Source organism: Atractosteus spatula, chromosome 20 (assembly GCF_055471065.1).
Source record: "Atractosteus spatula isolate fAtrSpa1 chromosome 20, fAtrSpa1.hap1, whole genome shotgun sequence".
Taxonomy (NCBI): domain Eukaryota; kingdom Metazoa; phylum Chordata; class Actinopteri; order Semionotiformes; family Lepisosteidae; genus Atractosteus; species Atractosteus spatula.
In genome coordinates this window covers 5,168,390-5,240,478 of record NC_142725.1, presented here as the reverse complement: position 1 = coordinate 5,240,478, position 72,089 = coordinate 5,168,390, and the positions used below count along the sequence as shown (strand labels likewise).

Below are 72,089 nucleotides of genomic sequence, written 5' to 3'. Positions count from 1 at the left end.
CAGTCCACTGCCAGAATAATGAAAGTTTCACTTCTCTGTTTCATTAAATTGAGATTTTAATTAAAGGAAAAAGGCTGTGATGTATTTATCGGTTTTCAGATGAGAGGCCCTCTGTCAGAAGGTATCACTAAGGAAACAGTGCTTAAATTAGGAACAACAGGCGGGGGGGGGGTTCTTTGCCCATTGTCATAAGAAGTGGTCCTGTTTATAAATAGATGTGTTCTCCTTCTTAAAATATTTGTGAGGATGTCATACCTCTTTTAACAAAACAGTGGGAGTCAATATGATCAAGAATGAGCCACCCCCATGCTGGCAGTCTGTTCGAGTCCTCTGTTTAGGCGAGGGAAAGTAATAGAGGTCTGTCTCCACCCTTGTCCTATGGTCTAACTACTTCAATCAAGCTTACCCAGGATTTGTTCATATTTAGGTTGTTTTTATAATCAACAGCTTTATTTCACAAATGTGTTATGTATAATAATCGGGTTTTCCCAAATTCCATGACTGTGAACTCCTATGCTACAAAATATGAGCCACAAACCATCCTGTTCCCCTCCTGAGTGCAAATACTGGCATTTTAAATGACCTGCATTTCCTTAAACCTTTCCAATTTCCTATGACTTGAAATCTAAGAATAGGCTTCCTGCTAGCTTTTGAAAAAGCAATAATATTAAAAAAAACCACACAGAGTGCTCACCACTTCGAATTCCATTCTGCAGGCCTACCAACATTTTGAAAAAGAGATCCCGAAAAAAAAATACTATTTATTTATCATATCATAGAAATTATTACCTAAACCTTTTTCTAATACATGCATGTACAAGCTGAAAACCCTTATTTTGCTTATGGCCTTTCTTATATTCTGAAATACAATTCTGCAAACACTGAAGTAATAATAATAAAAAAACATTATTTTATATAGCACCTTTAAAGGTGGCTTCTCAAAGTGCTTTATAGAATGACAAACAACAATAAATAAAAAGAATACACAAGATAAAACACAATTACAATATACAGAGGAGACAGTGGATGGTGGTACTAAGAAAAGCAGAGGGGTGACGAATGGAACCAGTTAAGTAAAGGCTCTTCTAAAGAAGGTTTTGAGTCTGGATTTGAAGGAGTTTGGAGAAGGTGCAGTACTGAAATACACTGAAGTACTGGAACTTCATAAATGTGAATGCTAACTTTAAGAAATAAAATGTGAATTTCTCATCTGGAATACTCATTTGACATTGATATGAATAACACAGTTCACAATGAGAGTATTGAGTCTTTTACTGAACTGTTTTAATTATGTTTTAAGTAATGTTACTGTTTTCTTGCTCCTTGTGAGCAAGTTGGGCCTTTGCACTTTTAAGTATGACTCTATGTTTCAGAATGAAAAATGCTACAGTGTGATTGCTTTGGTTACATTTTACTGTACTGTATATCAACAGAGAGGACAACACATGCTTTAACAAACAGAACAGGAACGACATATGAACTACAAACGCCGTCCTATCAGTGCTGTCTTTTTCGTTTTGTGAGGAAAAAAACATTAATTTCAATACATACCAGGTAATCAGCCAACAGCATTTCAGTTACTTCCGTTTCAGGTTTCAGAGGTTGCAGCAGTAGGCTCATAGCTGCCGTATATTTCAAATTTGCGATGGGAGAATCTGCATTGACAGATGTCTGGTATTTAAATACCAATCAGTTTCTACAGTTCTGCTTCAGCATTGTAACGTGTAATATCTTACAGCTTGTAAAACGTGAAAGAATAAAAACGTGTGCATAGCGGGGATCTAGTCTTCCTCCGTGTTGTACTACAAGGTAACTGACATCCCCTTATTTGGCACTAGTGTAATGACATTGTGACTTCTTTATGTCTGAAATTAACCTGGTGGAGTGAGCAGAGAGCCACAGTTTTAATACAGAGCCTTTACAATTGGAATGTGCTGAACTACCAAACGAGAAGCCGCTTCAAGAGGCCAATTCTTCTGCCGGATTCCAGCTGTAACGCCTATAGTGACACCTAGCTGTTAGTCCCAGAACTGCAGATTCTGAGCGCAGGTACAGTAAGTACACAGTAGCTAGCCTCACGGGTTGCCTGTATTTGTTTCCCAAATGTCAAAATTGCAATGAAGTTTAAAACTCTATTTTTGTGCACATGACGAGGGTTTAAAAATACTGTGAGCCAGAGTAGTTTGATAACTAATAACACAAAAAAATCGGTAATGATGAAACAAGTTTGGTTGTATTAAGTTGAAGTCTTGACTGAACTCCTGATTGTTTCTTCTTTATTTGCAATGGGAACAAACACTGACAGGAGATTCTGATGTCTCCAGTGCTGTCTCTGGACTTTCCTCACCTCTTGTACAGGAGGTGCTGACAAACAGGATTTTAGCATCAAACATCTGTTTTTGCTGCCTGAAACAAAAACAATATGCACCTCTAAAATTATATTATAAAATAATCATGTTAAAAAAGAAAAGTGCAGAAGGTGTAGCTAAGTTTTCTCCTGATGACAAAAACAGTAATAGTAGTTATCATTTGAAGGAGATGAGTCACCTGACAACAAACACCAAACACCTGAAACCCCAAATATACAGAATGTTTAGAGAAGAAAATGATTGCATTGGTAAAGTATGTCAGCACAACATCTTAAGAAGAATCTTAAGAAGAACAAGGAAGGTTGACATCACCAATTAGCAAAAAAGATATAGAGAGTGATTACCAAAGCAATTCCCTTCCGAGCTGTCATCTCTGTCGGTAGCACCGACAGGCCTCTAAACACCAAAACCACTTAACAGCTCACAATAGGCATCTTAAGGTCAACTTTCCTTCTGTTCAGGTGAGGTCTGGCATTGTAGGTAGAGATGAGTAAACATTGAAGAAGTCACCTCCAGTGATTGCTGAAGTAAACAATCCCATAAAAGCCATCTATTTTTTATTGCAAGATAAAATAAAATTATGCAGTGTTAAAACAAATGCTGGTAAACCAGATTTCCAACTGATTACAGTTTAGCTGTACTTTTTTTTGTCTGAATTTATTCTCCTGACCGCAAAAAAAACATATATCTCAGGGGTCCATTTGAGGACTGATTGGAATAGATAGTGTTTGCTGAAATACTGACATAAGCACCAAAATCGGTTTCAGATGTACTTTTCTGTTTAAAAGTGTCAGTGTTCTGTCACGTTATTTGGCTTAGTAGAAGAGTGGTGAGCAAAGATATCAGGACAAAGTTTAATAAAGAAATACTAAACCCTGTGACTGTTTAACTAATCCAAATTGTTTTTAAAAAATTGGGGGCTCACTACACCATCTGCCAATTATTTTTAATGCCCATTTTCTCAAAATCTAGTATACATTTCCCAGTCCATTGTGACACATTTGTCCCAGTTCTTAATTGTGGTAATATCACATCATCATTAGGATGGTTCTGCTCTGAGCCAAATAATAACACAGATGAGTAAAGTTACACTGATAATGAGGTGCACGAGATGTAAAAATAAAGACTCTTGATGACCCATGAATGGAAAAAGTGATACATCTGTGTTTTTTCATGGGGAAATTCTAAAAAGTAGGTTATTTTCCCACAGTCTATCAACAAAGAAAGTCTGGGCCCTAACTAAGGCTGTGAACTTTGTGAACCGACTAATAGATACTTTTTTAAGAGATGTTTAGGATATGACAATATTGTGAAAATAGTGTGGTCACTAATTCCATACTGCTTTATAAGTGTGGAGAAGTTCTACGATTCTGACAGTCTGTGTGCATATATCATATACAATGCATACAGTAGCTGTACCACTATATACTGTACAGTATTAATTTAAGCACATGAAGCAGAAGCTGTCAGGGAATGGCTGTGTAAAATCTTTCTTCTTTCTTGCTCCTCAAATATTTATTCTTCTCATGTCCAGGTACAGAACTGATCAGTCTGGACCTGAGAATGCATCTCACAAACAGGTAAAGAAAATGTTCTGTCGTTTGAAAACACCTTTTAGAAGTGTGCAAGCCAAATCTTGCAGAAAACAGACTCACTTTGATCATGTCACTAGCTGACTGTGACTGAAATTCCACAAGCAGTGGCACACAACTGACAGAGTGGCTGACCAATGAGATGACGCAGGATTAGTAAACCAGCGCTCTCTGATTCCCAGACATGTGCAGTCTTACAGTGATGTCATAGAGACAACACTGTGATCACCACTCCTCTAATCAGCTCTGGTTCTGCTGACAGGTACTATGAAGCTAATGGCAAATGGTTGGGACATTTGTGTCCCTCTCTCCTGAGCAATGCAGAAGTCATTGTTGGAAAGTCATTTGGGCTGCACAGTTATGCAGTGGATAGTATTGCTTCTTCACAGCATTGGGGCCCTGGGTTCAATCCTGGACCCGAGGTACTATCTGCATGAGGTTTTTATGTTCTCCCTGTGTTTGTGTGGGTTTCCTCTGGGTGCTCCGGTTTCCTCCCACAGTCCAAAGACATACTGGTAGTTTAATTGGCTTCTCGGAAAATTGCCCCTCATCTGAGTGTGTCTGTGTCCTGTGATGGACTGATGTCCGATCTACACTGTAACCCACCTGTGCCCCTTGTTTGCTTCCCCGCGACCCTGTATTGGATGAAGTGGTTAGAGAATGGATGGATGTTTTTCACTTTACGTTAGTGTAACATCAGTATCATGTCCCAATTTTCAGTAAGGTTACCAGTTATTGTCCAGTACAGGTCTTGGCCAATTAAACTGCTGATGGAGTCTTTACTGGATCTCATTAAGCCACAGACCAACTGGTGCTGAGGACATTTTTGCCTCCATGAAGTTTTCTTTTACATCAGAAAGTAACAACTATCTGGAATAATATTTTACCTGTTCAACACACAACATGTTGAGGTCATTTTACAGAGTCTCACACTCTTTAGTGTTGTCGCACTCTTACTGAGCCCATAGAGAGCACGACTAAGACTGGACTCTATTTGAAATCCAGAGTAAAGATGAATTGTTTAAAATGCACAATTGGCAAAATATTAATATTAATGGACACATTTGAATGCACACATTAAAGATTTAAGAAACTGGACCCGACTTCTTTTTAAGAAATGTCTGGATACAATTCTTGGATCAAGTATAGTAGCTAAAAACAACCAGGGGAGCTAAAAAAGCTGAATGCTTTGTCCTCTTGATTATTACTTTTCCTGTGCTTTTCCTCATCTGTGTTTATTGTGTTTGTCCCTGTTTGGCTGTGAAAGATGCTAGTTAGTAGTTTAGAAGAATAATGGGATGCAGTTCAAAAACAGAATGTCACATCTGCAATATTTTACAATACAAGAAGTGTTTGATTTCAGTCCCTGCTTTGAGATTTCAACGTCACTGTAAATGTATGGGAACGAGTGATAAGCCCTGATGAATATAATTGGTGAAAACATGTGGCAACACGTTTGAATACTTTATCCACCTTTGACGGCTTTAAACTGGGTGGGTATATAAAATAAAAAATATGTGGTAATTCTGATGTTAAAACCTCGTAACCTTGAAACCAAGTGAACTCCCTACACAAGGGGGCAATCAGTTTTCTGTAGAAGTGTCTCTAGAAACACTGCCAATACCTTGCTTCAGCTGTTATTGAGCTCTTCGGGCCTAGTGCAGTTGTCAAGGTTTATCTTATGAAACACAGTTACACCCACAAGGAATATTAGCATGATAAAATATGCAAAACATAAACCCATTTAACCATAAAAAATTCAGAATTTTAGTTCAGGTTGTTTACACGGCTACTCTGTTTTAATTCTGGCCATTTGTTTTCATTGTTTGGCCCTTGTGCTGCTCAGACAGTTTGCGTTTGCTTTATTGTAATTTTATTAATTAATTTATTTGACATTATTGCTTCTGCATGCTTGCTCCTTGCACTTACACTAAATCTGAATTTTTCAATATCCTCAGTCGTCCTAGATAAGGGTGTCTCTTAAATAAATAATAGTCATACTAATAGCAGCTCTCTAGTTAAATTTATAACAACAATACTAAAGCTTACCATTATATTAAATAGACTTCCTGAATATGCCATAAGAAATACTGACTCGGACTTACAGGTGCTTGTTTGAAGTATCATGCTGTATTTTTTTTTTTGCACTGTCCTACACCATTATTTTCTGCCCACTGTAAAGCAATCCATCCATTTTCTAACTGCTCTGTCCCGTTCAGGGTCACAAGGTACCCCAGATCCTAAATCAGCAAGCAGCAGGGACAAACTGGGAAACACCCAGGGTGCCAGCCTATCGCAGGACACACTCAGACACACACACTCACACCAGGACCAATTTTTCCCAGAAGCCAATTAACCTACCAGTATGTCTTTGGGGTGAGATGATGGTTAAGTGGTTGACATTGCTGCCTCATGGAGCTGGGGACCTGGGCTCAATACCCTGGCTGCTATATGTGGAGTAGCAAATGTACTGGTAGGTCAATTAGCTTCTGGGAAAATTGGCCACAGTGTGAGTGTGCATGTGTATTTGTTTGTTTCTGCCCTGCAGGACTGGCATCCTGTCCCAGGTGTACCCTTCCTTGACTCATTGCTTGGTTTCGACTCCCCTGCAACCCTGAATTGGAAGAACAGGTTAGGAAATGGATGGAGGGATTATACGTATTTGGACTGTAAGAAGTATACTTCTGCAAACATACTGTAGGGAGAACATACAAACTCAACACCTACAGCACTGCAGGAACTGAACCCAGGGGCCCAGCACTGTGAAGCACCAATACTAACCACTGTGCCACTGTGTTGCTCATGGTAAGACCAATCCGAGATCTGAGAAAAATGTGGATCTCAGAGTATGGTCATTTTTGGAGCAATTGAGTGGGCATTCATTAACAGAAGCCATGATTCCACAGCCCACCCAGAGAAGAGCTGTACAGGTTCTGTGCCACAGTGTATTTAGTGGTGCCAACAACTCGAACTTACTCCTATTCTTGAACTCATGTCATCATTAACTCGTGTTAATCATTAAACAACCTTTTCACGAAAACATAACTTTATATGAAATATTCTATAGTCTAATTATGTTGCTTCAATTTGAGTGGAATTTTAAAACATCACTTTTGTTTTAACTTTGTGCCCGTGTCATGTAGAACAGTGCACATTGCTGGCCAAACAAGTACTATTGATCGGATTGATTCTTGTACTGATTGATTGTGAGGAAGAATTTTAGCATTTACCTTTTTTAAATTGTATAAGATAGTGACTAGTTGGCTTTGAAAAATGCTTTTTACCTAGCAACAGTATGAAAGAACAATTGTAAGCATATTATTTGACTTTTTGATATTAATGGTACAACTGTCTAGCTCATTTCACACCTTTTATTTATATAGTTCCTTTTGTCTATCTGCAAGGTAGAACTGCAAAGAAGAATGTGGTCAATTACAAAGAAATGTTTGTAGAGAGAAAAACAACTCCTAATATGGAAACTTAGAATGAGCTTTCCTGTGTGAATTTGCTGTATACTGTAAAACTCATTGCATTTATCATCTCGGTGGAGAGGTTACTCACAGATCTGTATGAGAGGCTGCTCTCAGGTCTGCATGATTATATCCTCCCCATGCGCATGTATAAAGGGACTCTGCTTGACCACACCTAACCTGAGTGAAGACTTTTCTTCGACAATTGGTTGATTTCACTGGCTGGTTTGGGAGGAGGGGGCTTGGTGTTTGTTACTGAAGCTTTAAGATGTTCATGACTTGGAGATTAGAAAACATTTTGGAATCTACGACCACTTTGAAAAAAACAAATTTGTAGTATATTTGTAAGACACTCTATCTAGATATTTCTTTTTTTTCATTTTTTTACAATTTTATTTATCTGCAAATGTTCTTTAGTCTTGAGCTTTATCCCCAACAAAATAAGATTTGTTTTTAATTGCAGACCAGATGGGGAAAATAAAATTCTATGCATATACAGAATATATATATATCTATGCATAAACATGCTAAATAATATTTACACAAACACTGCACATATCAGAGAATAAAAAAATGTGAATTCCAGAAATGTTTTAGTGTTTGTATAACCTGCTCAAGAGCTGTATAGCACTGCTGGCCAGATTGAGAGAACAGCCATTAGAACAGGAAAGCTTTTTCTTGAATTTACGATGCTTATTTTACAGGATTCTGAAGGGAGAGGGAATTTAAAGGAACATGTATCAGGCTGAATTACGACTGCAGTTTATCCATTTCAGTTAACGAGGTTCTTGTAATGAGTGGCAGAGCCAGTGATGGTATCAATGTATCACGTTTCCTCAGACTGTCACTCCTCTCCTAAATATTATCTTTAATAAAAATCCAAAGCATGTTTACACAGGCCTGTGCTGTGAGCTGGGTGGCAGAGTGATATGCACACTAACTCACCTCCTAGCCTCTGCAGTTGTGGCTCTTTGTATGAGTCAAAATTGTGGCGAAGGAGGATGTTACTCACAAGTGGACATTTCATTGTGTATATTGAAATCAAACAGCTTACTGAGTCTGATGTATTTAGTGCTGATTGTACAGGAGCCTATTTTTTAAAAACAAAAAAATATTCTGAGTAGCCAGATTTTCCTAGGATTTGGAAATCAGAAGTCCTTTTATACATATTTATGTATATATTTTTTCTATTTGTTGGGAGCTGATATATGGAGATGAATAAAAATATCAGTGTTCTAGAATGGTGATTTGTACTTTTTCCCCTTCTGCTAATAATTTTTCCTTCATGCCTTCTGGATAATTTCAGTTCGGCTGCAAAGCGTCTGAGCTTTTTTTCGTTCGCTGCCTAACGGCTCTTTGAAAGTTTCAAGCGTTCTTCTGGGCTACAATTCTGAGAATCGAAGTGAATCAACACAGGCTAAAAATACGAGTCCATCACAACCCGCAGCATGGGAAGCCCTTCGCTCCTGAAACGAGCTGAAGTGGCTTCCCCTCATCGACAGTCGGGTACTCTTTGGCTTAATCCACGACGAGCCACAGCCTCTTTTCCTCGGGACCAGCAAAGCTGTGTAAACACTGCAAAAATGAAGAGTTGCAGGACGCCCATTTGGAACTTATTAGCTGCACTCTGTACCCTGTGTTTAAATTATTACAGCCAAACCCAGCAGTTTGGCTCTTGTGAGCTACCGTAACCGAGGCCAGTTGACCCCAGGAGTCGGAGATTCTTGTAGGCCAAGGATTGTTTTACCATGTAAAACGTTCAGAGGAGCTTAAAGTTCTGTCTGAGGCTTTCAGCATTACGGGGCACTTTAATATGCTATTATAATTATTATTATTGTCTTTAAGTGAAAGACCTTGGAGTGGAAAGCTCATGTTTTACCAGTCCATGTTTTTTTTCCTCACCTTTGCTGTCAAAATTCATCCTCCTCTTTTAAAGTGCAACCAGTCTGCTCAATGACTGGCAAGACAACCTTCTTTGTAATGTGGAGCTGGAAACCACAGTGAAAGCTGTTTACAGGATTTGCCGCGTGACCCAGATGAGCGCAGTTATTCCAGGAAAAGCACACAACAAGGTCTGGTGGGCTCAAACACCACGTGCCCACCCTCAGATGGCAAAGCCTAGCCTTGAACTCTAAATGCCGGCCAGTGAAGAGCAACAATAACCAGCAGCAGCAGCTGATTCATGGCACGACTGCATGCTGGGCAGCCGTGCCACACTTACACACAAGAGGTTAACAAGAAGAAATCTGTGTGGCAGCACCTCCAGCGCCTCCCCTTCCCATATTCTTGCCAGCAAAGACAGACTGCTTAATTGACATTATCCATAGTCCACATAGCTCTTCTGCATCATATCCCAGCATTAAGTTTCAGTATCATTATGTGGTTACTGCTGCCTGTAGCAGCACAAGAAATACTTCTATATATCCCATAGGACCACTTTCAGAATTCACAGACTTGGATGAAAATGCTTTAGTTGCTTCGGTGTGCTATGTGGACAAGAGATATGTCTGTGCCCCTGTCCCTTGTGCCTGCCCACTCCTGGTCAGGGCCTGCCTCACTCTTCAGTCCCCTGAGCCTCTGGACCCCCTGCCTCCCTCAGGGGGTCCTGCTGCTCGTGCAAATCAGCCATGTCTCTCTCTCTCTCTCACCTCCTTCAGAATATACCTGTTGACTACCAATCCCCAGATCAAAGCTGCTACAGGCTACTACTGTACAGCGGTTCTGATTTATAATGAGGTTATTGTACTTTTTCTAGCTCCTTCTAGCTCACAATTAAGTCCATAAACTTTCTAATTCACAGTTAATGAACAGCTTTGAGCTTCATTGGTACAGCTAAAGTATCTCCCTACAGTACCCACTTCTGCACTCACTGCTGTATTCAGTTTGTGTTCTCTGTTGTCTGCTATCTTGCACTTTATTACTGCGCCTTACCCATTTTGTGTTTTGCACTGTGACATCTACTGCTCTTCTTCCTGTCCAATATAAACTACTACATTTCTTTAATTACCATGCTATCTATTAACTCTTGTTTTTGGCTACATATAAGTAGATGTAAGTGTCCTTTGTTTAATTTCAATACTTAAAACTGTTCCATGCGTTGGGAGCTGTCACTGTGCATTGGTTGCAAAAGAACAAGAAATGTTTCATTCAACTCTGTGTTCTCTTATCACAGTTGCACCATTTAGCTTGTACAGAGCTTTGCTTATAGTAAACAGTATATCAGTGTACAGGGTCTCATATTAATGACTTATTCCAACCCTGTAATGAAACTTAATGTTTTAGAACAAAAGCTTAATAAAAAAGTGTTTCTTTTACTTTGTGAGTGTATGGACTAATCACAGTTACTGCAGGAGGGCCTCTAATGAGATTTGCTTTGCTATATTTTACGCAGAAGAACCTGACATGTCCCAGATTTTAAAACAAATGAGGACATGTGAGTGTTTTATATGAAATGTACTGTAAAGCAGGAAAGGTTATGAAATACATGATTAGGTGCTGGCTGAATGATAAAAAAACACTGGGGTGTTAGGGATCCCTTAGGACAGGAGTTGGATAAGAATAAACTAAATGAAATACTGCACAGCATAAGTGCTTTCTGTGCTGTGTTAACAGTTTAATGATGATCGCATTTATAACAAAGATCCAGTTTATAGCAGACATCTGAAAGTATATTAAAATTGGATTGAATACATAGTGAAAAATTCATCCATCCATTTCTAACTACTTTATCCAATACAGTCACAGGGGAACTTAAGCCCAACATATTGAAATATGTTTAAGATAAAAACATATTTACTTACTGTTGAGAATGCATCGACTTAAACATATGTAAATAATCCAAGTAAGTATAAGATGAAAAGGAAGTTTCCAGATCAGAGTCACAACAGGTCACTGGGCCAGAGCTCATAGAGGATTCTGGAGCATTAAACAGACTGCAGAGCACATGTCTCCCCCACTGAATGGAATGCTTGTCCCCACTTATACAGCTGGGTGGACAGGAGCAACTGGGGTAAACTACCTCACTGAAGATACAACAGCATCTGCAGCAGGGACTTGAACCCACAACCCAACAGTTATGAGGTCAACAGCACATCCACTATACTGCACATCAGTGGCAAATAATTTATTTTATAAATGTATTTCATTATATTTTCCAATGTAGGATATGCTCCATTATATTACTCCTTCCTGTGGGATAAACAAAATCCATGCTGTAGTTCCATTCTCAGGGTGAATTGGGCCTGCATACGCAGCTCTCAGCTTGTTACTATATGAGAATAACAGATCAGCTTATTGAACTGACAATTATTCCTGGGAATTGGTTTGTGTTTTCACTTGGGGGTCAAAAGAAATGAAGGAAACCTCAAACAGATCTCTCATCTATTTTAATGAATTAAAATTCACCTCACCCTTTTTTTGCTTCATGTTTGGCCTTGGGGTCAAAGTAGTGGAGCAGTGGTTAGCACTGCTGCCTCATATTTCTGGGGACTTGGGTTCAATTCCTGGTGTATTATCAGCATGGAGTTTGTATACTCTCCTAATATCCAAAGACATGCTGATAGGCTAATTGGATTCTGGGAAAATTGGATCTTGTGTGAGTGTGTGTCCTGCAATGGACTGGCATCCTGTCCACATGTACCCTACCTTGCGCCTGTTGTTTTCTGGAACAGGCTTTGCTCACCATGATCCTGATCCTGTTGAATAAAATGTGTTGGATGGATGAGTGGTTGTTTGACATACTGCAACTAATCTGCCTTGCAGTAAATCCAGAGGTGGTCACAGGAATTATAAAAATAAACAGAAGACTAAAATCTAGAGAAAAGCAAGTATGGTTTACCAAGAGCTCTAATGCAAGAGAAATATTTACCAAAGAAGAAGACAAAACCAATGACAGAAACGTATTTAAATGGTAGCTTTAAAAGGAATTCACCACAAATGATTTTGAAAAGTACAGGCAATGCAGCACATGGACCTATACTTACTATACCTTAACAAAGCCTAACACAAGACTGACAGCTACACCACTGGTGTCAGGTTAAAGACCCTGAGTTCCACCTCCTGCTCCTCCTGACGGGCAGAAATGGTCTGATAGACTGGAGACAATGAAAACATTGTGCATCCGTCACAACTGGCAATATACAAATAACAAATACACAAGACGATATCCATTTGGAAGTAACAGAACTAGCAATAGTCACAACATAGAAAATGAATGCATTTGCTAAAATGTTGTTTGCTACCTGTTTGCCTGACATACAGTATGTTCCAGGACGCTGGATGATGACGATCCCAGACGTCGATAATACTAGACAGGTGAGTGAACAATGAATGGATATAAAAGACCACACGAGCAGCCATGTGACGGAGACATGAACCAGTGGCTTCTCTGTTTCTCTCGAGAAAGCCAATTCCCACCACCCTTACAAACTAGCAGGATTAAACAGGAGGAAGCCGGCACCCCAATCGGCCATGTGCTCTTTATTTCTACATCGCTGGAGAGAAACTGTCACTCTCAGATGGCAAACCTGGAAGCTGAGCCTTCACCATAGTCCATAATTATGCCTTCTCACTTATCAGTTAAGTTGTGGTTTGGGTTTCTATTTTCTTTTGGTTTTTCAGTCAAGGGTGCCAACCTTCTGTCCTGCGTGGTTTTCTGGCTTTTGTACCAGTGTAAGGGCTCAGTTAGCTTAACGGATGACATCGTTGGCACACTGAGCATACTTTCCTGAGTTGTTTTTTTTTCCAAGGTCATCTTAGTGAAGAGTTTGAGAGATTACTTTACACTTTAAAAATACCTTAAAATAGACTTGAAGTGTAAGAAAACTTGTGCACAGAACCTCGTGATTGCTTGTGCTACCGATGCATTGCATACTCTGGGTGAGGAGGGTCATATGCACTTTGACCTCCCCTGCCCCAGATGTAAAAATTCGAAGGGCATTCAGGGAAAAGGCCGTGGAACGTGCTTGAATCAAGGTGCATTTAGCCACATCCAGTATTTTATGAAAAGCTAGTAGGCATGCTTCAGTGCAGACCAATGATCCATCTGAACAAACATTCACCCATTTTAGACCACAAGTCTAAACATCATGAACACTCTTACGATTTTGGACATGAAATTGTCAAGATGGGAGTGGCATGGTGGTGCAGAGATTAGCATTGCTGCCTCACAATACTGTCCCTGGGTTCAATTCTAGACCTGGGATAGAGTTTGTATGTGTTCCCTGTGTTTGCATGGGTGTCTTCTGGGAACTCAGGTTTCTTCCCACAGTCCAAAGACATACTGGTAAGTTTATGTCTTCTGGGAAAATTGTCATCCTCTGTGTGTCTGTGTGTGCCCAGCAATGGACTGGCGTCCTGTCCAAGGTGTATCCTGCCTTACGCCCATTGCTTTCTAGGACAGGCTCAGGCTCCCACACAACCCTGAATTGGATGAAACGGTAAGTAAATCAATAGATAAATGGGATTCACATGATTCACAGATTTTGCATAACAATGTTGCATACTCAAACTTTCAATAACACATTTCCTCAGAAATTAGAAGACTTTGCGTGAAAATATAGTACAGTGCAATTTTAGATCTGGTAGATGAGACTACTAGTTTACACAAAAGAAGTACATTAATAATAATAATAATAATTGCTTACACTTATATAGCGCTTTTCTGGACACTCCACTCAAAGCGCTTTACAGGTAATGGGGACTCCCCTCCACCACCACCAATGTGCAGCATCCACCTGGATGATGCAACGGCAGCCATAGTGCGCCAGAACCTTGATGGTGTAACACATGTTCTTGTAGTTTTTTAAGCTAAAATTGTGTTTAAGATCATAGTATTATGACAACAATGTAGATGAAAAGAACTTTGTCCTTAAAATAAAATGATATACTTCTTTTGATATGATAGCTCTGCTCTATCCCTCCTGGAATGCTATCACGGTCAGTGGTAGGTAAGAAACGAACACACCACCAAACATTGACAGTGCATAACTCTGCTAACTCAGACAACTTGGTCTTCTGCAAGGTCTAGGTTTCAAGGGGGGGATGGCACTTCTGTAAAATGTTCACTGGACTAAGAGTTGTTACATATACTGTATGTATAAGGTAGTGGGAGATCATACAGTCAGATTCTGAAATCCTATGGAACTGACAAAATGCCCATCAGAGTGGAAATGTTTCAAAGCTAGAGTAGCCCTAATAATACAGTAAAGGAACAAGTAATAGGTTTATTCCATGCTGAAAAAAAGAAGAAAGAGAACACAACGTTTCGGCCGTGGAGCCTTCTTCAGGTGTGAGAGAGACAGAGCAGTAGTTTCAGAAACAGGAAGGAGACTCGGAGACCGCTTCAGAGAACACGTCAGGGCTGTGAAGATTAAAGATCTCTCCAAGCCCATTGTTTCTCATTTCACCTCTGACGGCCACGACCACTCTAATCTCTCCGTCCGTGTTCTCAAAGACGGTTTTCCGAACTCATACATCAGAAGGACCACCGAAACTAAAATTATTCTGCAGCTAGGATCACACATTCTCCCTTCCCTTAACGACAGACTACTGTTCTTTTAAATTTTCTCCATTCATTGGAAGTTTCATTTCACACCTCTCTGCACCCATTCTGACTTCACACCTCTTGATTGGCCTCTCTTTCTGTCCCCTGCTCCCGCCTCTCACTCCTCCTCCCTCCCAACCTTTGTTCTCCCGCTACTTTACCTTTGCCTACTGCCCTGTCTCTCTCACACCTGAAGAAGGCTCCACGGCCGAAACGTTGTGTTCTCTTTCTTCTTTTTTTCAGCATGGAATAAACCTATTACTTGTTCCTTTGCAGCCTACGCATGCTGACGCAGCTACCCACCTGAACTAATAATACAGTATATGTTTATGCTATTTACATTTACTAACTAAAATGTTAAATTTAATTTTTTAAGTAAGTTATCCATAGTAGTGGCTTGAAAATGCATTAAAAGTGCGTTCATTATATTCATGTTATGAACATGCCATGGTTCAGGGCTGTGGTACCTCCTTTGCCCCTCATACACGAACAGTATATCTGCTTTCTCTGTTCAGATTAAGCTTCAGCACCTTATGATTTACAAATTAAGGCACTCCCTAAAGGTGATTAACAGGGTCAACCTATCTCTATTTACACTCAGTAATGGAATAAGGACACTGGGTTACATTTAGAAATAGAAAATGTTTCTTTACTCAAAGGGATATGAGCATCTGGAACAGGCTTCCTAAGAAGAGGGTTAAGGCCCTAAATGAAAGATGAAATTTTAGATTCACTCAAGTACAGGACCGCTTGCCTGAATGGCCTCCTCTTGTTGATTCCAGCTTTCTGATGTTCAGTCAAAGTCAAACAGAAAAATTCAGCGGACGGCGAGGACTGCGCTATTGACGCTGCCTATTGACAGACTGGTTATAAGCCAATGACATGATCAATAACGCAATGCTGATCATTATAATTTGTTTCAGTTAGAGCTGGGAAGTAACAAGCAGAAGAGAGTTCCAGGCTGCAAAATAAAAGAGCAACATACAGAAAACACACACATGGTTTCAGCTATAGTATGGTGTCTCCACCAGGTGTGTAAGGAAGCGAGGCACAGGGCAGGAACAAGAGGGAGAGAGGCAGGGCAGGGAATGAGACAGACTTCCAAAATGAAGCCTTGAGAATGCAACCTTTTTTCTTTAACAGGGGATATCCTTCACACATCATTGACAGAACTCTCACCCGAGCCAGAAATAGCCTCCGCAATATCAACCCCAGGAGAAATAGCCACACCCAGAACTGCATTCCACTTGTCCTCCCCTTCTGTCCTAACACTCTGTCTATTCCCAGGGTTGTCAAACAGTATTGCTCTATTTTACAGATGGACACTTCACTGGAACCTTTTTTTTCAGACCCACTGATCATGACACACCACCAGCCCACTAATCCACACAGCCTTCTTGTACATAGTTCCTTTAGCTGTTCACGGCAGCCAGCCACACCCCACAGGAGCCACACTGTAGTCTTACCTGTGCATAAATGTACAGAAGTCAACTGCATAGTCCGCCCGGCCATTTCAGGATCACCCTCATGCTTGTCCAGCAAACTCTTTCATTCCTTTTCCTACAGAGAACAGCCTCTCATTTATATTTCAGCAAACAAGCGAGATCAGTGAGGATCAAAGACTTCTCTAGGCCAGTAGCCCAGCATTTCAACTCTCTCAATCCTCTGGCAAAGGGAAAGCCCTGTTCTTATTCAACGTACAATTAAATTAACTTAAAAAAAGGTACAAACAAAAAGCAAAGCTAGTTAATATAAATCAAAAACCAAAAATCCAGGTGGCCATTTCACTAAGATTTAAAAGAGACTAGATCATTCTTAGTGTCATAGACGGTGATACTAAGGAAAGGTGGGTCTCTGGACAGAGTGAATAGAGGTACGCAGACAATCAAAATTAGAATACAGGAGAAGAAGCTAATCACATGAGAGGGATCTTCCTTTTGTACAGAGTGAATTTAGGAAATCTGAGCACAGAAGAATCCAAATTTAAGCTTTTGGTAAGGGACTGTTTATTGTTTTGGAAAAATAGATTTCCCATTTTGTGGTTACCACCAGACTAGAGATATCTTACTCCTTTTCAGTGATGCATTATTTGGAATGAGGAAAAATATTTTCATTTGTTTAGAATCCATTTAGGGAGTACTTCACATCCCCAACATTTCCATTAGTGTTTTTTTTATGCCACCAATGTATAATGGTCTCAACTAATACATTTCTGAGAGATCCCCTCCTTTGACTTAAAGGTGATTAAGTTTTATGTGGAAAAATTAAGCTCAAGTGCTTTGTGTGAATCTTTCAAACAATAATAAACATACTGGAGTCTGGCATTACACTTACGCCATGAGTAATCAGTAGGGGAATGTTAGTAGGGTGCTTACACAAACATTATGTCAAGAACAGGTTGGAAGGGTTATGTGCTGTGCGTAGCGTGTACACTTATAGAATTAGCTAAGATATCATTGCACCTTTGAATATAAACCCAGTCTTGGGAGAATAATCATGAAGAAATTCTAGACTAGCATGAGAAATGAAAGCTAGTGCACTGTTTCAACAAACTTATTCTAGCTTGTTATCTATTTTGTTTTAATGGCTCAGATTACCATTTCTTTGGATGATCGTGAAGATTTCTAAATTGGATATGAAGTGGTGCAGTTTATCCTATAAGGATACCTTACTCTTAGATCTTTGGGCTTCACTAGGATGTACAGTACAGTAGCCTGTAATGTTGACAGGAGACATGGTTAGAATAGCTGCCTTGGGTCCAGCACCTGGGGTGCCATCTGTGTGGAGTTTGTATGGTCTCCTTGTCTTTGTGAGGGTTTCCTCCAGGTGCTCCAGTTTTATCCTACAGTCTACAGATATACTGGTGGGTTAAGTGGGTTCTTGGAAAATTGGCACTGGTGTGTGCGTATGTGTCTGTCCTGTGACCTGTGTCCTGATCCCTGTGATGGACTGGTGGCCTGTCCAGGATGTATCCTGCCTTGCTCCTGCTGCTTGCTGTGATAGACTCTGGCTCCCCTGTGACCTGTTTTAGATAAAGCAGTTAGAAAATTAATCTATGGATTTCATGTTCACAGCTGTACACCAGACAATTATTTACACCTTCCATGTTTCAATTTTACCAGTCACTGTTTGGTGTTAAAATATTAGAATCATGTAGGAGATAGCCCATTTCATTAAGGGTTGACTGGTACAGAGGATTTCTCTGTCAGTGAAAACTTAAGAAAGAACAGCTGTCCCTAGACACTTCAGCAATTGTTCAATAGTTTCATTCAGTCATGAATACATCATCTGAAACTGGGACTTCTGGAAAACTTCTGTGGAGTGAAGAAATACACATCATCCTTTTCCATATCAGATGCTTTTGTTGTAAGCTGTGCGCAGCCAAAACGTGTTCTTTAAAAACCCTGCTTAGTGTAATGGCTCCAGAAGGTCTCTTATGGCTTGAGCATATGTGAAATGATTTCTTTTGTTTAACTTTAAAGTGAAATACCCTTTTTTAGGCATGGAAGATGTTAAAATTATTTTACTAAGATAGGGATTTCTACTTTTCTTACTAGACCAAACGTTAGAGTAAGACATTTTAATGGAAGCCTATAGAAAAACTCCTATTCATTAACACTAAGGACCAGTTCAGTAGTTTTATTAGAACCTAATGAATGTGATTGAAAGACAAAATGTGTAGGAGATATGTGCTGATTGATGCTATAAAGGATTGTGACCTTTAAGAACCAGGAATGGAAATTAAGAGAAAGAAACTGCTGTCTCCTTCTGCAATGGGCACAATAATTTAAACTATAAATTTGCAGCAGAAATATTCCAAAGTCAACTGAAAAACAAACAAACATTCGCATATAAAACTGTTAAATTGATAAATTATTATACCATAAAAACTGCAGCCTACATTAATTTCTTGATGAAGATAACTAACATGATTAATTGGAACAATTGTATAATTACTGTATTTATAGATACAGTATATTTCTTTCTCATCAGACATGTATAATATATTTCTGATTTGTTTAATGGCTTCATATTGTGTTAAAAGTACTTTGCATTGTGTGATGTATTTTACCCACCTGCAAAGCATATTTCCCATCTGGAGTAAGTAAGTAAATAAAGCAAGTAAGAAGGCACACTACAAGACTACAAAATAAGCTTCCTAACCTTAAAATGTGAGATTTGTTTTTTCTTTTACAAAGAAATTTCTTTTTTTTTCCACAGAAATGGATGCATGCTGCCCTGGACCTGACAGGTTCTACTTAATTACAACATTGGATCCCTCTGCCAAAATCACTTGGCAACAAACTCAAGGATTCATAAATTGTCTGCAGTTTAGGCAGGAAAACATAACTTCCTGATTTATGCTGTAGTTAAAAAAAAAACCTCTGGGGCCAGAGCGTTTCGCAGATTCATCTACATTGATGTAGGCCTCCTGGAACAGGGCTGTCTGGCAGGGAATAAATCACCTCCCAGAAAAGTCATGTTGACAGAGAACCAATCAGATCTCCCCTTCTGCTGCCCATCACTCTGATTGGTGTTTATTTGTTTTTGACAAAGTCGTTACAAAGCCTCCCTTTGGCACTCATCCCATGGTACTGCCAACATAATCCTCAAGCCTGAGGCCTGCGTGACATCTAGAAAGCTCTTTGATGGGATGTATGGGAGTAATTAGTCTCTTCCACAGTGCAATCTTGGTGCTTCATTCTGTATGGGGAAATGAGTAGAATCAACTCAGTTACAAATTACCACCACATCAAACTTTCACTATTAAGAAATATTGAGCTTATTTTTCAAATTGGATTTCCCTTTTTCTAAAAAAAAGTTGCTTTGATTGAAGATGAGGCTTAATATTCCAAAAAATGTAGAGAGAGGTTTTTTTTTCCCTAGATTTGTAGACCACTTATACGGTACCTCATGTGGTGGAAAAGAACGTTAGCTTCAGATGTGACAGGTCAAGCCTATGTTGATCTGTTGTCACACGGACATGAATGGTGGACTTTGTGAGGTGTTGACCCATGACAGCCTGTCATTTATAGACTACATGCTGATCTTTTCAGATCACAGAAGCTAGGAAAGGTTGGGTCTGGTCAGCCTTGGGGCGATGCTGTAAGAGTTTTAGGCTAGTAGGTAGTGTATATTTCCTCTGGACCACAACTTCAAACCCAGCGTTCAAGGATGATAATGTGGATTTCTGTTAGAGGAGGTCCTTGTCCTTGACTACTTCTGACTACAGCCAAAAGAGCTAGGTGGGTCTAATGGCCTCTTCTCATTTGTAATCTTTCTTATGCTCTTCCTTGGTCATTAAAGATCCCATGGCAGTTTTCCAAAGTACCAGGTCAATTCTATTCTGGACTTGAACAACCCGGCCCACATAAATTTCGCCTTTAATTAACACGTTAGTTCTCACTTCTCCACATGGTCTGCAGTAGTAGGGCTGCCAGCAAAAAACTTTTATCTGCACTTCAGTGGCAGATAAAGCAGACCCTCAGCTAATTACATGCAGTCTCTTGGGGACTCCAGGGCACAGCCAGCACAACAGTCACTGAGTGAGTTCTGGCTTAACTAGGGCTCTTTCTGTCCTCCAAACAGACAACTCACAAGGCCCCATTTTAATGCAGGGTTTTGGACAATAGATAGAGGAGGAGATGCCACTGTTGTCAGCACCTTTATTATTTGTTCCAGAGATCCCCTTCTTGTCTTCCATCTCCTTTTTAACTTTTTAATAGACCTGGATCTAATTCATGCTTTGGCTTTTACAGATCTTTAATTTTTGCTTCAAAAATGTTCCATTCTCACTTTTGGTCTTTATAGCCCTGGAAAAATACTCATGCTGGTTTTTGTGAACACTGGCAGAAATTCTCTGTCTGCCCTGTGTTTTCTATCATTCCTTGAATGTGTTGAGCTCAACGGGTCTAACCAGTTTTTGTCAAAGATGTCGGACGGGCATGCAGTGGAATGACTAGGAGAGCAATAGAGACCCTATGCGTAGCGGTAAAAGGGGCAACCCAGAGGTTAGCCCAGGCTCAGGGGGTCAGATGATGTCGATATAGAAACCTATGCCCTCGGGCTACGGACATGGGGAAACCTGGTGCTAGGTGGGTCTCTTGACTTTCCTACCCTTAATGCTGAGCCAGGAGCAGAGCAGACTCAGGAAGTAAACAGGCTACACAACAAGACACACCCTCTAGGTGTACAGGGCATGACATTTTCCTAGTGTTGTGTGGAGCACTAAAATCACTTTGTTCTATGTTCTATGAAAACACATTTTTATGATCAATGATTTGAAGGTTTTTGTGCCCACTTCCTGATGTCCTACCCTCTTAAAATGATTCCATCAGGCAGTTTTCTTCCTCCATCTCTTTGGATGTCTGTGAATTGCTATTAAAGGTCTGCCTATCTTATCACACAGTGACTCAAGAACTTGGGGTGGGGCTCAGCAAGTGAAGCCTCAAAACCTTGCGGGTTTAGTTTCCTAGCTAAACCAGATGAATTCAAATATAAAGGACTGGTGATTGACAAATACACAACCTCATGAATGACTACAAAAAGCAAAATGCTGCACAGGTGAATGAATGGTGCTGGACATGGACTACAGCATGACACTGTTAGCAGCATGTTGACACCGAGACTGTTACAATGTCTTGGTTCTTGTATGATAAGGCTTTATTTTTTCCTGAACTCCATCTTGTGTTTCTTTTAGCTGTATTTGCATTTCGTTGAGTTAACTGGTAAAATGAACACCCTGGATAAAGACTTTAGAGCAAGGGCTGAATGAATCCTTGGTGGAGCAGAAATCAAGTTGGCTCTCTCTTTCTCAAGAGACCCAGACCACAACCTCTCCCAACAGGATCTTGGGGCTGCCAGGATGAAATGGGATGAAATACACGTTCCAGATCATAAACAAAATAACCACCAAAGCAAACCAAGGGTGCTATTTGCTTTAGAGACTCAAAGTGTTGGATGTAATAGTAATGAATAAAAACAAAGCTTCACATACAAACCTCCATTTTGCATGGAGAGAGAGAATCTTTCCATGATCTTTCCAGAGAGAAATTTTTAATGTTTTAAAGTAATGCAGGATCAAAGAAATCTCCAATTTAAAACTGTCCGAACAGTGACTAGATTCCTAAGATGGGGAATAATTAGGAATGAGGTCATCATGCTGTTTTAAACCTATTTAAACCTAAAGATTTAAGCGTATTCCAACATTTTGAAAACTGCAAAATACTGAGAACATGAGATTAGAATATTAACTATAATAATCAAGATATACAGTAAATATTTAACTTTATATGGTATAAAATACCCTGTAGTATTACTCTGAAATGGAGTATGATATGTTCATTGTACTGTCTATAAAACCAGTTCACTCAGGACTCATCATCTCACTCTGTAAAAGCTATAAGACCTGCCATTAAGACAGGCAGTTACACCTCAGAAATCTACAGGTATTTTTTTTAAGAAAGATATATTAAGGGGTTATAAAGACCTGCATACTCATTTCATATTATACAGTATATTCCACAGCCTTACATGTAATCATATCGTTTTCACAGAAGCAACAAAGGTTAGCTTTTCAGGACAAGCTTCACATTTCAGGACACATGACGTACAGTATTGTGTTTTCACTAGAATTTCGCGAAACCTCTTCAAATTTTGTGAAAATTCCTTCCACATCCTCAGAAACCTTGGACTGGGCTTTCTTCGGTACCTGCCCAATAATATTTCATCGCTGGCGCTCATTGTGCGACCATGGTCCCCTGGAGTCGGACTCCTTCCGAGAGGAAACTCCATTTTGACAGCCTCATTCATAAATTCCGACCATGTGGGAAATATGTTTTCCTGATCTATGCCCAGCTCCCTAATAAAGAAATAATTTACAGCCTGTGCTGTAGTGTTTACAGGGGAACACTTCAATCTGTTGCTCTTTATTTTACAGAGAGTAAGGCCGAAGACCTAAAACACTGCACCAGAGAGCTAAACATTGCTGATAGTTCCCATGATTTCATCACCTGGCTTTATCTTTTAGTCTTGCTGTTCTGAGTCTGAAGTGAGGCAGCTGGTTTTCTGAGGTCCACAATTAAAGTTCCACAAGATATGTTCCCTAGATGGCATGCTTCTTAATTCTGTGCCTGAAGTTCTCCTTCATAAACCAGGTGCTCTGCAAATCACTGAGGCACCCACTATCCCAGGAAAGATGCTCATTCCAGTCCACTCAGTTCCTGAATCAGAGGCTGTTGGACAATAAATAATAGTAATCAGAGTTGTGTTCTTCAGTAAAGCCTGATATAATCAGCTTTGACAGAGAAGAAATCTCTTTGCTACAGTATGTTGTCTTAGGTGAGAATTAATCTAAGGACATTATTAGTTGAAAGTTTTAATTTCAGACTAGTCTAATTTTAGTGATATTCTTCAAAGAATATCAAACACTTTTATTATTTCCTTTCTGAGTCCCTATGAGCACCTACACAGCTAAGGCAAAGACTAGCAATCACATTTGTTTAATGGAACTCCTACAGCCTGCCAGTATAATGTGCGCTGTAACTCCATGAGGAAAAATGTGTTTCATTTCTTTGACTGTCTCTTTACCCCGAAAATATGTTTAAGCTAACAGCAAAGTGATCAGATGTGATAAGATCAACAGACAATGTTTTGTACTGTATAACTCAAAGCACTGGAATACGATAATATCAAGAACATGGCCAGTGCTGTAATCTTGGCCTTCAAACATGCTGGACAAAATCCAGAGATTCCGGTAAACTCAAATAAAAAATCAGACTAAATTTTGTTATGACTCTTCATCATTTATATAAATGTTTACTGCTTTAACAAGAGTTATCCCCTATGATAATTAATCTTGTTTAATGTATTATAGTATTTCTGTTTTTGCTGTGATTTTAACATAGTGCTTCTATAGTTACCCACATTGTTAACATACCTTTGCAGATCTAATTTTACTGAAGCATATCAATAAAATATTATTGGCCTTTGACGCTGTGAGCTATGAGCCAACTTGAGAATATCTATCCAATGCTGCTGTACTGGGTGTCCATGGGTTCTGGACAGGCAGGTTGCATGGTAGCTTGTATATCAACTTAACGGTGAAGAAGTGTGTTACAGAGACACAGGAGTGGCCTGCTGGACACAGGCTGACAAGAGGCATTAGCACATAGAGGAGTGAGGTATTGCTTGGCAAGGTAGCAGCATATCCTCTTACCACAGATGAGAGAGAAGCAGAGGTGAGGCTTCACAGAATAAATCAGAACGTAACATGCCGTGTCATTAGTGCCGATGGACGGGCAGCCCAAGAGAGAGATCTGAAGATCCCGAGAACAAGACATGCCTTGAGAGAAAAGAGTACAAGTTAATGATTTTTGAGTGCAGTTTCTCTCCACTCAAGACAAAGAGAAATTAATACATGATCTTGTATACATCAGGTTAGACTACTGCAATGCCCTATTATCAGGGAGCACCCATCAGTCTTTCAACACCTTACAGCCAATTCAGAATGCAGCAGCTAGAATTGTTACTAGGAAAAGAAAGTATGACCATTTAACACCAATACTGAGCTCTCTTCATTGGCTTTCTGTCAGGTACAAGGTGGACTTCAAAATCCTTCTACTTACTTACAAGGCTCTCAGAAGTCAGGCACCAGTTTATCTAATGGAACTTATTAATGTATACAATCCAAGTCACCCACTTAGATCACAGAATGCAGGTCTTTCTCATTATCCATGGATGAATAAAAAAACAGTTGGCGGTAAATCCTTTAGTTACAGGGCCCCTAGTTTATGGACCAGTCTCCCACCCCATGTTTGGGATGCCATAGCCTGCTGCAACCGTGGCTGCTGGTGCTGCTGTAGATGCCATTGTGTGTCTTTGTGTTGGCCCACCAGGTAGATACATCTATTCTGACCAAACTATCCTATTCTCCTCCCCACATTGGATGCTGCATCACTGCCATGGATCCAAGAGGGACATTGTGTATATAGCTATTGTTTAGGAGGATTTTGTTGGTTTACAGAGATCTGAATGGAGTACTGACATACAGAAGACATGATGAATGGATTAATACCTCTATTCATTTTTTCCTTTTTTTTAATTGTATAATGTTAGCATGCCCAAAGGGGTTGGGCAGCCAGTTTACCTTGGACCCCTAGAGGTTTTTTTTTCTCCTTACTAAGGAGTTTTTGGTTCATCTCCTCTGTCGTCTTCTCGTCTTTTCTGTTCTGTATTCACAACATGTATGGTCACTTGCTTTGTTAAGCACCTTGGGGCAACCTTCTTGTGAAAGGCGCTATATAAAAATAAATTGAATTGAATTGAATTAATGTGTGTTCATTATGGAGTGAGTTTAAATGATAACTCCTGTGCCTACTGAGAGCACTAATGTCCATTGTGAGAAAGAGGGTTAAATAGTGGGCAACCCTGAGCAGGTAGTATACTTGGTGCCAAGACGTATAGTAGTGAGAGAAGATGTGGAGAGTCCCTTCAATCTCCCTTGAAGGCAACCAGCAAGAGGTGCAATCCCAGTGGAATCCAAGAGGCATAAAGATGGAATAGGCATGGTAGCTATCCAGTGGCAGCCCAATAAAGTCATGGCACATCTAGTGTGAGTCACATGTAGTCAGGTTGCAATAGCCTGACGGTTAATATTCTTCCAATACCTAGATCCCTTTCATCTATAGCTTCTGCTTGCACCTAATCACACATGCACTATGCATCATTTATATTCCTTCTTCCACTTTGGATCACCTTGCATTAATAAACATTAAATTGCATTTTGTTTGTAATTCTTCCTATTATTACTTTGCTTGCTATAACCTAAATATTTTATGAGGTTTCTTGTTAACAGAACCTAGACTATCTATAACATAACCTGATCTATATTGTTCATATAGATCAGGAAGATATATTTGTGTAGAAAAATTAAATCTTACAATGGTATATCATCATCTTTGCTACATCTGCTTTATGACCTCATTATACAGTAAGCTGCTTGTGCCCTTGTCTGCATTCAGGGATCTGTAGCATATACCCATTGTTTGAATTTATATTTTCCACTAGAAACCACAATCTAAAATCAAAACCTAATACTGCAATAAAATAGATATTTTAATCTAAAGCAACTCACTTTATCTCACAACTCACATCATCAAGTACCACTGCAGAGTCACAAATAATAGGGCTACAATTTTACATCCAAAGAAACATGGATATTCAGAAACTTGCTCAGGGTGAATCAGAGAAAAAGACAAAACTGTGAGCCTGTTTGAAACCTTCACATTACTTCAGACACTGAACCAATCAGCTTCTTAAATGCTTCAATATCGGAATTAAAGATGAAGCTCATGATGTATATAACCTGAAACAGAGGATAATGAAAAATTTCAAGCACTGAACTGATATTATGAATATGAATTCTTAATCTTAATTATTAATGTTAGTTTAGCCTAAAGGGAACAGAGTACAGATCACTGTGCAGAAGATCACCGCTTTAGCTCTTTGGACTTCAATTCAAGTGTAAAATTGTAGTAGTATCACAACTCGAATACTAGAAGCAAATAAATAGGTTTACAAAATACCTTTATAGCGAGACATACAATAGTGTACTTGATTTGGGGGTTTCTAGGTTTCTGTGCTGGAGAGAGGAGTCTCTTCATAGTTTGTCATGACCTAAGCCGGGTTCCACGTTTAACATGCAGATTGATCGGGGTGTTTCCGACTGGCCGAGGCATAGAGCAACCATGGAAATATACAAAATCCATTGGAACCCGAAACAACTAGGTTCATTTTTCTCTTTGTTGGTATCTGCAGCACAGCTCACGTCACCACCAGGAAAACCACAGCAAGCCTCTGGCTTGATTTCAGCACAGCTCAACATCTGTGTAAATAGGAGGCTAAGCGTGAACATGAATGCTGTCTTCGTGCCCATATACTGCAGCGCGCACTGTACAATCAAAAGATTCTTTCTCTGAACTTGAAACTCTCCTTCAGTACTACTTGGGCCAGACAGGGCCGAGCCCAGGGGATCAACTTTTACCTTTGACCTTCAAGGTGAGGGGGCTGCGACACAGCTACCTCTTGTTTAAGGGAGGTGTACCAGCGGCTGCATCATTGTTTTTCTGGTCTAGATCGTCAAAGAACAGCGAAGCCTGAAAAGGAGCTCATTCCTCGCTAAAGACATGGAAGAGAAAGTCAAAATCAATAGGTTCTTTAATTATTTCTTGGGAATCAATTTTCTTTCTTTGTCCTACAAAGCCTGGACGTCAGTTGTCAACGTATCATTCCTGCTTTTAAATTTTCAGCTCTTGTGATATTTTCTATTTGCATTCAGATATGTCCTTTGGGTCCATACATTACAGTTTGGATCTACAGCTTCAGAAGGCTGATTACAGCACTTTTTGTTAGTGTTTATTATTTTATTATTTTTAGCTCTGATAATAGCTAACTGACAAAAGTTGAGGCATGAATAAGGAGCAAGGTGTAACAGAAGACTGACTCTGCTGAATGCACCTGGACTGAAAGGAGCTTCAAGAGCATCATGCACTACTGCATCCTGTAATAAGAGGCTTAGAACTTCGTACTCCAGTCACAAACTTCCTTATGTACAGTACATGATTTCTCATCAGCTTTTAAAAGGCTTTCAGAAGTAATAACAGCATGTTATGTGTTTTACTGGCATGATATAAAAATCCTACAGCACCATGATGTTATCTCACATGGAAATAATATGAAACTAAAACACACTATGACATTTCTTATATCTTTCATTAAAATCCCAGAATGACACTCTGTGTGCAGAGTACTGCAGACCCTTTTTTCCCATATCATTGTTTGGACTGCAAAGGTTACAGCTCCCTAAGGAGAAATCGTTTTTTTTAAAGTATCCCTAATGTAGCTCCTCCACTGAAAGAAGAGTGGCAGCACCCCTGCTTATAGTCAAGATCGTTGTTAGAACTCTTTTGTGAGAATCAAATCTAAGCTTCGGCCTAATGCTTTGATTATGATATTCAATGTCCATCACATTAAAATTGAATTTGAAAAATCAAGACTTGTTCAAATGGAATGTGATACTTCCATGCCTTCAACAAAACCACCCAACAACCATAATGTACCTATACATATACTGTATATAATACTAACAAACATTTTTGAAAAAAGAACAGCAAGGTAGTTTCTGAAAGTTTTTATTGATCAGTATGTGTTACAGTGGTGTGGTGGTTGTCGTTTTTGTCTCATGTTGTTGGGGCCCTGGGTTCAATTCCTGGGGTGCTATTGGCGTGAACTGGTCTCCCCATGGTTATGTGGTTTTCTTCTGGGTGATTCAGTTTCTTCCAACAGTCCAAAGAATTACTGTAAGGTTAACTGGCTTCTGGGAAAACTAACCCTGGTGTGAGTGTGTGTCTGTGTCTGTTAGTACTCTGCAATGGACTATCTTGCTTGCTTGCTGGGATATGCTCTGGCTCCTGCAGGACCCTATATTGGATGGAGGAAGTGATTTTATAGAACTGCTTGAAACCAGATGAACAGAGTCTTGCCTTGACTTGGTACCCAATTGAGCTTCAAGCAGGCGTCCATCCACATACTAACAAAGGCTGTACAAAGTGTTAACAGAAGCTCATCCAAACTGCAGCATGCCACGTGTCATCTGAGAAGATCACTGGTCTTGCTTCAAATACACACATTCAAGCTCTGAAAAGTTATCGGATATTAGAATTGACATGTAAATCTTTTAACTGGGTTTCATCACAGCCAACTCTGCCAGCACTGCTGTTATTCTTGTAACAGGGAGATCAAGTCAGCTCAGTTCTCTCACCAAAACAATGTAGCTCATCAGAGGCACAGTGAGAGGACTGCCTGATTTTTAAGACGAGAGACATCTGGATTTCGAGCATCCTGAAAAGTGCCCTTTTTGCCAACACAAAGCTATGCGTGTCCTGCTAATTATGGGCCTTTGCCTGCTGTAGAAACCTTGTAATCACCTGACAGCCATCTTCTAAAAACCCCTGGCCTCAATACGTTATTCCATAAACAACGTGTCAAGAGGCATTTGGTGTACTCCCATTAACAGATAATACAGTTGAGTTAGCTCTCAACAGGCTGCCAGCAGTCTCTGCTGTATTTCACTGGTTATTTGCACTTGGTGCAGCCTGTCATGTGGAGCTTAATTTAATATTCTAACAGTGGAATAATAAACATCTTGACCTCTTCCCTCTTGTGGGAACGGTATTACGCTAAGGAATTTCTAATTAGGATGAACTTTTAAACAAAATATATCTATACACTGAAGATTTGAGAAAGAGTGTCTTTAAAAGATGAATTGCTACTAGCTCATGCTCAATGGGTTTCACAAAATACTGCCGCAGGATTTAAAAACAGCTTTTGACTGCCACTTTTAATTTAATTACCATGTCTTCAAATCTCTAAGCATTTTTGGAATGATAATTGACTAAACAAGGGTAGATGAAAGGGTCCTTAGTAGTTGAGAATCTTTTCATTAACTTAAATTTTAATTGATACCTTTCTAGATTAGATTTTTTAAAAGATTTAGTTCTTGTTTTTTGTGCAGTTATAATAAATGTTGATTGAAAAGAGGGGCAACCATGTAGCTCAAAATGTACAGGCACCAACATGGTATATTTAGTCCATGGTAGCTGGTTGTATTTTATGATGATTATTTTCTGAATAAATTACTTGTTAATTGTTACTTGTTTTAATGGTTTAATAAAATACCTTACAATTGTGCATTTTTTTAGTCTTTTTAACTTGCCACACACCATAAATAAACCATTTTACTTTCACTTCCCAAAGCTGTCTGCCTTGTCTTCATTTGTCTTAAAAACCCTTTTATTTTCTAGTTTACTATTTAGATTTACTGTATTTTCCTCCGGAAAGCGGTATCCTTCTTTTAATATTCTTCTCACAAAAGCACACGATGTACAGGAATTGCAATTATAATATTACAAGAATCACCATTTCAGTATCTCAGTCCAACCCTGATTATGGCTTCCACATGACACTGATTATAGGGAGAGTGTACTGTATTTACAGTATAGTTTATTCAGCATAACTTGCCTGACTGAGGTAATACAACCTGATCAGTAGGACCCCCTGTCAGGGGGCGTTGCAGGGAATGAGCCAGAAAGCTGCTGCAAGGGTTGTGGCTGTCATGGACGTCCAAAGGGACTAACCGTGGAGAGCAGGAGAGTGGAAAAAGACCCATATGCGTAGCGGCGGAATGGGAAAAAGGCCCGGGCTCGTTAGTGCAAAGAGTTCAGGACTGCCATATAGAAACCTATGCCCTGAGGTAGCGGACGTGGGGTGACCTGGTGCTAGGCGGGTCTCAGGACATCCGAACGTCAATGCTGAGCAAGGGCAAAGTGCAAGACCCGGAAATATATAGCCCAAGGGAAAGAGAGGGACCGGAAGGACAGCAGGCAGGAAACTAGGGACAGGACAGAGAAGGAGCGCCCTCTGGCTGCAGAGGGCGTGACAGTGGCTGACAGGACCCCAAAGGAGCCTGCAGAAACCCTACACACAGATGTAGAGTCCTTAATTACAGAGTATTTTGAGTTAATCAGGTTGGTTCAGATACACACAAAACAGGCTCTCTGATGTTCGATGGCAGTGATTGGAATGCCAGAATGGGCTTGCGAAGATGCTCAGAAAGAACAGGAAAGTGTAACCCAAAAGGTATCAGTGCTGAGGTAGGCGTTGGTTAGCCTGACATAGCCAAAGGCTGATGCTTGCCAGCGAATGGATGGAATGACTGAGTGGGAAAAGAGGAAAGGAAAAGATTCATAAGACCAGAGAAATGGGTAGAAAACATCCATTTGCTTCATCTAAATGAATAAGGTTGGACCCCAAGCAGAATCCCCACCATTAAGGCTAAAGCGATGGTCTCTGAGATGGGTACACTGCAGAAGGCCTGTACCAGCGCTGCTGTGGGCAGAACTTGGGGGGATTCAGGGGTTGCTGCAGTGTTGTGGGTCTCCTGTCGCCAGGATGAAGAGGAGGTGTACCTGTTGCAGCTGTAGGCTGGGACACAACAAGGAGCCACTGAATGAAAAGCCAAAACCCAGCACTGAGACAGGAGGGTTAGGGCAAGGGCAGATGCCTATTAATTAAACACAATTTTATTTTTAGCAACAAGAATGATGCTATTATTATTAGATGCTGTTAGGATTCACATTGTATGATGATGACATAGCGGAGCTATAAGTGTTAATTGTATCCTGCATTTGCCGACACAATGGCTTCTGCAAGATGGGAAATTTTAACTAACAAGGATGGTTTCCTGATACGTTACCCAGGGGTACAGTGAAATTCCCACGCTCCCTCTAGACTAAGCTACTCTAAGCAAATTTATATCTCTTTTAAATATTTTGCTTTGCTTCATTTCTCATGTACCAGTCACCTGTCATGGGGATTTGCAGTGTTTAAATCTTGTTTCACTGACTATGATATTTCCTAAAATAACGAAGAATAGATTTTCTTTTAAAGAAAAAGGCAGAGGATTATGTTTTTAGCTCTTTTCTTGCCATTAATCTTCTGATTTTGCATGTGCTAGACTCTCCAACATTAGATTCAGGTCACAAAACAAATTACCTTTTCATCTCAAGAGAGAAGTGGGAATTCTGCATCCCAAATTGTGTGCTTGGCTACATAAAATCACACCCATTAACAACTCTAAACTGTGGTTTGAAACCCCCACTGAGCTATTGCTGCATATATTAAGCTTTAAATGAGCACCATTAAACAACTGCATACTGTATTGTTCAGTCAGCTTAATCCTCTCAACACTGGATTTTTACTGTTTTTTTTTAATGATAATGACAGCTTCTGGCAGAACATCAGTATTCTCCTTATTGTTACTTGAGGATATTTCTTGAGACAGTTTTGTAGATACTGGATACAGGCCACTGTGTAAGCAAACGCTGTAATTTAAGCCAGCCTATTTACCGCATTGTGAGTGCTGGAGCTACTGTTTTAATCTGGATTTGCCAGGTATTTGTCTATTTTGTACCCTCTCCATTCAGAATCTGCACCTGTTAACCCATTCAGCTCACTACTATAACTTGCACATCAGCACAAGGAAAGAATACAGCACAGAAAGAAAGGGCTACTGTGCTTGTAGTATCATCTAACCACTTACCACATTAATTCAACCTACCGAAGGAGGGACATGGCTCTCACTGACAATACTGCATGTCCCAGCTGTTACTGTTCCAGACTGAGATGAAACAGACCCAGTCCTGGCAATATTCAAACAATTCCACAGCACCACTCTGAGAATCCCAGCCACAATCAACTAATCACATAGCCCACACTCACACTGGATTGTATTATACTGTATTGGCAATGTCTGTATCAGGCCTCAATGTGCAGGCTGCACAAGGGCCTTTACTGATGAAGCTACAAGGGTATAACTGCCAGCAGCTAATCTCCCTGCAACTCACAACTGCCGCCCACTGAAGCTCAGCCTGGCCAGTACCTGGATGGGAGACCTTCTGGGAAAGCTAAGGTTGCAGTTGGAAGAGGTGTAACTGGGGCCAGTAGGGGGCACTCACCCTCTGGTCTGTGTGTGTCCTAGTGCCCTATTCTGGTGATGGGGACACTATACCTTCCTGACTCTCTGCGGTCATTGAAAATCCCAGGACATTTCTCAAAAAGAGGGTGTTACCCCAGTGTCCTGGCCAAATTTCCCATTGGCATTTATCAGTCATGGCCTCCTAATAATCCCCATCTATGAACTGGCTTCATCACTCTATTCTCCTCCCCACTGAGAGCTGGTGTGTGGGGAGCGTTCTGGTGCACTATGGCTGCCATCACATCATCCTGGTGGTGGTGGAGGGGATCCTCCATTACCTGTAAAGCACTTTGAGTGGAGTGTCCAGAAAAGCGCTGTATAAGTGTAAGGAATTATTACTATTAATTAATTAATTATGGGAACCAATAGAACTACCCTTCTCAAGTATACTTTTGTTTTTGCATACTAAGCTCTCCTTCTTTAGCTATCTGTGGGAATTGGTGGGATGTTGACCAGAGATTATTTCTCGGATGGTATGCATGTATTGTACCTTGAGGTTCAATTAAAAAAAAAACTGTCTGTTCTCTGCAGCACTTAGCAGGAGGAGACAGATGAAAACCTGCAAGAACATAAATTTGACCTCAATTCTTGTATTTTATTCTGAAACAAGTGGGAATGCTGTGCATAATGTAATGCCATATTAAGAATGTTTGGGTTTGAAGTATCTCCCATAGGGCCTGTAGGAGGGGGAAGGCAATGATTTATTAAATCATTTCTGAGCAACGGTGAATATAGGACAAAGTATAATAAACAGAACCGGGCATGCTAAACATTTAATAATTTACACATGTAACCTTTGTCAGCGAGACATGGTTTATAAATTCTGCAACCAGGCTGCCATATATTACTAATTTGAGAAGACATGTTTTACAGGGTGCTTTAGGAAGATTAATTGAAATGAGGTTAATAAAATGCCTTTGTGCTTGGCTCCAATCCTCCACAGAGAAGATGGGAAAAGGAGAGGACCAGAGTATACAGAAGGAGTAGGTGAAAGGAGGTGGAAAACAATATATACATACATATCTATACAACTTTAAAAACAACAGCCCTCTTTTATGGTTGTTCCTAGTTTTTTGGGGTTGTGAGATCCCTTTTCAAAATGTCACCTTGCATATAGTTGCTCTTGCACTGTATGGAGTTGAACGTACTGTATAATTAATAATGGTCTCTTTGTGTTGACAGTGGTGCAGTGGTTAGCTTCATGGCCTAGCAATGTTGAGACCCTGGGTTCAATTCCTTTTAGCTGTGTGGCGTTTGTTCCATTTTTGTGTGGGTTTCTTCCAAGTGAGTGTGCCAGTTTCCTCCCACAGCCCAAAGACATACTGGTAGGTAAATTGACTTTCGGAAAATGGACCCTGGTTATTAAATATGTGAATGTCTATGTCTGTGAGTATTTTCCCTGCAATAGACTGGAGTCCCATCCAGGCTCTGTCCTGCCTTGTGTCCAATGCTTCCTGGGAAAGGCTCCAGGACACCACGACTCTGTACTGGTTAAAGAAATTAGAAAAGGGATGGATCTCCATTTCATGGTACACAATGTTCTATGACAGGCTTTGATACTTGTTAGAAATAATTGAAACAGCCAGGGAATGACAGATGTCTGTGGCCAGGTTAGAGATGTAATATAAACATTCTATATTTATAAATGAAGATTATACTGTAACTGGAAGATGATTAGATCCTCATCTTGCCAAATTCTGCTCTCCTGTGTAAATATACAGTACATCTCTCCTCCTTTCCCTTTGCAGATTTCTCTCACACTCCTCTGTAAAATATTGGAAGTTATTAGCAGCTACATTCTTTAATATTTTATGACTTCTCCTCAGTAGCTACATACTGTGGTCATTTGTATCTTACTGCTCTTGAAGAAGCATTCACTTGCATTGGGTAGTTTTTCTTCTTCAAACTTGCATATTGTCAGTAGTATCAACTTTGTGAACCTTACATACAGTATAGCTCTGGATGAAATATGAAGTTGGGCTGAAATCTGTCAACAGGAGTAGTCTTCACTAGCTAAAACATTCATTTCTATGTTCTTTTCATGAAAAATGTCCTTCCCATGAGACACGACATTCATTATTTAAAACTCTTAAATGGTATCAAAGCCTAAACTTATACCGCCTTGAGGTAATGTGACACTTTCTGATTGGCAGCCTGATAACCAATGACATTGTAGCATGACAATATAATACTATAATGTGCACTGTACATTGTTTCAGTTCATATCTATTATGCATCACAGATGCTATACTGACAAGTATTTTACAAGCATGCATTTGTTACAGTACTATAAATAATCTTATGCTGAAGATAGGTTTTCTTATTCTGGATCTCTAACTAAACTTTTTAAAGTCACAAATGTGATGTTTTTAAAAGCAAGTGACAAAAATTTAAAAAGAAATCACGGAGAACAAGATGGAGAAGGAAATTGACCAAAACATGTCTGGCGCAGTGATTAAAAATGCTCTGTCAATTCCCACATTAATTGGTTCAAAGGGGGTTTGTAACAATTACAGAACAGGAATATTTTGGCCGCAATAACCCTAAATCATCTGTTATTTAAACACCAATATATCTGCTTGTCCAAAAAGCTTCAAGACTCCTGGGTTATCACTATAAATTTAAATGTGTCAAGGACTCGGCTTGAAAAAACGCACTGCAGATTTTTCTGCTTTCGAGCAGTTGGGAAGCGCACGTAGCCCTGGGAAGAGAGAGAAAGAGGAGTCATCACGCTCTGCTCTGGCGGATGTTACCTGCCATGAATCATCCCATTAATGGGAGTCCTTCCAGTTTCCAGCAATGACAATCTGCAGGCACTAGGAGAGAAACTGCACAGTGTTGGCAATGAAAAAGTAATCCTCCATCAGTCAGCTTTCATTAAATCAAGGCTGGCCACTCTGTATCCGAACTGAGGTGCTGCTCTCACAGGCTAGCATTCAGGCCTGCAGGCACAAGATGCCCCCTCTCCTGGCTTTCCTGGATAGGCTTAACAACAAGAGCCTTTTCAGAAATACTCTAATTTATTCCTAACAAGTGGTAATAATTAAAACATCTAAACACGGAAAGTTTCAAGAATACACCTGTACCTCTTTTTATGAATGTTCTTTTTCAATTTGACACCGTGAAGCATGTGAATTAATGCCCACATTTTGAAAGGAAAGCCAATTCGAAACGACAAAGAAGCGATACAACGAAAAATGTTCGAAACCTCCACCAAATGTAGAGAGTGAAAAGGAAAGCGCTTTAGACTCATTTCATATTGAGTGTTCACTTTACATTCCACTAACTAGTCTGGGTGAGAGCCAGGACAGAGCGTGTAGAGTGGCAGGAGAGACACGCGTGATAGAGTTCACCTCGCCTTGCTTTGTGTGTTTTTCGCTATCATGAGCACTCTTATTTTTTGTGTAAGAAATGTTGTGGTTTATACAGTACTTTATCACACACCCTGAGGGTGTTAAGAACATTAAAATTGTGTGTGTGATTACACAACAAGCAAATGAAGTGGTTACTGTACAGTACTATACTTCGGTATGATTAAGGATGTCTAATTAGATGAGCAGTGTTTTTTAAAACTAAAACTCAAACCACAATATGAATTCTAGCTATTGTTATTTCATTTTTTATTTTTTGGTGAAAAAAGTAAAAGCAACATTTCCAGGGGCCCGAACGGATCAAAATTTTTACCATAAGAATTAATAGAAATATGTTTTTCCTTTTCCCAATTTTTGCTATATGAAAGGGTTTCTGGGAACAAATTACATTTTTAAAAAGAGGTACATGTGTATTTGCTTACTTCACATCTCTTCAAGATCCACCAGAAATCACCTTTTGAATTCTCATATTCACTACCTGTAATCAATCTACTGTACATGTTACAGTGGGTGTCATGGAGTATGGCTGATAACAGCATGGGGTATGTACAGACACTGATCATTGTGATAACCATTCAGTTCAATACAGGTCAGCGTTAGTCAGGCTTGCATACAGGAGGTGAGGGTTGGTGGTACTTGCAGGACACTTGCTCCCTGTGCTCACCAGGATGTCTCCTTTGGTTATGAGACCACTTAATGATTTCACTTATCCAACCTTTGAGTGGAGGGTGCAAATAAGAGGAAGGCCTATATGAGGATAAAAGGCTTCAGAAACGGGCAGTCCAGGAAATCCTTGTAGAAGATTCTGCCTTCTATCTTCCTCACTCTCTATTTAACCCAGACAAAAAAAGACGCAGCACTGTGATTCTATACAGGCCACACTTCCAGTGCTGTGGGACTTTGTCTTTGAAGTCCAGAAACTTGCAAGGTATTACCGCAAGAGACTAAAGTAAATTTAAAACCTGTTTTTATTCTTGTCTATTTTGAGACATTATTGGATATGAAGAGAGAGTGGTTGCCTCTAGCAATGAACAGGCGTCCCACCCAGAGTGTACCCTGCCTTACACCCATTGCTTGCTGGGATAGGCTCCGCCTACCACCGACCCCCCCACCACCCTGAATTTGAAGAAGCAGTTCGAAAATGGATAGATGATTCTCTTCAGCTTAACATCACTTTAGAGAGCAGTCTCATCCTGAGTGTCACCCTTTATTGAATAAGACTGGCTGTACAGTACCTTTCTGCTACTGAACTTGTATCTCATTATGATGGTGATTGGATCTTCCTGTCAGCTGGCTGTGTCTGTTTTGTAAAGAGATGGGTCAAGTATGTTTTGTCTGTCTCCTAATTAACCAAATGTTCGTCTTTTAAGTTGTAACTTGCTATTTTGCTCTGAAACAACACTGTAACTAGGGACGTAAAATCCATGAGATCACATTCTGCAATGTATGACTATAAAGGCCAAAATTTGTATTCTTTATCATTTTACTTGTTAGGCAAACTAATGTCAGGAGTGACTTTCTCACCTAAATGTTTCTTTAATTACTTACTATCTCTTGGGTCCAGAGCCTCTTGGATCCTTGACTCAATCCAGACTGATAGTAGGAAGCACGTCTACGAAGAGTACTGCACCTTAGCTGTCCATAAGTAAAATACATAGTCTCTGGGATTCTGGGATTGCCTGTGGGACTGAAGGCCAATTGGCTTCCTCTTTGTGAGCCATATGTTCTTCAGATGCTCCTGTATACAAGCCAACACCCAATCCTCAATATTGATGATACTTCATTTTACTACATACATTTTACAAAGAATTTAATAATTTATTCCAAACCTGAATGCTTAAACTGAAAACTTCTAAGGGTAAGTTACGGTCATCAAGCACCAAAAAGAAAAAAAAATGAAATATGTTGATTGCATAAGTATTCAGACCCCTGAACTCAATATTTAATGGAAGCACCTTTGGCAGTAATTACAGCTGCAATATTTGGGGGAAAGTGTCTACCAGCTTTGCTTATCGGCTTGGAGCAATTTATGCCCATTCTTTCTTACTGGCAGTTTTTCTCAGCTCTCTCAATTGCTCTAAGATTTCAGTTTCTGTCCATAGATTCTCATTAGGATTATACAGTAGGTAGACTTCGACTGGGACATTCAAGGACATACAATTTTCTTCTTAAGCTACTCCGGTGTAGGTTCTGGCCTTGTGTTTGAATCATTGAATCATTGTCCTGCTGAACAGTGAATTTTCATCCTAGTGTTAGTTCTGAAGCAGGTTTTCTTCTAAGGTTTGTCTTAGATGGGATATGTTCCCATCAGTCTTGACAAGCTTCCCAGTCCCTGATGATGGGAAGCAGAACTGTAACATAATGCTAAGAACACTCTGCTTGACAGTGGGGCTGGTGTGATTGAGCGATGCACTATGTGGGGTTTGCATCAAATGTAATGTTTTGCATTTAGACCGAAATGTTCTAATTTTGTCTTGTCTAACAAAAAAACCATTTGCCATATTGCAGTATCACTCGAATGCTTTCTTGCAAGCTCCATGCAGTGTTTGAGGTAGGTATTACTAGATTCCTCCATGACCAGCTGTTAAGCTTGAAGGGAAAACCTGATCTAGGCTGTGTCTGGGTGCACTCTTCTTAATGATCGACTTCACTATGCTTTACTTTTTTTTTAAATTTCAAAACACAGTCACAGCTCTGGAAGGAAAAGAAAAGAGTAGCAGTTATTGATCTTGATTTCTATTTTCCCCAGAGTATTTGTAGACTCCAGTTTGCAGGCATAAAAAGTTTCCATGGGCAGGCTGAAATTGGATGTTTTAAGTCTGAAAGGGAGTTATCTAAGAATTTCATTGTAAAGCTGTCACAAGTTCCATCATTTTAACAGTTGTTTCTTTCCCAATTGACCAGGTGTGAGCCTGGTAAGTACCTGGATGGGAGAACTCCTGGGAAAAACTAAGGTTGCTGCTGGAAGAAGTGTTAGTGGGGTCAGCAGGGGGTGCTCATGCCCCAGTATAGTGACAGGGACACTATACTGTAAACAGGCGCCGTCCTTCGGATGAGACATAAAACCAAGGTCGAGACTCTCTATGGTCATTAAAAATCCCTGGGCATTTCTCGAGAACAGTAGGGGTGTAACCCCAGTGTCCTGGCCAAATTTCCCATTGGCCCTTACCAATCATTGCCTCCTAATAATCCCCATTTATGAATTGGCTTCATTACTCTGCTCTCCTCCCCACTAATAGCTGGTGTATGCTGAGTGTTCTGGAGCACTATGGCTGCCGTCACATCATCCAGGTGGGGCTGCACATTGGTGGTGGTGGAGGAGAGTCCCCATTACCTGTTAAGCGCTTGTGTCCAGAAAAGCGCTATATACTGTAAGTGTAAGCAATTATTAATTATTATTATTATTATTATTAATTGTTATCCAACAAACAAAAAAGGAGAGGAACCTCTTTCTTCATCATCTTCATCATCACCATCACTACTGCTGCTGCAATGACACACTTCTTTTACAACACTGTTGAAATGCAATGCATTAAACTAAAACAGGAAATCATCCAACAGTGAATAGAAGAATTAAACTTCATGCCTGGCTAATTTATTCCTACACACATCCATGAAACTATATCTAAGGGAAAGGCAGAACTCACAAAAATGCAAAGAAATTAAAGAATACATCAATCTAAACAAACATGAGAAGACAGACTCATATACTGTATATGGATGAGAGAAAGGAGCAACTACCTGTTTTATGAAATACAGGATATAGTGAAATAAAAATGTCAAGAGATACTATAATGTTGGTTTTCTTACTCATCCACGTGCTTATTGTTAGTGACATATGGTTTTCTGCTTTTCTGAAATGACACATTTGAAATTTCAAAAGTTAAAGCCGTGAATCTATCAAGCAATGATATACAGAGAAAAATAATTTCTTTTCTTGTTATTTTTCACTGCTGAATTTTAGCTGCAGTTGATAAAATTAAACTTAGACTGGACCTTTCAAAGAGACTATAAAAGTGATCCCTATACTCTGTAACACAGAAAGAATTATGTACATATGATATAATTAATGATTCCACCAAAAATATTTTTTAGAACAAGTGTGTCACGATCATTATCCCTCCAACCCTTTCGTATTTTAGTTGTTTATGTGCACCTGCCCCCTGTTTTGTCTCTCATTCTTTAAGCTCCTGCCATTCCTGGCTCCTGGCATTGGAAGACGGATGCCCGGAGGCCCGCCTAGCATCAAGTCACCCTACGTCCGCAGCTTGAGGGCATAGGCTTCCGATCAGCATCCTGACCAGCTGAGTCCGGGGCTCGGAGTGCCTGGCCACGTCACTGTTTTTAACCTCCTTCCGGATCTAGCTCCAGATTTTAACCCTGTCTCGTCTTGGATGGATCACCCGGTTTTCGGACTCTGGACTGCGCCCCAGATTCCCCTTTTGGACTGTCCAGACTTGTTTGCCTTCGCCACAGCCCCCAAGCACCAGCTTTAATTCAATTCAATTCAATTAATTTTTATATAGCGCCTTTCACAACAAGGTTGCCCCAAGGCAGATCACCGTCGTCACACCCCCCCTGTCTGTCAACCTCTCCTGATCCTCTATGTCTCTTCCCTGTTGTCCTTCTCCACTTACTTCCAGATTATACCGTCTGCACAGGGTCCTAAACCACAGTACGCACCACATGGGAGTCAGGACTGGCTCCTGTTACAAAGTGCTTATTTGTATTTATCCAAACCTAAAAAAGTACACAGTTAAGAAATCCATATAGTGAATTATAGGATTCTTCCACTATTTCAATTCAATTCAATTTATTTTTATATAGCGTCTTTCACAACAAGGTTGCCCCAAGGTGCTTAACAAAGCAAGTGACCATTCATGTTGTGAATACAGAACAGAAAAGACCAGAAGACAACGGAGGAGAGGAACCAAAAACTCCTTAGTAAGGAGAAAAAAAAACTCTAGGGGTTCATGATCAACTGGCTGCCCAACCCCTTTGGGCATGCTAACATTATACAATTTTTAAAAAAGGAATAAATGAATAAAGGTATTAATCCATTTGTAACAGTAACAGTAAATTAGTATTAGAAACAATTCTAGCTGCTGCATTCTGAATTCGCTGTAAGGTGTTGAAAGAGATGGGTGCTCCCTGACAGTAGGGCATTGCAGTAGTCTAACCTGCTGTACTGTATACAAGAGCATGTATTAATTTTTCTTTGTCTTTCTAAGGAGAAAAACTACCTTAGTTTCACAATATTTCTTAACTGTAGGAGCATGTTTTCGATACTGTTTTAGCATGAGAGTTAAACAAGAGCCTTGTGTCTAATATGATGCCTAAGTTATGTGCTGAGTTAATTTTTTGAATCCTCTTAGTTAAGTACTGAAGTTATAGTAGTCCTATCAGTATTGTTGCCTCCAGACAACAGAACCTCAGTTTTATCAGAGTTGAATAACAAAAAGTTTTCGGACATCCAAGTCTTTACTTCATTAATGCAATTAACTAAAGTGATAACAGACGAGTTGCCCTTAGGTATAAATGAAATGTATATTTGAGTGTCAACAGCATATGAATGAAAGTTAATATTATGTTTTCGTATTATACTACCTAGTGGCACCATGTAGAGAGAGAACAATATTGGTCCCAGCACTGATCCCTGTGGTACCCCAAACTGAACTGGTGACATTGACGAAGCAGTACAATTATTAGATATTTGAACATAATGAAAACGATTAGTAAAATATGAAGTAAACCACTTAAGGACAGTTCCACATAAGCCAACCTCAAAAAGAGTGGTCAACTATGTCAAAGGAAGCACTAAGATCTAGGAGCACAAGCACTGTTGCATTCCCTGTGTCAGTTGCTGCCAGAATATAATTTACAACTCTTGTTAGTGCAGTTTCAGTGCTGTGGCCTAGGCGGAAACCAGACTGGAATTTCTCAAGTATATTATTTGAGTCCAGATAAGACTGAAGTTGGGTCGCAACTATTCTCTCATGAATTTAAGATAGAAATGGGATGTTTGAGACAGGCCTGTAGTTGTTAAGAACTTGTGGATCTAAATTTGGCTTCTTAAGGAGCGGTCTAACAACTGCTACCTTAAATTGATCAGGTATAATGCCTGATGCAAGGGACGTGTTCATCATACTAATTATAGGTCTTCCCTGTACTTCAAGGGAATCTTAGCCGAGAAGGGATGGGATCTAGTGGACACATGGTTGACTTTGTCTTAATAATTAATTTCTTGAGTTCTTGTTCATTAACTAATTGAAAAACACTAAAGAGGTGCGCATATTGTTTCTGTACCAGACTTCTTTGCGGCTTATTTGTGTTTGAAGTCTGATGGTGTTAATTTTATCATTAAATAAGTTCATGAAATCGGCACTACTAAAGTAAAGTTAGATGGTGCTATAGAATCGGTCTTATTTGTAAGATTGGCTATTGTCTTAAATAGGTAGCGAGGGTTATTTTTATTGCTTTCTATAAGTTCAGAGTAGTAAATAGAACAAGCTCTGTATAGGGCTTTCTTATATTGTTGCAGGCTATCAGTCCATGCCAACTGGAATACTTTAATATTCTTTAGTACTCCAGTTTGCGGCACTCCTGTTTAAGGGATTGTGTGTGATCATTATACCATGGAGAGTGTCTAGTGGTTTTGACTACCTTAGTCTTTAAAGGGGCAATTTCATCAAGGGCCTTTCTGACCACTGTATTATAGTTGATTATAGTATGTGTGATTTCGTCAACATTATTACTGGAGATGAAGTTAGCATTGCTCATCGTGTTCATGAAATTGAATGAAGTACCCCCATTGATGTGTCCTGTTGTAATAGTCTTCTCCTTGGCAGCTATCACAGGCAGTAGAATCTCAAAAGTAATTAAAGATTGGTCAGAAAAAGAGTTATTGGCAGGATGGACTAGTACATGAAGAATATCAGCTCTATGAGTGATGATTAAGTCTAGCATATGATTGTATACGTGTGTTGGTCCAGTTATATGCTGACTACAACCTACAGAGTCAAGCAGAGACAAGAAATGTTTACTGAAGTTGTCTTATTGTATGTCCATATGTATGTTAAAGTTGCCTAATATTACAAAATTGTCTAAAATAATTAACAGAATGAGAGAGCAGTTCACTAGATTTGGCAAGAAACAATGCATATGGTCCTGGGGGTCTGTACACTAAAAGAATGTATGTAGATGAAGTAACCACTATTAAAGTGGTTACTTAAGCCCAGCCTAAAATATTACCTTTCTAAAGTTTTGTCCTCTTACATATGAATAATCTCTGACTTCTGTGATATTTCTCTGACAATTCAGCAATGATTTAGTTAAGGAAAAGATTCCATCTGCTTTCTTTTTCTCTACATTGAAATTGTATCAGAGTTCAGCCAAACCACAGCTCTCAAACTGGGATTTTCTTTTAATTAGAATATTTCTGGATTCATTGTTGTAAACAAGAACTTTAACTTACGTGACACTACCAACATTTTATTGATTCATTTTTTTTAACAAAATATTTTTTTGGAACTTTTAGACCCACTAACAACTTAAGAGCCTTTATTTTTTAATCATACTGTCCAAGTACAGACCTCCACCAGATGCCTTTGAAAAAACAGAGGAGGAAATCAAATATAGCTCATAAATCAGCAATATAAATTCAGTCCACCCTTAGACGTATAATTTCACCGAGTCGTGCCATTAATCAGAACAGCAAACCAACAAACAGCAGGATTCCAGCAAAGACCTTAAATCTGTCGGATTCAATGTAACGCTTCAGAGATAACAAATACAGCATGTATTTTTTTGTGGCTTTAAACCAGGTGTCAATCTAAGGGATTCAGTTTAGGAATGAAACTAAAGACTCAAATTAAACACTGTGGAAAACATGGAAAATCCACTCTGTTGGGGTGCAGATACAGTAGGACTGATAAATAATAAATATTGTTTACCTTGTATGCTTGTTTTTCATCTATCTGTGTGAAAAAGAGGTGGATTGTGGCAGTTTGGTTTTATGTGGCTCTTATGTTTATTTTTTGTTTGTGTTGCTCTATTTTTATTTATTCCCAGACAAACCAGGCAGCCTATGTTTCTCCTTACAAATATTTATTTATTTTACCCATTGTTACCTACTTTTACTGCATTGGCCATCGCATCAGTGGGGCAGATCTTCTGCTCGGTTGAGCTATGTTGTTGGGGAGGAGAGATTGTCGTGTGAAAACTGTCTTCTCTTTCTGCTGCTGCTGATGTCACTGTTTTCATGTTCTCTACCACAACAGTAAAAGAAAGTTGTTTTTCCCTATGAATAGCAGATATGGTAGCAGATTAAATAAAACATGAAACCAGTTTGGTTTACAATAAAAAGGTCTTGTGTCTTAAGTCATACCTTTCTGCAGGATTTGCTCCAAGTAACTATGCTATCATAACTGCTGGCTAGACACTCCAGCACTCATTGCCTCCGTTATGATAGCATTGACCAGAGTAAAAAGCGCTCTACTGAAAGATGTTATACTATACATTATTGAATGAAATCAGGAGCACATTCAAAATATTGCAACTGGATTTGGCATAGCCTTTTTCTGGGAATACTGCCCTACGTTTCTGTTCTGCAGACTAATGTGAAAGGGAAAACTACAAGATATTAAAAACAGATTAAACCATATGAGAGCTCAATTAGATTTTCAGATATGACTAATGTAGCTATCAACTTACTGGATAACCTCATGGACAGGGCTAATAGTGCTTTCTGTGTGTCAAGAAATTGGAAGTGCTAGCCTAGCATTTGAGAGCTTAAATAAAAAATTGACCTACTTTATTAAACATTTAAGGAGCAGGCATTTTTGACGTAGAAACAGTGACAAGACATCATTTCAGATTTCTCTGTACCATATAACACATTCTTATTAAAACAGTGCCACTTGGACAGTGAACAAGACAGGGTCGACAATAAAGGTCACTGTGGTTCTGCTTGGAGCACATAAGCAGTGCAGTACATAGAGTACATCAGCTCATAATGCAAAAGATCCCAGATCTCTCAAAGTGCACTGACAGCCCAAACCTAGATGCAACCCATTTCAGTTATCAACACCACAAACTGTCTTCATTCTCTAGCAGTTTTGGTGATGCATGATAGAAAGCATACTGTACCATTTTTCACTCAAAGCCTGAAACAGTCACGGACCACAGGTTCCAGTCTATGAGCTGGAAAATACCAGATACAGTATATCTGAAAATGGCCTTTTAGTAATTTTCCATTTTGGCATATAGTTCTTTTTCTGAAATGTACAGTATTTACTGATTTCAGCAAGTTGGATACTTCTCAAGAGTTACAGAAAATCTACTTAACTTGGGAGCTAAACTAGAGAAATTAATAACTGTTCATGCTCAGAACCAAACTGCTGTCTTTGACAGCCCTCGATAAACATTACTAATCTGCATGTAATTTTACTGACTATATCTCTTCCAGAAAAAGACTGCAATACTTTTCTACTGTTTAACTGATTCTGACAAAAAATAGGTCAGAGAAAGAGAAGGTCAGTGAAATTAAATTGATTTTTTTTAGTTGTGTGAAAATTACACTTGAAGCAGTGTGTTCAAATTTAATTCTAATGAAACTTCCAGGAGTGGCAGGGTGGTGCAGGGGTCAGAATTGCTACCTTTTAGCGCTGGGGCCCTGGGTTCAATTCTGTACCTGGGGTGCTGTCTGTGTGGAGTTTGTATGTGCTCTCCGGGTTTGTGCAGGTTTCTCCCAGGTGCTTCTGTTTCCACCCACAGTCCAAAAACATACTGGTAGGTTAATTGGCTTCTGAAAAAACTGGTCCTGGTGTGACTGTCTGTGTGTCCTGTGATGGGCTGGTGTCCTGGGTGTATCCCACCTTGCACCCATTCCCTGCTGGGATATACTCCGGCTCCCCCATGACCCTGAATCGGGTGAAATGGTTAGAAAATGTATGGATGAAATGTATGAAAGTCAGACTATGAAAAAGACCACAAGAAACATCCAGTCTTTCTGCAGCTGTCTTCATACCTGGGACAAAGCAGTGTTATTAAATCTGCTGGAAGAACTGAGGACACCGCACCAGGTTTTCATGTCTCGTTAGTGTGCTGTTTCTCTCAGTCTCCTGGATGAATGGACATGTGGGTGGATAAATACAAACATATGAACTATAGGTGGGAATATTCATGAGCTCTCTGTCCAATCACAACAGAAGGAAGTGTCTGGAAAGAACTGTCTCCAGTCTTCCATAGACTTCTGATCAGAAAAAGGTGCAATTAATGTTCATTCCCAAACTCCATTGCATTTTTTCTGCTTTTAACTTCTAACCTAACTTTGAAAGGTCTTTGTTCTAATAGTCAGTTTTCCTCCTTTTCGATCCTAATTTTGCATTAATCCAGGAGGACTAAATAATTCATAATGTCATCTCAAGTCTGAGCTAGGACTGAATTGATGGTCCGTTTCCACTATTCAAATCAGCAAAGTCTCAGGGAAACAAGAAGATGCAGTTTGTCATGGGTTTGTAGTTCATGCTGATCTTGTTACACCTGGGCTGACGGCAGTTTACGTTGAGCATTCACGGTCGTCCAGGAGCTCTCGGGAGGCGGTTGGGTCTCTTTTTGGTTCCCCTACCAATCAGGCACCCAATCATCAATTTATCCATTTTCACAAACTCCCTGTATAAACCCAAATCACCACTAAGTAAGCTCTCCCTCACAGAGCTTTCAGCAGCAGTCCTCAGCACTGGACGTCCTAGCACACCCTTCCAGGATCGCAGACTCCAGAACCTGTCTCAACCTGTTTGCTCAGTGTCGTCCGCATCAGCATGCTGTGACTTCTACGGCTCCGCCTGTCTGCACAACAGTCACCTGCATCCTCACCGTGCCCTCAGATGTCTCCAAAAAGCTCCTATCCCTCCCACCTTCAGGCTCCCTCAGAGTAAACTCTCGAGTCTTGGATTTGAACCTGAACACCCCTGCCGCTGCCTCCTGTGAACATCTGCAATGTAACAGATCACTGACCTAACCTAGTAGAGCTCTCCTAAGAAGGAGTCTAGGAGTCTTTTTTATAGACTTTAATGGATACTAAATCAGATTTACAGATGGTGCAACTGGACTAATCCAGTCAAAAGGAGCTTGAAGTCCCTGCCTCCAGGAAACATGTTCCACTCAGTGCAAGGACACAATGTGACAATACAGCACCGTGATAGATGCTTGGGTTACTTTCAGTTTTATGAAGTTAATCAGAAATTTTCCAATGAGATCACAACCCAATCCATGCATTCAATCGAGGCCATATGGGATTAGCCAGAAAGACAGAAAAATAACAGGCATCCCACAGGCGTAAACTTGTAGAATTTCCAGTCATACACTGGAAACATGAGCAAACGTAGAGAAGCAAATGTTCCCACAGAAAAGCCAAGGATGGAAACACTAAATATTAAACTTCAGCATGACAAATACTGTATATATTGTTACATTTCTGTTCATATTGTTGGTTTCCATTGTGTTTAATAAAAAACAAAACTGTATTACAAGAGTTACAAGTTAAACCCTTAAAGCTTAAATTTAATTGAAATAACCAAGAGTTCTGCACAGCATTTTAGATCCATGGGCTTCTAACATATTCAGGAATGAATAACAAAGAATGAGGTTGAGCTGAGTATTGAGTATAATAAGAGGCAGAGGTCTCATGAAATGTCAACACAGAGCATGCCAGCTTCTAAGTGCTGTGTTTCTTGGTCTTTGAACGTGGCGTCTGCCGTGAATCCTTTGAGAAGGGCTCAGAACTCTCCTACCCACGACAGACCTGCTAACGGGTGTGGAATTGTTACGTGAGTATGTGACCCTTGACTGACCAAGTATTAGGTACCAATTGGGTTGCTTGTATTTTACAAAGATAATTGCTGCAGTGTTGGTTAGACAAAGAGCACTGTGTACTCCCCATTTAAAATAAGAATCATATTAAAAAAGAATCCTACCATTGCACCATAAACTTAGCGCATTTTCCATCGTATAAAATGTTTGTGGCTTGGCAGAATGCAAGGAGACGGCGGCGATTTCAGCAGTTTGCTTTACAACAGAACCACACACCCAGATTCTTTTATGCCTTTAAAATGAGGGCTTTCAGCCATCCCAAGTCAGTGCATCATTCCCTACGTGTCTCCTGCAAAGAAAACAAAAGCCTGTAAAAATAAGAATGAAAGGCTTCAAGCCCATTCTCTGGACATTGTCTCAGAATTTAGATGCATACAATGTACAGAATGTGGCAATGTGCTTTCTTGTTTCAGAGGGTTAGTGAATAAATAGTGCAGAACTATAGCTGTGTTAAACCAGCTCTATAGTATGTCACCTCAACAGTGGGCTCTGTTGTGCAATATTGCCCTGCCTCTGCTTGGTGAAGCCCACTCTTTCAAACACCCTAAAAAGAGGCCAGCACAATGGGTTCTATACTATCATACAGTACAATGGGCATCAAGTATTTTTAAGTAAAAGAAGGCAAAATATTGATTTCAAAACTTTTACCTATATTTTTACTTTGGCATGTTTTACCCACCCAATTTGGAGTCGCCAGTCCAATCGTCTTACAGGCTACATCTCTTGAGCCTCCATGAGAGCACACTCAGTGTGGAGTTAGAGGAGAGACAGCCCTGCAAGAGAAGCTCTCACTGATATTACTGCAATAATAATAAGTCCAACCTGCAGTGCTCTGGTACAGCTCCAGGCCCACTAGTGCATGGTAAGACCATGACTCCCTGACCAACAGGAATCTTGGTCACTCTGGTCACTGCGAGATAACAGCACAGCTCTGGATCACACCTATGATGTCCAGATCTTAGCGCTCAACCTCTGCTCCAGCAAAATCCTTTATTGAACCAGGGTTATATTTAATCTCAAAAGGTAGTGTCATTAATATGTACTATCAATAGTCTAACAATAAATAGTCATTAAGTAACCAAACATAAAGTAAACTTTAAATTTTCAAATGAAAGCAGGATATGTGTGAACATTTTTGCCTGGTTTGAGAGACCCCAAATTGCAGTAGTCTCAGACTGACTGCTTTGGTTTTCAGCCAGTTTGGTTTTTTAGCATCCCAAAGCTTCCACTGAAAACACCAGTGAAGGAGTCAAACTACAATGGCACGTGATGAGACAGTAGCTCTGCACTGCAGGCAATTTCCATAGCTATCAGGTCAGAGAGGTGCAACTGAAATGGACAGGTCCAATTGTGCCTTTGTACTGTATAAAGGTTCACATTCAAAATATTTAGATCTATTATCTGTTGTATCACTTAAACTATGAGAAAAGTTTACCTTTCAGAATGTTGACTGAAGACTTCATATAAATCTTTGCTATAATTAATTTAAGAGTTTTTGGTGTTTTAAACTTGAACTTAAAAAATAAAGCCAATATAAGATAAGGTTCTTCTATTTGGATCTTTTATTTTATATAGAATAAGAGATTTTTATTCTTGCTTTATTTCATTGTGGAGCAGAAAATCTTTCAAAGTCTGTCCAGCTCTCCCTGTGAACAACTGCATGAAAAGTGCATGTGTAATTCTTTTTCTATGGAGTAGGATGTTTACCCACAGGGTGAATGAAACCTTTTACGTTAGTATGACGGAAAATGCTTTAAGATATGTGCCAAATTCTTGTGTAGCAACAGCTCACTGATGACAGATACATTGTCTTTCCCTCCATTTCTGTTACACACAGGAAGAAAAGGTTTATCCTGGAGGGACAGGCAGTTTTGCTCAGCAAGGCCAGTTGCTCTGCTCCAGTTTCCCAGACTTTGAGATCAACAATGTCTGTCATTTGGCTTCACCCTCAAACCAGCACTGGGAAAAGGGACATGTTTGCCAAGCAAGCGATCACCACAGTTACTTTAAAAATGACAACACTGAATCCTTATTTTGCTCATTTTTGTAAAACTGTCAGCATGCCTTGTGGCTAATTTAACTCTAAAGTACAAGTGGGTGCCAATGAACTCTGGTTTGTAATTTTGGAAAAATTCAACTAAAAAAAATACTGCTCTTTTTTTAATTACATACAGCGTTCTTATCTTGTTCTGGGATGTGATTCCTGGATGGCAGCCTTCAGCCACAAATACCTACTGCACATGATTTCATAGGACAGGCCAAAGAAGGCTGTGGCTGTGAACAACATGCACATTTCTCAAATCAGCCTGCCAGGATATCTGTGGATGTCCTGACTTCAAGTGATAATCTCAGCTTTTCACAGGGCTCATTCACCTCAATGTCCAGTCTTGGCTCTTATTCACCTATAGACTTGCTGAATAATCATAATCTATTTAACTGGGAGTTTTTGCCATTGATTGCTGCGAATGTAACAGTTAATAAAAAGCTTTTCAATTATAATTGTCTTATTTAATAACCTAGATATTACTTGTAGCAGTTTTGTGTGGCTTTTCTACAGCAGGAGTCTGACTGCCATAAACTCTGTGAGCAGCCATTGTTTTCTTTGGGCCACAGGAATCAGTCAGGGATACACTGGATTCAGCACTTTGCCTTCTCTCTTTTTATGAATTTAGGAGATGTACTGATATATTTCAACACCTTGACTGAACAGCAAATTGTTTTGTTTAAACTTTGCAGTTGTCTCAAGCATACAATTTTTTTCAGTCATTTTGTACTGCGTTCTTAAAGCTTTGGTATTTATTTATTTGATTTCTGCTAAATAGTTTGAACACTGTACTGACTATGTGGAAAAGTAACATGCTGTACGTGAAGGTCTGAATTTGTCACGATTGTAGTCCCTCCCCATTAAGGGCGCTCCGGCTCTTTCACTTTTGAGTTGATTTTGTGCACCTGCTCCTTGTTCCAGCCTCCTGTTCAACCCACCTTAAAAGCCAGACGCTCACTCTGTTCCGGGCTCTGCATTGGTTCCTGTACCAGGTGAGTCTGGGACCTGGAGCGCCTGGTCCCGTCAAGTTTTTAGTTCCTGTTCCTGTTCCTGTGCCGGTTTTGACCCGGTTCCCGTTTTTAATTCCCTTTGTCTTAGTCTTAAATGGACCACCCAGCTTTGGACTTTTGACTTGTCTCGGATTCCCCATTGGACTCGGTTTTGGACAGTTTGCCTCGGCCACACCTCCCCCGAACACCAGCGCACCATGGACATGCCCCCTGTTTTCATTCCTGACATCTGCATGCTTTTTTCCCCATGTTTTCCTCACTCTACCCCGGATTGTGTCGTATGCATAGGGTCCTGAAACAATGCTTCATTACAGAATTGTCACAATCAAACAATTAATCCAGCATTTTATTTATGTCTGACCCCACACAACCCAGTCATAACTTGTTTGTTCCCCTACCATCTGGCAGAAGGTTCCGGACTCTCCAGTAACAGACAACTAGACTCCAAAATAGCTTCTTCCCCAGAGCCGTCAAGCTGGTGACTCCCCCACTCCCTCCCATCATACTATGATCTCTCCTAACTTCTTCCTGTACCCACAATGACTGTACTCCAACACCACTACATACATGACAACTGAATGTAAGCCAAAATTGTACTTAAAACTGTACTAGTTGTACTATTTACTAATCACTGTATTATTTTTGCACTGTTCCCCGAATTACTTTTGCACTGTTTTTGTCCTGTTCTTTTCTCTGTTTGCGTATTTGCACAGTTTTGATTACACTGTTATGTTATTGTGTTACTGTCTATTGTCTTGTCTTCTGTTCTATTTATATACTGCATCTGAGTGACTAATGAGAAACACTTTTCACTATACTATGCACCCGTGTTAGTATAATAACAAATAAAGTTGAATTGAATTGGATGACTTTCTACCAGCTTTGCATATTTGGACGTTGTCATTTTTACTTCTTCTTTGCAAAAGTAGTTCAAACTACTTCAGGTTGGATGAAAATAGTTTGTGAACAGCAATTTTCAACTCCTGCCACAGATTCTTAAGGTTAAAGTTTGGCCTTTGACTGGGCCACTCCAGAACATTGATATTTTGAACACTCCAGTATAGTTTTGGCTGTATGTTTTGGGTCATTGTCCTACTGCAAGATGAATCTTCTCCCAAGTCCCATGTCGCTTGCAGACTGCAGCAGGTTTTCCTCCAGGATTTCTCTGTAATTTACTGTATCCATTTTCTTTTTATCTTCACAAGTCGTCAGGGCTCTGATGCAGCAAAGCTTCCCATAGCATGATACAGCCACCACCATTCTTTACAGTAGGGATGTCAGTTCTCAGGACGTTCACTGTTACGCTTGCGCCAAACATAACGCTTACCACTGAGGCCAAAAAGGTCTATTTTGATCTCATCAGACCATGTAATCGTCTTCAACTTGGTCTCAGAGGCTCCCACATGCCTCCTGACAAAGTATAGTTGAGATTTGATTTGAGGTTTTGGCACTCTCCCATGAAGCCCAGATTTGCGAAGCACCCAGGCAATTGTCATGCACGGTTTCTCCCACCTCAGCCATGGAAGACTGTGGCCTCCCTGACTAGTGCTTGTGCTCTTCTCACCTGGATACTCAGTTTTTGAGGTCCCCTGTTCGTCACAGTTTCAGAGGTGTGCCATTATTTTCTACATTTCTATATAATGGACTGTACTGTGCTTTGGGGGATCTGTAATGCCTTGAAAATTATCTTATACCCTTCCCCTGATTTGTGCTTTTCAATAACCCCAGATTTACTTTGAAAGTTTGTCTTCATGATGTAGTTTTTGATGTGGTTTTAGTTGGGAGTTGTACTAATCGATTGCGGGAGATAGGTACACTTATCCCGAACTAGTGTGAAACACCTGATTGCACACAGGTGGATCACTCAGCAAATGATGTGACATCTACAGTAAATACATTTGGTTGCAACAGAGCCTGTTTAGGTGTGTCATTGTAAAACGGGATGAACACGTATGCAATCACTTCCAGTATTTTCTGTTTTATTATTTATAATTAATTTAGGAAGATCAATTTAACTTTATAAAGTGTTTTGTGTTGATCAATGGCAAAAAAGCCTAAATGAATTCATTGTGATTCTATAATGTAAAACAGTAAAATGTGAAAAAGAATGATAAGGTAGTTTCTGAAAGTTATTGAGCAAGTAATTTTACAGGCCGGCACTATGGTTCAGTGGTTATCATTGTTGCCTTGCTGGGTTGGGGCCCTGGGTTCAATTCTGGACCTTGGGTTCTATTTGTGTGAGTTTATGCTCTCCCTGTGTTCATGTGGGTTTTTTCTCAGTGATTCGGTTTCCTCCCACCACCCATAAACTGCCTAGCAGTGGGTTGACTGGCTTCTGGGAAGACTGGCCCTGGCGGGAGTGTGCTTGTGTCTGTGAGCTCCCGGAATCGTTAGAAAATAGATGGAAGTATAGTAGCCTGCATGTTTAAAAGCTTCAAAGGATATATTGAATACATTCTCTTATTATTAATAATGAATTGTTGGTTCAAACAGTAAAGAAGTTTATTGAGAGGGCAAACTGGTATCCCATTTTCCATGTATAAGTGTACCAAGTCTGGAGGAGAAAAGTGGAGTCTGGGATTCCAGAAGAAGGGGTGTGTGACGGGCTCAGGCTGACTGATAGCGAGAGCTTCAGCCGTTCGCTTTGTGCACTACAGGCACTGTGGATGTTACCATGATGCAAATGGCACGCTTCGGAACATAGTAGGGAAAAGTCGTAAATTTGGAATCCATCTTCATCACAAGTCACAATCCATACATCCATGATTTGAAAGTATTTCTATTAGGTCACATAAACCCAGCTCCTAGTATATATATAGTATGTCCTGGCAGCATAGAGCACAAGGCAGGAGCAAACACTGGATTAGATGCCAGCCCGTCACAAGGCACACACACAAGATCAATTCTGAGGAACCAATTAGCCTAGCTTTGCAGAAGGTGTAAGGAATCTGGTCCACCAGGATTAAGACATGGATGCAGACATGTGCAAAAATACAGAAGACACCACAGTCCAGAATCAGGCTCAGGGGAACAAGAGCTGTATGGCAGGAACACTCCAGATTGCCCTTAACCACATCATTCTTAATGTTATTTCCTATTTTTTCTCCCCAGCTCACAATGGGTAAGACAGCACTGGGACACACTTCACCATTATTGCAACAGTGCCAGAACATCACATTTGCTTTTTGCATGTAAGTGGTCTGTCCTTTCTTCAGTGATGCCCCAGCTCTGGTTCAGCTGGCCCACTCCTGTCCTTTGCAGTACACCCCTAACCCACCAAGCCTAACAATCTACCCAGCAGCCTGTGCAGGAGCTTGGTACAGATGTCAGCTGTATTTGCTTAAGTAATCATCTCTCCCTGAGCCTCACAGGTCTATAAGACAGGTCAATCCAAACCTGTGCACCCTCCGCACAGTACAGCTCTCATCATATTTTCTCCTCTCGTGGAGGAGTCTAAACACAAACGGATGTCCTTTTCCTCCCAGCTGCCTCTCAATGAGCCCAGAGGAGTGACCAATCACACATGGAGCCTGTGACACCAGGCCCTTTCATTCATTGGAATGTCTCCACCAATTACTCATCCAGAGCAGCTGTGTGCAAGAGGGAGGGTTTTGAAATGAGCAACCAGCCATCCTGACAATGTGACACAGTGCCACACCAACTGAGACTAAGAACTTAGCACTATTAAAGACAGAGAATGGATGTGATTATCATAAAATCTTATAGAGGCAAAATCCCACTAATACAAAAGCCTGAAAATACAATAATAAAATAATCATAAACAGACTGTATGAGAAAGAATTCAGCTTTGAAGTGTAAAATGTAATGGCCGTTTTTATCTATGGTAAGTCTCAGAAATTAAAATGATCTAAAATCCCAGTTCATGAGCCTGGTTTGGGGAAAAAAATCAAATATGGTTCAATTTTAATTTAAAATAATTAATGTCAAATCATAATTATACTACATGTACTCATGAAACCATGAGAATGTTATGAGGCAATAATTTAAAATAATTTGTCAGAGAGAAACTATACACAGAGGATTTCTGGAGTTCAAATAATTGGCTTCTACAATGTTGCTGGAAGTAACACTAAGATTATAACAATGGCCCAAAATGAACCGCCACACTAATAAAAAATAATTAAACCTTAAACACTTACCTTCTGGAAAACAGGCACAGGACATATTATGAAAGTTTAGCATAATTTCTGAGAAAGTCTCTGAATGCAGGAAGCAAGACCTGAACTGAAATAGCTTATCTTGAAAAGAAATGTAAGAACAACAGCTTGTGTACTTTATTTCTTAAACTACTTAAGAGGATTATGTTAAGTTTAATGACAAAGTGAACCCTCATGTCAGTAGGCTTAATGAAACAGCAAAATAAAAGAAGACTGAATCGTTGTCATTATACTGTACCTTTTGTTTCACTGTGTCTTTGGAGTCACGGAGCTTTTGTCTTTAAAGAACTGTATTCTAACATAGGCAAAGTAAGACACTTTTCTAAAAGACTGCAAGTAATCACATTTTTAAGCACTGGTTCCAGTTGCACTTTAAAATCCATTTGTTGGATACCATCCACCTCCCTATCCAAAATGTAAATTAAAAAAAATCAGTCAGTAGAACTGATCTGGGGGAGAGTATCTTATTAAGGCAAAGAATGCAATAATACTCTGCTTAAATCCTCTTGCTGTTCTAGATCGCTTATCTGCCCACCCAGTTGTTGAACAAAATGAGAAAGGGCTGTGGCACTCCTGCCAGCACTGTGAGAACAAGATACTCCAGCCAGTGCAGCCTGACAGTTCATTTCTCTTACCTACAACAAGATGGAGTCCGATTTCTGCATTCTGGATGCATTATTGTCAGATGTTTGCGGTGTCTTTGTCAGGCTTTATTTCATTACAAAAATGCTGACAATGATGTTTCTCATTGACCGTTTTCCTCACACATCTAACATAACATAACATCATAACAGCCCTATACAATTTCTTGCATTAAGAATTCATCTTTTCGCATACCCCAGCTTGCTCTGCATGAAACACATAGACACACAGACAGGGAGAGAAGCCTGGGGTCAGAGCACAGGGTCAGCTATTGTACTGCACCCCTGGAGCAGTTGGGGTTAAGGGCCTTCCTCAGGGGCCCAACAGCTGCGGGATTTGAACTAACAACCTTCCAGCCACGGGCCCAGATCCTTAGCCACAGAGCCACCACTCTGCCCCCTGCAGCAGAGGACTGAACAGCCACCCTCACAATGCAGTGTTAGATTAAGCATGTTCGGGACAGCCTGTCTGAAGGGATTTCTCTTTTTGTTATCTGTTTTCCACTTCTGTCCATTCTATACTCTGAGATTCCTGCTATGGACATTTTTCCTTGTTTTTTGCCATAGTTGGTGATTTTTAAGCACTACGCATTTTTAAGCACCATGCCTATTGCAAGAAAACTGGCTCCTGATGACACATTCTAACTGGATTTTATGCTACAAAAGCCTCCAGTCAGTGGGGACTCATGCATTCACAATACAGAGATTGCTGGTTCAAACTAGGCTGTGTCATCAAATATTTTGAGTCAGGCATTTCCATAGAACAGGACATTTCTCGCAAAGAGCAACCAACTTTGCATAACATAGTACTGCCTGGAAAATGATCACGAACCAATATTTTTTACACTACATCACACATGATGGTGGGAATATGTTAGGTTTCTTGTTTTCTTCTGTGCTGGTAGTTTGCAACAAAGAGCCAGATAAAACAACATTTAGAAATTCTAACTTGGTCATACCAAATATCCTGTATGATCACCTGGAGTACTACTGAGAATTTCCTTGTGGAAATAATGTCCACTACCTCTCCTGAAGACAATTTTGACATCCAGCTCCCATGTGAAGACACCCCTATTCTTTTACCACCCTCTTGGAAGTCTGTAAAAGTATATCCAGAAAAACAAACACTTAACACTTCTATTTACAGATCACTAATTATTTTTTCTATATAATGACCCAATTGTGTTTTTAGGTCTCAGTTCACAGTGATGACTACAAGACTGCAGTCACCTGGGAAGTCACTGTTTCACTGGCAGGTAATCCTGTCAGCTTAACCCAGCCCTACAGGCAGCACCACTGAGCCAATTGTGTGTTGCTATATGGGGAGTATATAACAGTGACTCAAACCATAGAGCTCAACCTGTGCTCAGAGCCTTTACATGGTGAACAACCTCCTACAGCTTTTAAAAAGATTACTGAATATGAAGTTGGTTTTCAACCAAATTAGCAACTGAACAACGAAATATTAATTACATGAAAACATTTCTATTTCTCATACCCAATCTTTGTACTGGTCAATGCATTGTTGAACTTAGAAAAAAGCTCCTCCTGCATAGCTGTTATTTGTTCAGTTCAGTATTTCAGTCTACCTCTAAAACAGAGAGCCATGCTGTCCACAGTCTCCCTGTGATCTGTATCACCATAAACCTGCACATTCAGCAGTTTAGTCGTAGCACCCTACTGGCCTATCCCATGGCTACATACTGTACTCACTTCCTGGCACAATCTTCCACAGAAAGTAGCTCAAGTGTTTCATCCAGACCAATTTATCACACACCTCCCGTTACTGAGAAGTCAATGCACACACCATATTTCATGGCAGATTCAAACATTGCACATATTTAAAACAGCTCCAGATCATCATCCAGAAAAACCCATTCAAAGGGTTTAAGGCTTAATGTACTGTACTTTAAAGCTTACAATTTTATTTAAAAAATATATATTATGACATTATTTGAAGATGATCATAGCCCAAACTACGCAAACATTTCCTGAATGATTTTAACCTGTATTCGGGACTTGTTCCTTTTAGATACAGTATGTGCAGTTTTCAATTTTCGGCTTTTAGCAGCTGACATTAAACCGTTAGCTGAAATGGAAACACCACATTTTATTCCAGCCTGTTTGTTGAGGAAGTCACACCAGTAGGAAAACATCTTTCCTAGCTCTTCGTCAATGCACGGATCTGGCTTTCTGCTACAGTAGGTAGATCTGGCAAACAGATCACCATCAGATGACATTGTAAGAGTTTGTGGCAGGGTGGGCTGATGTTTTGATTAAATGTGAGTCCTAGCTGGTGACTGTCTGACTGCAGTTAAATGCTTTGATTGCCCGGAACATTTTAGGAATGCAGTTCCTGATTTGCTGGCCAATCAATCACTTGCTGCCGCTGACAGATGGGAATAAAAAGCCTCGGAGAAGAGTCTGTTTCGAGTTGGGTTCTGGAACTTGTACAAACTCTATTCTTTTTCTCGCAGGCCTTGGACAGGGCATGAAAACTGGTGGAAAAAGTGAAAAGTGAAGAACCACTGAAAGCCTGGAAGCAATGGCGTGCCATCAAGCAAACAGAGGACTCTGTCACTAGAGTGTGCTGCTTGTTCGGTGTATAAGCCTGCAAAGTTCTACGATGGAATGGAACTAGGATTGTGAGGTAAGGTTGTAGTCAGCAGTTGTTAGTGCTTTTCAGAGAAAGCAACATATAATGTAATCTCCTATCCATCCATTATGAAAAATCATCTTGTGTCAGGTAAAGATCATGGCAACCCAGAACTTATCTTTGATTCACAGGTACAAAGCTGGACCACACCCTGGATAAGATGCTAGTGACTTGCAGGGCAAACACACACACAGAGACACTTTAGAGAGGGATGCTGACGTAAAAATGGCCATAAACAAGTCTCTTTGGAGGAGGAAGGAAATTGGAGCACCCAGAGCAAACCCATTGGCTTTAGGTAATCTGCACATCTGATCAGTAGTGATGATGCTTTGCAAACAGTGTGTGAATTTATTGATACATTTAATGGTGTACTGGGTACACAAGTAAATTCATAATAATAGAGAATGGCAAAATCATAACAGTAACATAAACTTTAAATTTTGAAGACTTTATTTCTAATATTTATTCCATGTAACACTGCGGCTTGTGCAGGGATAACAGGTGCAGGAAGGGAGAGTCACCAGAGCCCGGAGCTGTGCTTTGCTCCAGGGTGCAGTGCAGAGCTGAGGGGTCAGCGCCAGGCCTGGGCAGGACACTCACTGTCAGGCTGCACCAGACCCCAGGCTGATCCGGGCCATGTGCACGCCCCAGTGACCGGGCCGAGGGAGTCATGCTCATGAGGCACAAGCCTCTGAGGTGCAGGCCCTACTGCAGTAGCAAAACTGGATAGGTAGTGTAGGACAATACCAGCTAGGATACTGCTGGGACTTCAGCTCCAGCTGAGTACAGTAACAATACAAGGTCATCACCTTCACTACTGGGTCACAAAAAGAGTGTTTTTATCAGCATTCTTGTATTACACTTCAGGTCTGTGCACCTGCTACCAACCACTTGCCCTGCAATGGATTAGCGGATTAGAAAATGGATGGATGGTAAATATGACAAATTAGCTATAACAACACTTCATATCAGTTGTCTACATATAGTTTACCTTGATATGTTCAAGGTGATTTTTTAAATTTTATTTTCAGTGTGAGTTATGGATTACTAGATGGTACAAAATAACAGTAAAAGCCTTTTTAACATGAGAAAACATTACGATGGTGATGACTGTGAGGAGATTTGTTGATGCTGATCCACCCAATATACCATATGCTGTAACTTCTAATTGTCTAAGAGGTCTAAGACCTTTTAACTGCAGTGGATATGAATCTGGGGGACCTGAGATTATTTGCCTGAGATTATTTTCCAGTGAGGCATTAATTTAGCTGGAGTTCGAAGGTTTTTCCAAATACTGCACTGCATGGGGTACCTCCTGGCAGCAACTGGGAAAATAACTGATTTGACATTAGTAAAAATTTAATTCTCACACACACATAGACCTGCCACTACCACCACCATCATGTTGGCAGCTGTGGACTATGAATTAATATAATGTTCAAATTTCCTACAGAAATGGCAGAACTCCAGGCCCCCTGTAACCTGAAGGGTTATTAAATCCATGAAAAGCCCTAATTCAGAGATAGAGTTCACTTCTAGTCAAATCCTACCTTTGGAAGAGGCCATACAAAGGTGGTATTCTGTCGAGTACTCAGAGTGTCTTTGTTCCAGATAGGTTTAAAAATAAATGCATCATTGCATTTGCTCTTGTTACAGTGGCAAATCCACATTCTGATATTTTGATTAACAAGCTCTGAAGTGCACACTCCCCAGTAAAAATATTATGTAAAATGCTGTCATCACCAGATAAGTGTCTAATTTTTAGTCACCTTGTGCAAAACCATGAGTGTAAGCCTAGTTTAGTTTTTTGGCCATTTATTTCAGTTTTGTCTGCCATTTAATTCCCTGGGTTTCATATAGAATCATGAAAATGGCAAATCTCTCTCATGCGTACTCTATAATGCACACTGTATTGCTAAATAAGGAGCAGGTAAAGGTAAAGGTAGAATGACCAACTAAATAAGTTGGCATGAATGACCACAATGAATTCTGAGACACTGTAAATACCTGTTTAGGATTTCTGCAGACAGACTGTACAGGTCAACTCATTTCAAAATGTCAGGACTGTGCCCCTTGACGCAGACACCAGTATGAGCTTTGTAATATGTCAGTTACATCATTTTTTGAAAGTCTCTTTTACTTTGTTTAGTATTTCAGGCCACTTTACATAAATAATATTCAGATTTAATTTTGTCATTAGGATTTCATTAGAAATGCTCTTTGGCACTATAGAGGACTTTGGTATGCACACTATTTCCAACAACAACAGGTCTACAAGAATCAAATTTTCTGGAGAGAATTGGGCATCTGAAATTAGAAAAAAGAGGGATTCCTGAATCTTAACATATAGCAATACCTTTTGAAACTCTGATGGTTTGGTCGGAATCACTAAGCAATTTAGATGAAACCATCAAGATTATGGTCTGACTCAGCTCCAATTTGCTAAACAGCTAGAAGCAGAGAAGTCTGCATTTTATTATAAAAATCCACTAATGTAAACATTTAAAGCAATCTAAATATATGTATTATAATATTGGCAATTTTAGTCTTACAATAGAATTATAATTAGAGTAACCAAGTGCCTTAGATCAACAAGAGAAGGGAAGGGTCTTGTGTGAAAGAATTCAACCCAAATATTAAACACATAAAAAGTGTGCAAATGGAATGAGGCAATCTGGCCCACACAGTTCATTTAGGCATGCAATCTAACGAATCTGAGCGTTTCAACCAGCCACCTCTAGGAACAAGTAATGGCATCGATTTTGACTAGGTAGGCTAGGTAGCTCCTTCCAGACTTCCAGACAACCCTTTGTGTAAAGAAGTGTCTCCTGTTCTCAGTTTCAAATACAGTCTCTTTCAGAGGAATATAAGATGTGAATAATGAGGAATGAGGTAAGGATCCAGATGGACATCAGGAGCCAAGTTCTCGAATTTCTGAAACTGGAAGCAAGAAAAAAGACAGCAATACTGTCCTGAGATGCCACCTGCAGAGTTGAAAAAATAATCATCAAGAGAGAGCAGTTTGAGACAACAGAGAAATATCATGACAAGTTGAGAAGATAATCTTCTGTTGTTGATTTTATGGACAACTGCAAGGTTATCTGATTGAATAACAACCAATTTGTGTTTCCAGATTGGAAACAATTGTCATGGTTGAGGAATGTTCAGTAGGAGAGATTGAGAAAAACTCAAAAAGTCAGGATCCTGAAATCCTGATAAATCCTTTAAAAGCCAGGAATGGCTGCATCTGTAAAACTCTGGGAAGTCTTTGGGAAATGACAAAAAGTGCAGTAAAGGAAGGGCAGCTTATTCCAGTTTTCCAAGAATAAGTGCCAGAACTAAAGCTCCACTTTGCAGGGTTACATAGAGATAAGATTTGAAGGAGGAGAGTGAGGGTACGAGGTCTTGATGATATGAAATAAATGCCCAATCCTGGGGAATAATTTGAGTGACATAATTGGGAAGACATAACAAGGTCAAGAGGTTTTTCAAGTGTAAGAATTTACTGAGTAGTTAGAATAATACAATTCCATGTGATCAAACTCATCATGAATTTCTGAATTTAGAATAATTCTGAAGACTGAATTATGACTGTAGACATGCTTGGTCCATAACAAGAGGAACTACCAATTTAAAAAAATTTAAACTGAGATCAACGTGCGATTAAGTTCTTGTAGGAGCAGTTTGGGAAAATGAATTGTCAAATCACCGAGACAATGAAGGACATCATAGGAAGGAAAGTTGAAATTACTGTATGTAATAGGATCCAGTAGAGCGATATTGCTGAGGTATTGAAACTTTCAGGCTGCTCCAAAGGTTAAATAAACCGCAAAGTAAATTTTGTCTACCAGCATATGCCAAAGTGATGCTACAAACTGAAGTTAAGGGGCATACTTTTGCAGGTGAGATGCTACTTTTGGAAATCAATCTCCTGGCCCTGCTCTTAGAATGAGAGAAATTATGTGGTTGATGGTGGTTTAGTGAAGAGAAAAATACGAGCTGGGTAACAGGCTGTCTTGCAGGGTAAAAAAAAAACAGCAAAAAAATACACAAATAAATATATTATATATTACACTCACAGTACACTAATTTAATTATACTGTACTGACTTTTTACAAACCTGTTAAAAGAGGTGATTAGTTTGTAAAAGAACAATACGACATCAACATAATTATTTAGAAATAAACATCTCACCATAAGTAAAGTAAAATACATTATGGTATTTTATGACCTAGTAAAAAATAATAAAACAGTTACATGTAAATTTTTTAATTCATATTTCTGAACACATCAAATCAGATTAAGGTAATCAGCTAAATGAAAGTGGAATGATAATGGAAAATGAATAAAACAGCATTATTACAGTTTGTGATTTATCTACTCAAGAACATATTTGTATTCACAGCTGAAGATAAAATAATGTATACACAATTGAAACTTTGAAACTGATCAAATGCACCCCTCTTGTAGTCAGTACAATTAGTTTAATATTTTTATTTTATTATTAGTAGTCTGAAATAATACAGAAATTTTGGAACGTCAAATCAATGCGGCCTGAAATTATTAGCAAAATACATTCTTCAAACACAGTCCTCAAATCCACACACTTTATTAATACCAAAATTATGTAAGATTTTATTGAGTTTGACAATTTATGTTTGCTTAATTTTGACCATATTGAGTTATGCTGGATGCCTGGAGACAGAAGAGAGAGAGTGCCGTGAGAGGGTAGTAGGTTCAGCCTAGATGGAGATTCTTGACTGGGCCGTGTGGGCATGAGCTGCTGCGCTCTGTCACCTTGACAACGTGGCAGAAGACAGTAGGTCAGGTAACAATTTAAAAAGCAGGAAACTGGGGCTTCCAATTATCCGTCTGGGGAAGAGAGAGCAGAAGTTCTGTGAGCGGCTGCACCAGAGGAGTGACCAACCATGAGACTGCAGAACTTTGGAACTGTGAGTTGTGAATAATTTTGAAAGTGTTTCGTGAAGAGTCTTAGAGTTGTTTTGAATTGTTTTGCAGTTCAGCTTCCTGGTAATATTTATAGTGCAGGACTTGAAGATTAGATAGCAGCTCAAAAAGGAGCTTAGGCGTTTTGTTTCGGTGTTTGGTTTATGTCCCTGTACGTTGTAAATAAATAAGAACTGTCCTGTCTATCAAAGGTCCTATTTTATGACAACCTGTAATAAACTGTGTGTGTCACTGGGCCAAAAGACTAGTATTGAAATTACTTAATGTATTTGAACTGAGCTGGATGGGAGACAGAGGCAGAAGAATGATTTTAAAGGGCAGAAATCAGGTTATAAATTAAGGGAGGAAGATTCGACAGGCCTGGGGTCTGAAACTCAATGGGTGAGGCATTTGGCACAGCATGAAAATGTAGAGCCGAAAAGACACCGTGTGGTGTGGGGGATTGATGGAGGGGGGCCACCGAGTCATGTTGGGCACCAGGTGCAGAAAGGTGATGGAATTGTAGATGCCTTCTGGCTGAGCTGAGAGTAGGACGCCAGACAGACCCAGGACAGAGGAGGTGTGTTAAGGAGCAGCAGAGACAAAAAGGGAGAAAAATGTGGGCCAGGACTCCAAAAGCAAAGATTCTTAGCTGTGACTCTCCAGGAGTTGGTGTGTCATAATAGGATCTTTAAGACAGGTGGGTCTCAGAAAAAAAAACACAGTGCAGGGAAATACAAAATATAAAACAAAAAAAAGTTTCTTTTAACTTTTAACCTTTAACTACCTTTTTATCTGCAACATGGACATCTCCAGTCCCTCTTTATCCATGCCCAGCAGCTAAACTGCTTACAGGATTCCCAGACTGCATAAAAACTCACTGAGGATCTTCACAAGTTCTTTCAAAAAATATATATTTTTGAAACTCAGATTTGCAACAGTCTAGCGGTTCTGTAGCCTCACAGCCATGTGGTTGGTCATTTTCTCTTCCCTCCGTTGAAACTAAACTTTTACCTGACCAATTGTCTTCCAGCAAACTGATGAGGAAGCCATAGAGGATGTCACAGGAATAAACTGACAAGGCATGATGGAAGTCCAGTGGGTGGAGGCACAGGCAGGCCAGAGGTTCTTGTAGCAGACTGGAGTATTGACATGGTTGATGATGCCATCAGAGGACCAGGCCTTGTGTATTGTAGGTCTCAGTTAAGTTTCACGAAAGTAGTTCTTTCTTTGAAGTGTCTCTTCTGAAAAGAATCCTGCATTTCTAAAGAGTTTGTAGAAGCGTAGATCTGTTGCTGACAGATGGAAAAGGTGTACTGGAGGTGGCGATGACTTTTCTGTGGCTTGTATGTACTGTAACTGTCCAGAGCCTGGGTTTGGAGGAGAAACTGGTGGAGGTGGTTGAGAGAATAATGGTTTTGCAAACAGAGGAATTACAGCAGCAGATCTCAGTCTTCCGCAATGCAGGGAAGCTTGAGATGACAGACTTGCTAACCAGATTGGCTGAGACTGAGAAACCTGGTGAAAGGACAGAGGGAGAAGATGTAGGGGCAAGCTGGCCATGAGGAGATGGGGGTTCTTTCCAGGGATCAAGTAGGTCTTCATCTGAGCAGCAGATCTGAAGATCCATGGTGAAAAATGGAGAATTGTATAGAAAACAGTAGTGAAGCAGGGAGATGAGTTAATAGTAAACTAGTAATGAAGAGTTACAGCACAGCCCATGTAAAATACAAATGTAAAGAGAAAAGGTCTACTTATGGTACTTTTAATTGTTTTATTTTAATAGAAGGTGTCAAGAATGGTTACGAGTTAGGGCAGATTAGGTGAAAGTGAATATGAGTGCTGTGAGTCCCTCCTGAACTTTCATTGGAAACTTCTCATGTCAATTGTTAGGTGATTGCCCAGTCTTGAATTCAATGTAGAGTATTTTGAATTTCCTTTGCAGCTTCTACAGCACTGCTAAGCCCCCTATTTATCATCTGCAAACATAAATACTTTACTAACATCAAGAAAGGTCTGAGTTGGCTGGTGTTGACCATATGAGAGTATAAGACAATGTGAAAAACGTCAGAAATGCCTTAAACATTTCAGATAGAAGTAATCCAGGTGAACAGAGGGAAATATTCATTCTTGCAAGGGAGCAACCTACTGTATGCTCATACCCTTATGAGCTCGTGAAGCTGTGAGGGCTCACTTTACAGTGAAGAAGGATGGAGGCCTGAGCTTCTCCCACCCTCTCAGGTTGAGTGATTTTAGAGAAAAGGGGATTGTGTAGATAAAACGGCAAGCTGCGCATGAAACAGGGTGTGAAAAGCGTATCAGATGAGTCCAGTCATGGAAAAACGTGATGTCAGCCCCAAGACACGAATGTCCTCACCTAAACCAGGATTTGAAATGGAAGGTTTGAGAAGCTCATATCTATTGGGAAAAGCAAAGGGGTGGAGGTGAGGGATGATCAAAGCCATTAAGGTTTCCAACGCAGATGGTCATTGACTTTACATAGGGATTACGTTACAGAACCTGCCATGTAATCCAAATTCCACGCAAGTCTGCATTTTCATATTTTTATTGTATATGTAAAGGATTTCAATACATATTGAGCCAAATACCTACAGTAAACTCATGCAATAGAGACATGATTCGATCTGTTTATACTGTACATTTATACAGCCATTTCCTGACCACTTTTTCCAATACGGCCAGGGCCTAGACACCCTAGACAGGGCTGTACCTAAACTGCAATATTATCTTTTAGACAAAATCTTCACAAAAAGCACTAGCACATAATTAACTGTGGCTTTGTATATGGGTTTGATACTGTCTGTAACAATATAGGTGGAAACTGCATGTTTTGTTTCCCCATGGACCTACAGCTCTTGACAGGGAATAAGCAGAAGTGTTTATCAGGGTTCTAGCTGCTGTCCATTAGTTGTACTGAAGACTCAGTTCAGGTAAAGAAAAGTGTACAAAGGGATGCAGTCGGTTATTATAGGAATAGCCCTGTTTGAAACACTGCATGTAATGACCCTGACACCTACAGTACAGTACAGCGAAGCTAAGTACTACATTTATGATTCAATTTCTGTATGAAAATATAACAATACTGTATTATCTATGTTACAGAGTAAAAAAAACTTCAACTGACAAAAAAAAATGATCTAACGCAATCATAGAATGATACAGTACCTTAATTGATGAGAAGAAGTGCTGAGAGGGATGTGTCTTTATGTTTGATATTCTATCACCAAAAAATTATTATATTTTTTTTTTCTGGACACTCCACTCAAAGTGCTTTACAGGTAAGGGGGATCCCCTCCACCACCACCAGTGTGAAGCCCCACCTGGATGATGCGCCAGCAGCCATAGTGCACCAGTAAGCTCCCCACACACCAGCTCTCAGTGGGGAGGAGAGCAGAGTGATGAAGCCAGTTCAGAGATGGGGATTATTAGGACCATGATTGGTAAAGGCCAGGGAGAAATCTGGCCATAATGAAGCATCTTTTTCATATCTACAGTATATATTATATACCCATTTCTGCTTTCAGCTAAATATTTTTTTGTTGCTTCTGCACCATTATCACTTCTCACATTTTTGGCCATGGTTAAAATAAATTCATTTAAAAAAATAAAATACAGCGTGTGAGCTACAAAGAATGCACTGCTGAGCACAGTACAGAGTGAGCGTTCTTCTGCCAGCACAACTTTGCTACTCAACAGTATGGAGATTTGTGTAACACTGATATGTACCCGATCGTATGCAAGTTTGAATTTTTTTTTAAAGGTGGTGCTACTCAATATTTACCATATAGACAATGTACAATGCGTTATTATATATACAATGTGTACTACAGTATGTAACTCAGTGACAACCTGTATGTCTGGATTAAAAGCATAGCACTGTGGAAAGATACTTTTGAGAATAAGTTGTTTCAGGCACATTTAATAGGATTAACAAAAATAAAGCTACAAATAGAAAAATGTCCCCTAGGAAGACCTAATTCTGTTTCCAATTCATGAAAACATGCAAGATGACACATTTTATGGAAGGTGGTTGACTCCACTTCTTCACTGAAACCTGTTCTTGATCTTAGGACAGGATGAAAGTGTTTCGTTTGACATTAATTTGAATTGATTTTTTCACAAGACATGGCAAGAGTTATTTAACTCCAGGGGGTCCGAAAACGCGACAGAATTACAGCACCTCTGCCGAATGTGAAGAGAAGGTCACATCAGACTACAATATTTTATGTGACAAGAAATAAATCAGCTCTTTTCGTCCGGAATCCCTTGCACGACAGGATTTGCAGATTTTTAAAGGTTTCATTGAAAAAACAGCTTCCTTGCAGTGAGTACAACAGGTAAAGAAAGTTATCACATTTTACTGTTTCTTCAGCAGTAAATGTTGATGATCATTTCCGTTTTAAGAGGAGTATCAAGATACAAGGTATTGTGTCACAAAAAGTACAGCAATCAAATAATAGAAGACAGCTGTTCAATATGTATTTAATAGGCTGAAGGCCCACCCATGGTCTTAAAGGGTAGATCAAGACCGTCCAAAGAATGTAGAGTTACTGTACATGTTTACATGGGTCAGTATGGTAGTGGAAGGTTGTAAGATTTTGTTTCCACTGTTAATATCTTGAGTACTTTATATTTTTTCAGAGAGGGGCTGATTATTATATCAGTCAGCAGCTTAGCATTTATGAAGACAGCTTAAGCTAGGTTTGTGTGAGCCTTGTGCTTTTCCATGCATGGTAAATAATATTGTTTGCTTTTTTATTTTGTGACTGTGCTCATGTGTCTGTTATCTGAGGCCCACCCATTACCACACTGCTTCCCCACCACTCCCACACCTGGTTATACGGGAATGGGAATATGTGTATTTGTTTTGATGAAGCTTTAATCACAACAGAGAAAATGCGGATTGGGAGATGCCAGCAACATCTGCCACAGCAGCCCCCCGAAGACAGACAGAAGCAATGACATTCTGAGTAAATAATATTGACACCACCACAGGAATGACATGGCTTCGCTGGGAGATCAGGGGTATCAACCACAGTTCTTGGAGGGCCCAATTCATGTAATAAATTAAACAGTTATTCTAATTATTTTCTTAATTAGACCAGTAAAGCAGACTATGCTCTTCATTAAAGATTTAGACCATCTACAGCATGTAATGAAGAGCTGGGGTGAAACACAAACCACAAGGCCCTGTTTTAGATCAGAGCTGCCCAACTCCACATTTGGAGGGCTCTGTGAATCTGGGTTGTCTCTCTAGCTCAGCTGGTAATGTTCTAATTAAATACTAATTATTGTTATTATTGTATTACAATATATTAGAATTATTGTACAATATATCTTATTATTGACATATTGTTTTATCAGTATTTTCCAAGTCTTATGGTGTTCTTTAAAAAGAATTACAAAAACCGAAGGCATCAGTTCAGAACCTGTTCTTATTTTTTTTCTTTACATAATTGATTGAAGGTGGTGAGGATACAAAATAACCTTTCTTTCCTCAGCCTATAATTTGATCATTTTGTTGCTAATTGTTGATTTGCTCATTGTTTCTCATTGTTGATTTGCACATTGTTGCTCTCTGCTTTGCTGCCAAGCTTAGGAGACATTTTTTCCACCATTGTCTTTAAAAGCCTTGATTGTGACAACTTAAAACACACTTTCCAGAATTCTTTTCAAATGCTCACACTTTTAAGCCTCATAACTGTCATCAGCGTTAGTGCGTTTAGTGTGTTTGCACAAATTGACAACTCTACAGGAAGATAAATGCTGAACCATTCAAGAACAGTTTAGCCACAATCAAGCTTCACAAAATGTTTCCTAAAACCTCACAAATATCACTACTAAGAGTGAAAATTGGGCTGTGCAAATTTTAACACTATACAAGCACCTACAGTACAGTGGACTCTGCCATCAATGTGCAGCACAACACTTTGCTCCCAAGGATACTACTGTACATCTATTCTGTGCACTTTAACACATGATCATTGGATTTGCAGGGACTATCAGGAAATGCACACTTGCATAATTATTACTGTATACAGAGGCTATCAAAAGTATTCATCCCCTTGGACTTTTCCACATTTTACAGTATGGAATCATAATGTTTTTAATCAGGATTGTTTGCCATTGATCAACACATAACTTAATAAAACTTAATAAAATTTGACAGTTTTCATAAATTAACTATAAATATAAAACAGAAAATAACAATAATGTTAACCACTGCACCACTGTACTGCCCTTTATTAGACATATATATATATGATATTTGTTTAAAGATACAGTACAGGTGCCTATTATACAACTCAGTGCCTGGTTAGAATTATTCCAAACATGCAGTTAATTAAATAATTAGATCATTCTCATTGAGAGCTCGGGTGGGACTGAGGAGGGGTAAATATAAAAATGTTAAATTCTTCAGGAATTGAGTTTAAGACCCCAGAATCACAACCTTTTTTTTCTCAAAGTACATCCCAGCTAATTAAAAAAATATAGTTTTTAAATGTAAAATAGCTTACTAATAAACATGCTGGTTTTGAAAAGCAAGCCATTATGAATAACGTAAACAGTCGCAATGGAAATTAGTTTCCGTGTTAATTAAGCAGTTCAAAATAGCGCAGCTTCTGGTTGTTCAGCCGAAAAAAGGTCTCAGCCGCACAATAAGAATGAAAAGCTCATTTGTCATTTGCACTGCAAAAGGAATCTGAGCAAAAAGATGTTTTTATTGTTTTGTAAATAATTACAAATAAGGACAAGCATTATTCTTTATATAAAAGGGTTACTTCTCATTTTCGGCTATGCCTTGTATGCTAAATGATCTAAATATCTGCCATAATTATGAATTTTAATGAGTATTTACATATCGATCGAAACTTCTGCTGTGGAAATTGTGCACATTAAGAAGCATTTACAAGCCACAGGAGGCCATTTGGCCCATGCTGCTTGTCTGGGTGCCAGAAGCTAATCAATCCCAGGATCGCATCCACACATTTCTTGAAAGATCCCTCTTAGAGCCAACTTTAACAACATGGTTGGGCAGCTTTTCCAGACACCTACAGTATGACTCTTTACTATTGTCAAAGCAAAATTAGCTTAAACATTTTTTCTCACTGATATCACCCCCGTGACTTTCCTAAACAGGAATATTAAATATCATGCAGAGCAGTTCTGGGCAATGCTGATCAGCTAAATAAGTCTGTCTGATTCAACCCCTCAGGGGTCTTCTAGACTCCAGATAAAATGAAAGGATGCTCTTTCTTTGTTCAACAGTTAAATATGGTGCCTAAAAAACTACCTGAACAAGACATGTGGGTTTCCCACAGACATGAACACTACTACAGAAATTAGCAATACTGTATGATTAAACTAATTTGTAGTGAGTCCCATAACCTTCCATAAAAGCCCTTAATTATCATCTCAGAAGAACTGTATGCTATCATGTTGAAAGGATCATAAAGAGCTACCTTGCTGACAGCAAATCTGAAAAGCAAAGAAAAACTGAGCAAGCACCTTTTCATTAAATCATTTTTTTTCTGATTATGTTAGACAATTTTGAAACAAAACACAGATGCTCTTCTAAGATGAAGTTTCTATGCAGATATACTCTCGAGAGTCGTAGGCCGTGTGCTGTGGAGTTGAAATGTCTTCTGCAAAGCTACCTGACAGGTGGAGCAAAGCTTTTCAGGATTGTGCAACACCTTAAGCAGAGAGACATTTTTTCTGCTGATAAAGATAAGGTAATAGAATGGGGGATGAAAAGTAATTCACACCACCACCATGAAACGCAAAGCTCAAATGAGATGGAGTAAGACAACAATTTATTTACTTCAAAGAGATTTTTTTTTATTGTTAGCTCAGTGAGTGCATGACCACTGTTAAATAGGAGCATAAATATGAAAGAAGATGGGAGACCTCTTTCCTTTCCTTCATTTGAAAACTAATTTTGCCATTGCTTTTAAGCATCTACTTCCATGGATCATTAGTGCAGACAGAAGAACAATTGCAGGCACTAGAATCATTATCCACCTAAACCATGGGCAGATTTTTCTATTCATTTTAGAGTCTCTTAAAGTTTACCAACACATATTAAAAACTGAGGATAAAGTCCATGCATCTCTCCTCTTCCCCATCACTGCCCCTGCACCTACCCCTTTGTTACAAAAAAACAGAAAGGAAAACATTTATAAAATCTTTATTTGAAAGGAGAATTGCAGTTTCTCAGACGAGTTAAGTCTCTGTAACAAAACTAATTAATCAACAATATTGTACAATTTTGTGAAGTGTTGTATAGTCACCATCTTGTTAAAAACTGCTGGTCTCACCACATGCAAGAACGAGAGTTTGCAAGAATTGTTACATAAAACCTGCCCTTCCTGCTCACTAGTCACAGCCAACTAATGTAAGGTGATGTGTAAGTGAATATGTACAGATGGTACAGCAGACATTTCACCACAGAAATTTTCCTGTGTGATCTGCATACAAGTTATATTTGTCGGCAAACCCTCTCAAAAGTCGAAAGCAATATTTCTATTGGATTAAAAGAGATGTACTGACTGGCCTGCAGGTTTACAGTGTAATAGGGCTGTTTCACCTCACTGGAGGTTTTGTTGCCTCATTCTGAATGGCAGAACATAGCAGTTGTACTTGTTGCTATGTACATTTTACTTTCACTGTGGATGGAAATGCACTCATCAGTGCCGATTCTTTATAACCCTGAAATGTAAAAATAGAGCTGCAGTTCCCTTTAACAGTATTACATATTACATGGATTACCAGTCATCCCG

At 39.6% G+C, this 72,089-nt stretch overlaps 1 long non-coding RNA gene across 1 annotated transcript; it reads right to left on the bottom strand.

Annotated features, from left to right (window-relative positions):
* Positions 1-19,489: 19,489 nt before the first annotated feature.
* LOC148817403 (uncharacterized) lies at positions 19,490-24,320 on the bottom strand. Its single transcript, XR_016094602.1, has 3 exons — positions 24,192-24,320; positions 22,987-23,208; positions 19,490-19,678 (listed from the first exon to the last, which is right to left on the bottom strand). It is a non-coding gene; the product is annotated as an uncharacterized LOC148817403 (long non-coding RNA).
* Between the last annotated feature and the right edge of the window lie 47,769 nt (positions 24,321-72,089).